The sequence below is a fragment of the Aotus nancymaae genome, unplaced genomic scaffold, assembly GCF_030222135.1.
Source record: "Aotus nancymaae isolate 86718 unplaced genomic scaffold, 86718_ANA_hifiasm-v0.15.2.pri h1tg000033l, whole genome shotgun sequence".
Classification (NCBI taxonomy): domain Eukaryota; kingdom Metazoa; phylum Chordata; class Mammalia; order Primates; family Aotidae; genus Aotus; species Aotus nancymaae.
In genome coordinates, this window is record NW_026988447.1 from 38,177,041 (window position 1) to 38,249,129 (window position 72,089).

At 40.7% G+C, this 72,089-nt stretch overlaps 1 long non-coding RNA gene across 1 annotated transcript; it reads right to left on the reverse strand.

The window, feature by feature from the left end:
• Window positions 1–3,722: 3,722 nt before the first annotated feature.
• Window positions 3,723–60,391, reverse strand: LOC105731340 (uncharacterized). Its single transcript, XR_001110693.2, has 3 exons — window positions 60,237–60,391; window positions 16,225–16,296; window positions 3,723–4,606 (listed from the first exon to the last, which is right to left on the reverse strand). It is a non-coding gene; the product is annotated as an uncharacterized LOC105731340 (long non-coding RNA).
• Between the last annotated feature and the right edge of the window lie 11,698 nt (window positions 60,392–72,089).

Consider the following 72,089-nt stretch of genomic DNA (forward strand, 5'->3'; position numbering starts at 1 on the left):
GCAAACATTTGTCGAGTACCTGTGTCGTACTAAGCACTATCTAGCTGTGAGGCACATCACAATGAACAAGACAAAAATCCATGTCTGCAAGAAGTTTCCATTCTAGTAGAGAAGACAGACAATAAACACGTAAATATTTTGGATAATTTTAAGTGTGAAGAAGAAAATAAAATGATCATTAAGACAGACAGATGCTGGGCACAGAGGCTCATACCTGCAGTCCCAGCACTTTGGGAGGCTGAGATGGGCAGATCACCTGAGGTCAGGAGTTTGAGAACAGCCTGGCCAACATGATGAAACCCTGTCTCTACCAAAAATACAAAAATCAGCAAGGCACAGTGGTGTGTGCCTGTAATCTCAGCTTCTTGGAAGGCTAAGGTAGGAGAATCACTTGAACCCTGGAGGCGGAGGTTGCAGTGAGCCGAGATCGCCCCACTGCACTCCAGCCTGGGCGACAGAGCAAGAATCTGTCTCAAAAAAAAAAAAAAACAGAGAGTGATGGAGGAGGGACAGTATTATTACTCCTGCTACGATAGTCTGAGAAGGACTCTCTGAGGATCTGATATTTGATTTGGCACCTGAATGCTGAGAAAAAAGGCAAGGACCTTCTCAAAGAGCATTCCAAGCAGCAAGAGCAAAAGCCCCGATACAGGGGTACATTTGGAAGGTCAAGGGACAGAGAGTGTAGGTAGAGATAGAGGCTGAGCAGGGAATGGGAGGAAGTTTAAGTTGTGTGGCCTTGCAGCCCTGGGTAAGAAGCTTACATTCTATTTTAAGTGAAAAAAAGAAAACATAAAAGGAGCTGAAGCAGGGGAGTAGGTTGATCTTCACTCATTGAAAAAAATGTTTCTAGCTGCGGTCCGAAAATTGGCTATGGGGGAAGCAGAGAGGCCAGTGAAAAGAATGCTACATGGCTCAGTTGGGCTGCAGCCAGGAGGTGCTAAGAAGTCATCAGCTTGGGATACCATGTGCAGCTGCAGGACCTGCTGATGGATTGCAGGTGAGGTATGAAATAAAGGAAGGGATGAAGGTGACTCCCAGGAATTCCAGTAAGCAGCTGAACGGATGGTGCTATTTACTAATCTGGGGAGGGCAGAGAGAGAAGCAGGTGTATGGCATGAGGTGAGTGCAGAACCTCTTTTAGCCACAAAGAGTTTGAGGTTGACTCTTAGACATGCACAGTCTCAAGAGGGCAAGCAGTGGTTAAAATATACAGATCTAAGGCATAAGAAGAAACAGCAACTGAGGAGTCAGCATGGAAAGCTCTGGATGAGACCACCTAGGCAGATGCACTCAGCATCAGCAGCATCTTCCACAGAACCGATCAGCTCTAGAGTTAATGTATCGCTCCCCAGTACGCTGTTAGCTCATAACCTGACTTCTTTCAGATCTATTCTCGACTCTCTCATTGATGTAATGTGAACAAAGAGGAAATAATAGAGACAAAATGTCTGATCAACATAGAACTTGAAGGATGATGAAAGTTCCATTTTAAACTAGATAATCTAGAGGGGAAAACAGCAAACTACAAAAGCAAAATGCAAATCATCATTCTTCTTAAACCTGGTTTCAAGTCTGCTTTCCTAGTGACGCTAATGCCATCTGAAATGGGGGGGTGAGCTAGGAGAGGGCCTCCAAACATTCCGTCTGAATGACATCATTGATTCCAGGCAAAGAATCAAGGGATCTTGGACAGCAGGACTTAGGAGATAAGGAAAAGGGAAACCCATTAACATTTAGGTAACACACACATTGAGCTTGTTTTTTGTGTGTGTGCTTTTAAAATATTCTATTCTTAAACCTATGATGCTTCGTTCTAAATATATTTTATATTCATTTTAAATTGTAAGGTCTCACTGAATTTGCTGCAGTGAGTTGCAAAGGCACATCTGTAATTATGAAGGAAAAACTGAAGCGTAAAGTTCTATAACAAATAGATCTAGTTTTCTGCTTTGCCACCGGGAAACTAAGCAGATTGCACATTTTGTTTCATAAGCAAAATCCCCGAGTCCTAACGCAAAACCTATGTCATATACATGACTCCACTTTGTAACAGTGGAATCTCAGGGTGCAGCCAACCTTTGCAAAACAAGTCAAGGAATTTTCCATGATGCCAAGGACTCTAGTTGGAGTCTGTAATATATCAGGCCTCAATTTCCACTCTTACTCAGCTCAAAACATAAACAAAAGAGGGGGTGGAGAGGAAGAGAGGGAGGGAGAAAGGAAAGAAAGACTTTACCCCTAGAGGTCAAAGGTTAAAGCTTAGCTCTTTCCTGGAATTGTCTGATCTTGATTCAAGGGCATAGGAAGTATATGGCTGCTGTCATTTTATACCAGCAAATAGGAGAGTCCCTGATTCTTTGCTCTAAAACCACTATGACAGGAAACTGTATCTAAAATCCTGTTTCACTCTGAATTGAGAATCCATCTGTGCATTCTGAGTGCTCTTCCTTACCCTTTCCTTCACCGAATAGGAAAAGGAGGTGGGCAGACCAGTGCTTTGCACATCCTTGCCACAGGGCCACACTACCGCCAAAAAGGTTAAACCAGGATCCTCATTTTTGCTCACTCTCAAATGGCTGCTTCTTTGGACACAACCTAGCCCACTGCATACAAAACATTACCAAGTTTTATTAGATCCACTTTGAAGTTGGCCCGCTCTTCCCCACTCTCCTCTCCAACTATATGCTAACTCCACCTAGCACTGTCTTACCAAAGAGAAGCTCTTTCTTGCCTCTGTGCCTTTGCACACACACTCTCCCTTCTCTGATCACACTTATTTGTTTCACCACGTCTGTGTCCCTCACTTACATGTTTCACAGTCATACCCCGGCTGGTCTAGCATCACACCAAAAGAAAGGATCACAAGTAGAATATTTTTTAAATTCTCAGCTGGGCAAGTGGCTAACATCTGTAATCCTAGCACTGTGGGAGGTTGAGGTGGGAGAATCGCTTGAAGCCAAAATTTCGAGACCAGCCTTGGCAAACAGTGAGACCCCTGACTCTACAAAACATTTAAAAACTGAGCTGGGTGTGGGAGTGCATGCCTGTAGTCCCAGCTGCTGAGGAGGCTGAGGCAGGAGGATTGCTTGAGTCCTGAATTTTGAGGCTGCAGTGAGCTAAAATGGTGCCACTGCACTCCTGTCCAGGTGACAGAGTAAAGACCCATCTCTAAGAAAATAAAAAGTGAAATATAAAACAACTGACTGGGTATGGTGGCTCATATTGGTAATCCCAGCACTTTGGGAGGCTGAGGCAGGAGGATCATTCAAGCCTGGGAGGTTGAGGCTGCAGTGAGTCATGTTCATACCACTGCACTCCAGCCTGGGTGACAGATAGACCCCATCTCAAACAAACAAACAAAAATTATCCCCAGTTGAGGTCCTTTGGTAGGTTGAGTGTCTTAATGGCTCCAGCACATCCATCACTTTTGCCATGTACCTTAGCAGTGCCTCTCACTCTGGGAGGGGCAATCTGCCCCAAATCACCTGACTGTGGCTTTAGCCTGGTGACTCATTTTGTCTCATGGGATGTTGGCGAACATACTTCAAGCAGAGGTTTCTGAAGTGCTTGCACATTTCCACTTAGACTCGTGTGTCTCCACCACTGCTAAGAGGGCGTGCTCAGGCTGACCTGCTGGCTACTCACTCGGCAGAGCCAACGTGCCACAGCCATCCCAGCCAAGGTTACTGTGGATCAGCCAATGGCAAACAATCCCCATACATGCGAATGAGCCCTGGCACCATCAGCAGAGCTGCCTAGCCAACTCACAGCCGACTGCAGATGAGTGCAGCACAGAGCAGCCGAGCCTAACCCAGAGCAGCCGATTCATGAGCTCAATCAAGATTCAGCCAACTATGGCCACAGGCCAAGTCTGGCCCGCCATCTGTTTTTGTATGACTTATGAAAAAAACTCACAGACCATTCGACTTCGTGGTTGAAAAAAATCAAAAGAATAATATTTCTTAACATATAAAAATTCCATTTTAGTGTCCATAAATAAAGTTTTATTGGAACACAGTCATGCTCCTCCATTTGCATAGCATCTAAGGCTTCTTTTGTGCTACAAGGCCAGAGTTCAGAGACTGTATGGCCTGAAATACTTAAAATATTTACTATTTGGCCATTAGAAAAAAAAAAATTGTAAATCCCTGAGCTAAATAAACGTTTATTGCTGTGTGCCACTGAAGGTCACTGGTGGTTTGTTTCGCAGCATCGCTGTAGCAGAAGTTTACTGACACATCTTCTCATCTGAGCAGCCATTTCTTTCCCCATTTCCCCCACAGAAAGTACTGGTGGAACAGCAAAAGCCCGAGGTCAGAACAAAGCCAGCTTCCTCCTCCACCTTCCCACCATGGGCAAGGACCCGATGGCCTGGATTGATGGCGGGATGATGGCCAGCATATCACAGAATGTTAAATTCTTCAGTGGGTTCCTGTCTAGGGAGCAGACAACACCAGCTGCTCTGCCGCAGTGACCTGTGAGGATCCAGAATCCCTTCATCCTGCCAACAGCACCACAAAGCTTACGAACAAGGGTTTCCATCTCTTACCAGCTGCATACTCAGAGGTCAACTTGCATAGGGGCAGAGGCGTGGAGAGGAAACCTGAAAGATGAAAGGAAACTTTTAGCTCAACCTAGATAATTACCTTGGAACTAAGTTTACCAGATTGGGCTAAAATTTAATTCCCACTCTGGGGTCCAGTGGTGGAAATCTGAAGGAACTATTCCACCAGCTAATATAAAAAAAAAAAAGTTACATTTTCTCATCATCTCTGAGTGTACTGTGAGTGAATTTTGCAAATCTGATAAGAATTTTTGTAAAATGAATAAACAGATGACTAAATAAATGAATGAATGGGAAACACCTCATCACCCTGCCATGTACTCTTCCCACCGCCCGCCGGCATTTCTAGCCAGTGAAGGCATCAATCCAGAAACAACTCATTCCTCATCTCGAAATGCCTTCCAACTTCTAGGAGCAAGCAGCAACTTCTAGGTCTAGCTCCCTCCTTCAGATATGCCTAAACATTTGCCTCCTTCCTCTGGTCCCTTGGCTCAGGAATTTTGTAGGTGGTCTCAAAGCCTTGAATAAATTTACATGCAACAGGCTGGCATCCTCTATGTTAGAGGAGTTTGGGTCTTTCAGTAGACTCTAGCCTTAAACTCTTACCAAAAATCTTTTGAGATTATAATGAGGCAATGTTTTCCCCAAGAGGAGAAAAGGTCAGATTCCCACATCTGCAGTTTGACCTTTGCGCATGTTGTCATTTCACCCACCACAGGAAACCTTTCTAGGCTGAGTTAAAATGTGTAACTTCTCAACAGTGTGGCTGGTAGCAATCCCACCCAGCTGTGTGGAACAGGAAGTGAAAGGGCAATTAATATGCTGTTAAAACTTCAGGGGGGCTGCACTGAAGCTGGCCAGATAGCAAGGCTGACTCATCATGTCAAAACTCAACACAGTACTGTCTACTCACTTCTGCTGACTCACTTGTCAGCCCTAAGTTATGTGTACCCAGGCAGAGCTGCCAGGTCTCACATCCGCCTTTCCAGAGTGTTACCCTTCTGCACCAGCCATGACCATTTACTCTCCGGAGAAGCATCTATGATCAGCCATAGATGATTTTAAATGTGTGAAGAACTGTTTCATGGCGGGAGATTATCAGCCTCTTTCTTACATTGTTTTACATGAAAACAGCATGAACAGCAACACAACTGACGCTGGAGAAGAACCACTGTACTTTCAAGCTGGAAAAGAGCCTTAGAGATCAAGCGAGATCTCGTAAGAAACATGTAGATCTTTCCCATGAGAGTGGGAGGGAGGCTAGCACGTTGGCTAAGAGCCTTGAGTCAGGAGACCTGAATTCACATAGCCTCAGACACAGGTAGTTGAATTATAAGCAGTAGGTTAATACAGCTGTTAAGTAACTTTAAGCAAATTGCTCAGACTCTCTGAGCTTTGGTTTCCTTATCTGTAAGACGAGAAATAATTATAGCACCCATCTCATGGGGCTACTGTGAAGAAAGGATGAAAAGAGATCAAGTATAAAAGGAACCGAGTGCTGGGCAGGCACAAAGTGCTCCATAAATTGTAGCTATTAGTAAGGCTGATGAGGCAATTCATGGAAACCTCTTTCCTGGAAACAGGATAGATTCTACATGTGTTTGGCATTAGATTAGTAAAGGGTAAAAGAATATCACTGCAAGCTGGGTATTGATGGGGGTGGGGAGGACAGAGAAGGCCCAGGGGAATGCTGGACCTTCAGTGTTTTGAAGGGCCCTGCTTTGGGGCCCAGGTGGGGAAGTATCTACCTTTCCGTCTTGGTTTTAGGTCTGCTGAAGATAGTGGTTCATTTTTTTAAAAAAAGATCCTTCTGATTATAAGTCTCTGTTTGAAGACATTGCTCAGATTTCCCCTTAAGGGCCTCATTTAAGTGTACATACAAGGCAGCATAGTCCAGATTAAAAAAAAAAAAAGCCTGGCTAGTAATGACATGCAGAAACTGATACTTACATGATACTGTTAAGTGCACTCTTTTTAAACCACTAATTCTTATTTCACAGAAAGTGGTCCTTATGTCAAAGTCCTTAAGAGGTCCAACAGCTTGTATAACCAGCAGACCTCATGGTTAGTTAGCAGCTTTCAGGACTTGAATTCCCAGTGATAAACAAAAGAATTCCGAAGGCCACAATCCATAAACTCTCCATGAAAACATATGGAACTACTTAAGAAGGTTGGCTCAGGGCTGTTGTTTTGAAAACAAGTATCCTCAGCCAGAATCTCCACTGAGTGCTATTTACTGAATGGTTGAAGAAGGGCAAGACCCCGTGGATGCTGTAGGCTGCATTTCAGCAATCTCCAACATTTTGCAGATATTGCTCTAAGCCTCCTGATGTCCTGGAAAGGATGCAAGAAGTCTGTACCTTTGTATCCATTTCACCCAAGGCATTGGGGCTAGTCATGGAGGAGCCTGCACACCTTAAATATCCTTCTATAAATCTGATTGCAAGATCTTAGGCCTCTAATACTCTCATTTACTACTCCTGGAACTTTCTGATTATAGTTCGCTCAGGAAGATTCAACTGACCACTCCATCCTTTGGACCTCAATAATAATCCATCAAAATTTATATGATAGATGATTCCAAGTCAGTCTCTTATTACTGAACTGTGTTCTTTGAGAGCAGCAACTTTTATCTGCTTTTCCATATCTCTAGGATTTGGCTTAGTAGGTGCTGGACAATTATTTGATTGTTGTATTAATAAAATCTAATTAATTAAGATTATAAGTTAATGAGTAAATTGATTGGGCCTTGGCCTTTTGAATCCGTCTAGAGCCATGACTAGAACTCAAAGTTCTAATACTTGCTCTGACTTCAACTTTACTCATATTTCACAAGGATCTCCAGTGAACTCAATAATTGCTCTTGCTGTCTGATGTCAGGTTAATGTGGCCACCAAGATGTAGATATAGGATAGGTTTTAGATCCACTGGCCATCATACTCCTAAATGTGAACATAGCCAACTTACCTGGTATTTCTATGCTGCTTAAGCATCAAGAGAGAATTTTCTAGAACTTTGTCTTGGTTCCAGAACAACACAGATTGTCTCTCTTTTTCTAACACTAATAATGAGGCTTTTTTTCTCACTATTTAAATATTATTCAAGACTTTCTGTTTGAATAAAATGGGAGAGTAACATAAATCTCACCACTAAAAAGCTAGAAATACTGAATAAAATATAACATTTAAAATGTTTTATATTCATGCTTAAGCCCTCAAGAGAGAAAAATACCCAGGCATCAGAAACCAAGAGAGAATTGAAAACAGAACAGAGTTTCAAGGTGTCAGCTCATGATGTAGCTGTGCTATGGAGGTGGAAGGGGGTGACTATTATCTACTATTATTTTTTGAGATGGAGTCTCACTCTGTCACCCAGGCTGGAGTGCAATGGCGTGATCTCGGCTCACTGCAACCTCCGCCTCCCAGGTTTAAGCAATTATCTTGCCTCAGCCCCCCAAGTAGCTGGGACTACAGGCACATGCCACCATGCTCGGCTAAATTTTTTTTTTTTTTTTTTTGTACTTTTAGTAGAGACGGGGCTTCACCATATTGACTAGTCTGGTCTCAAACTCCTGCCCTCCTGATCCACCCACCTCAGCCTCCCAAAGTGCTGGGATTACAGGTGTGATCCACTGTGCCTAGCCAGTGATTATTAATTCTGTTCACCCAAGGGCTTGGGATTTCATGCTTATGTGGAAACATGAGATAAACATTGGGCCCAAGTGGGCAGGAAATTGGAACTGAGAACTTTGCATAGAAACTAGGAGCCTTCAAATCCCATATTCTACATGAAAGGGTGGTCTGGGTAAAAACCCACTTATTCACATAGGTAAATGTAAAGGAAATTGAAAACTTAAATAAGTAGGTTAAATAGCAGATTTGATAAAGCAAGAGAATTTATAAACTGGAAAACAGATTTTAGGACATTACTCAAAAGGCACAGAGATATAAAGATCTGGAAAATATGGAAGATTAAGGGAGATGGAGATGGAATGAGTGGAACCAATGGATTTAATTACAAGAACATGAAATAGAGGAAAATAAAACGGGGCAATACTTGAAGAGAAAATGGTTGAAATGTTTTCATCAATGATGAAAACATTTGAATCTTGAAGTTCAAAAATCATAATGAATTCCAGGAAGGATAAATAAAGCTTGAATGAAACAAATCCAAAGCAAGACACAATGTAATGCAACTGCAGAGCTTCAAAGACACACCTCTCGAAATACTATAAAAGCAAAAATCATCAACCTAGAATTTTATACCCAGCTGTATTTAGTTTTCTAGGGCTGCCATAACAAAATACCTCAAACTAGGTGGCTTAAACAACAGAAGCTTATTTTTCACAGTTATGGAGCCCAGAAGTCAAAGATCAAAGTGTCAGTAGGTTTGGTTTCTCCTTGGCTTGCAGAGCCTTCTGGTTCTCCTTGCAGTGTCTTCCTGTGACCTCTTCTGTATGCAAATGTATCCCGGGTGTCTCTTCTTATAAGAACAGTGGTATTGGGTTAAGCCTCATCCTTATGACCTTATTTAACCTTAATTACCTCTTTAAAGGCCCTGTCTCCAAATACAGTCACATTGGGCATTAGAGCTTCAACATACAAATTCTGGAGGAATACAATTTAGTCCATTTCACCAGCTAAGTCTCATTCAAAACTGAAAGTAAAATAAATACATTTTCCAAATAAAAGACCAAGAAAGTTTACTGCTCATTGATAATGATGCAATCAGCCCCTCCATAATTGGCCAAACTCTATGCGATCATTTTTAAAAATTAAGATGGAACAGAGAAAAATGTTTCAATATTCTACTCCCTTTAACAACTGTCATAACCTCTTCAGAGTCTTTCAACCTCATATTTCCCTACTTCTTCAAGGAATCTCCTCCTTTTAAAATGGACACTTGAATCTCTTTTTGTTATGTCTATTTCAACTCATTTCAGTCCTCTTGTTTTGAAAATGTGTATTCGACTCTCCTTTAAAGTTTGTTGGCTTATGAGTACTGGACCACCCCAACTTCTTTGTGGATCCCAAAGCAACTCCTAGAAGAGGTAGATGTGTGAGTACAGGGAGGGAGGAACCTTGTATTCATATAGAAAAGAGAATTTATAGAATTAATTAAGTCATAAAATTAATGTCGACCTGAGTTGTGGTAGGTAGTCCTGGCCTCTAACTGTTCATCTTCTCATTTCTTCTTGCATAAAGATCTTAAATAAATGACGAAAAGCCATATTTTAAAATTTTGAATCTGTAAGTTATCTAAAACACAGATCCTTATAGAAATAAATATTAAGGATATATTGAAAAATGAAGAAAACATTAACCAAAAGTAAAGAAGTGGAATGCAAAATGCAAGGTGATCACACTAATTTGAAAACACATGGGTAGATTTGAGCAGGCATTGACAGTATAAAATAATAAAAACAATAACAATGATATTAGTTACAATGATAATAATATTATCAGTCAGCATCCAGTCATGAAACAGGAACCTAAGTCTTTTTGACAGAGGGAATTTAATGACTTACGTGGGTCATGGAAGCGCAGAGAAGTCAAACATGGAAAAGAGTGACAACCTAGACACTAAAATCAGCAGGCTGCTGCTACTCTTCCTGGGCTGCAGAAACAAGGCCCAGAAGCCAGGCCACTGGGCAAGCACTAAAACTATGAAGTAAGTGACCCCCAGTGGGAGCTGGAGTCATGGAGGAGACACAGCCACCACCAGAGATGCTAGAAGAAGAAGCATCCAAACTTCCACCAACGTCTTTCACTGACTAACCTCACCCAGACAGCAGAGGACAAGGCAGCCTGGAAATGTGGTTGGCTGTAATACAGAATAGAATGAGAGAAAGGCAGGAAATGTATCTGAAAGCAAAGGCAGCTGATTAGCACAACAATCATTACCAAGTTAGGGTTTCAAAAAAAGGACACAATTAAATAGATAATAAAAGACGTAAGATAGAAAGGGGGTAATCAAGCAAATAAAAAATTAGTAAGACTTTTAAAAATTTGAGCCGCACAAATTAAGAAGCTTGATTTAATTCAGAGCTGCTCACGGTTGTGCCAGACTCCCTGGAATGCCAAGAATCAGTTACAGATGTGCTGTGAGATATTAATCCCCTTGGCCCTCAGGGCAGTCTGGCAGGGCCTGGCTGCCCGGAGCCTCCAGGCTGTTAGAAGCCTTATCCAAGGTTCCTTGCGGGGAGGATGGAGCAGAGCAAGGTTTGACAGGGAGCCCCAGAGTTCCTGGAGATGCTGAATGCAATGAGCAAAATGAAGCCCTCACTGCTCTGCCAGATGCACTGTGCATGGCCAAGGTGCTCTACTACCTGGAGATCTACTTCAGCAGGCACTGCAGGGCAAACCCCTGCTCTCCGAGTCCAAAGGGCTCAAGGAGCTCCAGGGGAATGGGTGCTCCAGGTGACTGAGGAGCAAGAAATGCAACCCAAACTGCAGCATGGGGTGGAGAGACAGGGAAAGGGGACTCCTGGTAAGTGCTAATCCAGGCAGTTGTCCCAAATACCTGTCTTCATATGTATATTAAATACTGTTCTGTTATCCATTGCTGTGTAATAAGCTACCTCAAAACACAGTGGCTTAAAACAACAATCATTTCATTATCTCTATCTTCTGAGTCAGGACATTGGGCAGGACTTGACTGAGCAGCTCTTTTGCTCTATTTGAGGTACATATACTTGGTATTATTCAGCTGGTGGCTGGGCTGGGCTGGAGGAATCGAGACAGCTTTTCTCACATAACTGCTATTGAGGAAATGTATTTTCTTTCTGGGTCCACAAGGGGGCATAGTTTTAAGGGCAAGAACTTTCCAGCGCCATGCCCCCCTCCCATGCCTCTTCATCTGGGAGATTTAACGGTTTCCGCTTTAATTTTCATGGGCGTGGGAAAAAAATTAAAAGTCAATCAGTCCAGTGGAAGTTTAAAGGAATTCCTTTTATTGGCCTGGGGACTTGGAGAGGGAGGGAATTCCTCCCAGGTTAAAAGTCCCCTTCTTCCACATCCCTTTGGATTCCATACTCAGGTCCCCTTCCACACTTTTCGTGGAAGGCTTTTTCTCTCATTTTTTTCTCTCTCCTTTTTCTCTTTCTCTGCCTAAATAAATCACTTTCTGCAAAAACTTTTTGGGGTCTGGTATTTACTTTACAAGCATACCACACCCAGTGTGGTCCCCTCTCCCATTATTGGGTGAGTGAGAGACCAAGAGCCTGGAAAAAACATCCTCTGCTCCCCTGCACCGCAAAACCCAGGAACATTAGTGGTGAGCCAGCCAGGAGTGGGGTACAGCCAGGAGAAGACTTCAAATTGTAAGTAAAACCAGCCCCATTCTGTCTGTCTTTTTAAGAACATCAGAGCAGCGCCCACCTGCGGGGGCATGGCCCAGCCCATGTTTAAGAGGCAAGGGCCAGCCAGAATTAAAGGTGCAGTCTTCTCCTTTCTGCTCCTTCTCTATCCTCCAGCTGTTATCTCTGGGCCAAAAACCCGATGGAGCCTGTGGGGCTGAGCAGGTGAGCACTCCCCTGGGGCCTTTCGTTTCTTGCCAACCTGGGAAACCATGGCTCAGCCCTGGGGGTGGGCCCAGGCATGTGCCCGTGGCCGCTGTTGCTGGCACTGCAGGCTGGAGAAAAACAGCAGGGAGAGGGTGAGGTATAGCCCAAACATGCAGCACTGTGGCCTGTAGGACAGCCCAGCAAGACTCTCTGGCATTCCCTAGTTGGAGACAGGGGCCTAGGGTGCGCACATGGTCCCAGCATCATGGCAGAACAGGACGCCTCAAGGGGCAGGGCAAGCCTTCCCCTCCAGCACACAGCAGTGTAAAAAGGCTCCCCTGGGGCGTTCGCCTGCCAGCACTGGGTCCTTGTGTGGGAGGTGGCTGGAGAGGCAGAGACTTGGGGAGTGGCCCAAGCGTGTACATGGTTCTGGCAGGGTCAACATGGTGGACCGAAAGCTGTGGGGGCAGGGCACCATTCCCGGAACTCACAGCCAGTCTGGCAGCTTGTGTGACCCACACCCGGCTTTTAAAATCACAGCAGCAAGCAGTTTTTTCCTCTTGGCGCACCAGCTGAAGGAAGAAAATGGCTGCCGCCTGGCTTTCAAGCAGCCACACTGCCCAGGGTACAGCAGTCTCATTCAGATAAGGCTTAAGAAAGCTTTCTGCCTTGCTTTAGCAGAAGTGGCCAAATGGTGAAGGGGTTAAGGTGTAGGGCTGGCAGCTGCAAGGTTACTGGCCCAAATCCTTAGTGGAGTCAGGCTTGAATTGGGGAAATTCAGAAGTTGAAGGCTATGGGACTTTGAGTTTTCTGTATAATTTGTCTTGCTTAGGATTGGCTCTCTCTCTACGACGAAACTTTTCCATCTAGAAGATCATAGTTAAACCGGTTCCAGGGCCCAGATAGTTAATGGCAGGCCTCACAATCCCAAGGGCATTTTCCTACTATGGAAAATGGGTTGAGGGAGGAGGCCAGGGTCCTGAGGGTGGTGTTCTGTCCTCAGCCATGTGGCCTGCTTTCTTTAAACTGTGTGCTCTAATGGCCTCTCCCTAAAAGTTTACCCTTCTAGGCCAGTTTTATAATGTGGCCTGTGTAAATTGGACTTTTGCTGGGGAATATTGGTACCCATCTCCTAAGCCTCACTGGCCTCATTGGTATGAACCACTCAACCCAGCAGCCCTACATGCCTCTATAGTGGTCACTGGAATCCAGTACATGGGAGGCCCCCCCAAAAAAACAATCACACATCTTGGGCACATGGAAACTTTGAGGTACTGACTGGAGGATGCTCCAGTTTCCAGTCCCCTACCTGAGGAACGCCTCAGGTCGAGCGGCTATAATTAAATAACCAGGGATACTGGCATTCCTTGTGTTTGATTTCAGATGGGTGCCAATCTTCCCAAGATCAAGTCCCCATTAAAATGTATCCTGGAGAACTGGGACCAATTGAACACACAATCTTTGAAGAAGTAGTGCTCATTTTCCTCTGCCAAACAGCGTGGCCAAATTGCCCCCTGCCGAACGGAAAAACCTGGCCTCCAAAGAGAAGTATAGATTATGACACTATTCTACAATTAGACCTGTATTGTAAAAGTGAGGGTAAATGGTTTGCGGTCCCCTATTTGCAACTTTTCTTTTCCCTAAGGAATAAGCCCCAGCTCTGTCAGGCCTGTACCCCATACCCCACTCAGCCCTCCCCAGGACTGCCTCCATATGTGGGACTCCCTGTGGCAACTACCTCCACCAATGCCAACCAGGGCTCCTCAGCCCCTGTACCCCAACAGGAGCCAGGAAGGGCCGAAATGGCCAGGGCATCTCAGACTACCAGGATGCCCCAACTCTGCCCCCTACAGGCAGTGGGAGGAGAAGTTGGCCTGACCAAAATAACTCTCAAATTCCAATTATCCTTTTCATAGTGGGAAGGGAACCTGTCTTTTTCTAGGAAAATGCTGCCACTTTGTAAACCAGTTGTGTTGTTTTAAACATAGTTAAAGAACACAGGAGTCAATCAAACACAGGGCTAAAGACCTTCAAAAAACACCATTGTGAAGCTTGTTTAACAACTGACTGTCCTGGCTCTATTCTCTCCTAGGCTCGTTTAAAACCATTCTATATTTGTTGGCCTCTGGGCCTCTCATCTCTAACCACCTTGTCACATTTTTTTCTTCTAGAACCATAAGGTCACAAATAATCCTGCCGCTGAAACCCCGAATGTCCTTGGCTCATCAGCTCTATCATGGGCCTCAGGATCAATCTGTACCCCTAAAAGGCTCCCATCTGGAGAAAACCTCAACTGCAGGGCCCCTTCTACACCCCATTTCAGCAGGAAATAGTTAAAGAGCGATCGATGCCCATGTTCCAACAGAAGTTGAACTTTCCTGTTCAGGAGGGGGAATGAGGGAATGTGTTCTTTTTCTGGGTCCACAAGGGTCGTAGTTTTAAGGGCAAGAACTTCCCAGTGCCATGCTCCCTCCCATGCCTCTCCATCTGAGATATTTAACAGTTTCTGCTTTAATTTTCACAGGCATGGGAAAAAATCAAAAGTCAGTCACTCCAGTGGAAGTTTAAAGGAATTCCTTTCATTGGCCAGGGGACTTGGAGAGGGAGGGAATTCCTCCCAGGTTAAAAGTCCCCTTCTTCCACATCCCTTTGGATTCCATACTTGGGTCCCCTTCCACACTCTTCGTTGAAGGCTTTTTCTCTCTCTTCTTTCTCTGCCTAAATAAATCACTTTCTGCAAAAACTTTTTGGAGTTCAGTATTTACGAGTGTACCACACCTGGCATGGTCCCCTCTCCCATTCTTGGGTGAGTGAGAGATCAAGAGCCTGGAAAAATGTCCTCTCAGGGGAGCTAAGCTCTCCCCTACACCCTAAAACCCAGGAACACTACCTTGACAGGGTGGCTGGATGGCTGGACTAACCAGGGCTCCTCTACCTCTGCAAGTAAAGTCAAGTCTTCTCTACAAGATCTCTCCGGCAAGGTAGTCAGATTCTTATACAGCAACTTAGACACCAAGAAGCCAAGGCAGAAGCTTCCAAGTCCTTTTAAAGAACAGGACTGGAAATAGCACTCTTCCCTATTCAATTGGTCAAAGAAGTCACAGGGCAGACTAGATTCAAGAAAACGGAAAATAGACCTCACCTCTAAATGGGAGAAATATCAAAGAATTCGCAGTTTTCTTTAATCCATCATTGAAGTTTTTGTCTGTTTGTGACTAATATACACTTGAATGGCCTGCAAGCTAGAGATAACTGTTCTAACAGTTGATTTTCACAGTAAAACTTCACTAGAATTTCAAAATACTTGGTATGCAATATTTTATTTAGATTTGAAATTTATTTGTCCTATGTATAAGTCAGGGTTCAGTCAGAAGGAGAACTTCTAGGGGATAAGATAGCCAGACATCCAAATATACAGCTAGATAGAAAAAAAGATAGATAGATGATTAATAGATGATAAAGATAGATAGATAGGTGATTGATTGATAGACAGATAGATAGATAGGCAAGGATTTGACCTTTTGCAACTGTGGGAGATGATGAAACAGTTTCTTTTTCTTTTTTTTTTTTCTTTTGAGATAGAGTTTCATTCTTGTTGCTCAGGCTGGAGCGCAATGATGCAATCTCAGCTCACTGCAACCTCTGCCTCCCAGGTTCAAGCGATTCTCCTGCCTCAGCCTCCCAAGTAGCTGGGACTATAGGCACCTGCCACCACGCCCAACTAATTTTTTTATTTTTAGTAGAGATGGGGTTCTTAACCCCATCAAAACTGGCAAGCATGGCCATAAGCCAAAAAAAAAAAAAAAAAAAGAGATGGGGTTTCGCCATGTTATCCAGGCTGGTCTCAAACTCCTGACCTCATGTGATCCACCTGCTTTGGCCTCTCGAAGTGCTGAGGTTACAGGTGTGAGCCATGGTGCCCGGCCATGGTGAAACAGTTTCTCCTAAGCTATTATTTTTGCATCTAATGCTGGATTTGAAACCCAAGATCAGGCAAGGTACATACAAATAGGAGAGATTAAGGTTAAGATGTAACCTACAAGGATGGCCTGGAACTAGTGTCAGTTCTTGCTGCCTCTAGTCTTGATGAAGTGAATGTCCTGCAGGAGATGCTAATGCCCTTTGTCCCAGAGCTAAACACATAAACACACACCTGGCTTAGGAACTGGAGAAGCCAAAGGAAGATTCACGAGAAGGTGCAGCAGTTCCAGGCCCAGATGCTACCCTAAGCAAATGAGATGAGCCAACAGATAAAGCAACATGTGTGACCCTTAAAATGCACCTACTTCAACCTTCCCAGCATACAAAACAGAATGGCTTCTGCTTCACTTCTACCTTCCAAACCTCATGCGAAAATGTCTCCTGAAGCCCATCCTTACTGAAAACAAATAGAGAAAGGGCTTCTGGGAGACACAGTCCAACTAGCCAAGTGGACACGTTGCAGAGCTACCATGCCCTACCACAAGAAATTTCAAATCGCATTTTTTAGTGAAATTAAGGAAGAGCTTTAGGTACTTTCAATATAATATCAATGGTTTGAATTGTTTTTAAAATGTTTAAAAAATATTTTGGTAATTTATTTGGGCAAATGTTTTCATTGGGTTTTCAACACCAAGAATTTAAAGGGGTCATTATTAAAACATCTTAATCAAGAAGATTTACATATAGCCATTTCAAACATGAAATCTGACTAAAATAGTTATGTTCATGAAAGCAAACTCAAATTTCTCAGGTAAAATTCTGAAAACGTTTTATTTAGGCTTATAAAAATTTAACAACATCTTATCTAATACTTTGTATTTTTTCTTATAATTATATAAAATTTTAAAAGGTATAATAAATATTTTAGTAAGCCCTGTAAGACATTTTCAAATCAACTCCAACTTATGCTGCTGCGCTGTACAAATATTAGAATTTATATATATGCCGTGGCATTAAAAGGATTGGAACCACTTATATAAATTGACATATATAGATTTCTGTACCTAACTAAAAAAGAATATATGTTCTGTTTAAGTGTACATTGTACATTTGCAGAAACTGAACACATTTTAGGCCACAAAACACATCTCAACATATAGCAAAGAATTGATATCCTATATACCAAGTCTTCAACCATAATGCTAAAGTTATAAATCAATGATCTTTTAAAAAGCAAAAAAAGCTCCATAAATTTGGGTATTTAAAACATGCTTTTTCTCTAGGCAAGATCTTGAATTCAACTTCCAGTTTCAAGCTATTAGCCAAAGAAAAAGACTGAATACATTTATGGCAAGAAGTTTTGAAAATGCTTTTAGGTAAACTATTAATCAAACAAGAAATAAATGATAACAGACATTAAAAAATATTTAGTACTGAGTTATAACTAAAACTCTATTTGTGAAAATGTGTGAGGTGCAGCTATAGTTTCAGTTAAAGGAAAATGTATTGTCTTAAATACATGCATTTGACATAAAGGGGTTGAAAATTAATGAGCAAAACATATAACCCAAGAAATTAGAAGGAAAAAAAAAACTGTCCGCTAAGGGCAAGTTGAATAGAGGAAAGAAAATGATAAAGATATGATTGAAAATTAATGAACTAAAGACAAAAACTATCACAATCCTAAAGTTGTTTCTTTGAAATTTGACAAACTTTTAGCAAGATTAATGAAAGAGTAAGAATAAAAGGTTCTGTGAACAACTACTCAGGAGGCTGAGGCAGGAGAATCACTTGAACCCAGGAGGTGGAGTTTGCAGTAGCAGAAATCGTGCCACTGCATTCCAGCCTGGGCGATGGAGTTGATTAAAAAAAAACAAAAAAAAAAGGTGCTGTGAATGAAAGAAGACATAGTGAAAAATGTGGTTGATATTTAACAATCACAAAATAATGCTTTGAACAACTATGTTACAAATTAATTAGAAAATAAGTAAAACAGGCAATTTCTTCAAAACAAATGTACAACCAAAACTGACTCAAAAAAGAAATAGAAAATCTGAATAAACTGTTGAACAACCAAATGAACTACATCAATAATTAAAATCTACCCCTTAAAAAACACTAGCCCAGAAGTTTTTTAGGATTGTTCTACCATATGCTCAAGGAATAGATAATCCAAAATCTTTCAGAGAATAGAAAGGAAAAACAAACAAACAAACACATATCTTTCATGAGGCAGACATAACTTGATTCTAATAAACAGACACAAAACTGAAAGGCCAATCACATTTCCAAGCAAAGACAAAAAACTTTAAATAAAATATTAGTAAATGGATTCCAGCACTGTATTTAATTATATTAATATGTATTTATTAATATATTTAAAATGATTAATAATACACAATTATAGTATATTATTATTTTAAAATCAAAATTTTATATCAAGAGAAAAATATATAGACATTTCAATACATGCAGAACAAATATTTTGTAGAATTCAATAATCTTTTCATGATTACACTGATAGCTAACAAAAAAAGGGGAATTTTCTTAAACTGATAGAGGTTATCAACCAAAACTGCACAGCAAATATTATATTCCATGATGAAATTCAGAAATACTCCTGTTTAAGTTCTGAACAAAGGAAGAATACCCATTTAATCACTTCTAGTTAATTTTGTTCTAGAGGATAATAAATAGCACAATAAGACAAGGCATAAAAGGAGTAAAGGATTGAGAAGAAAGAAACAGGACTGTAATTATTCATAGATGATGTGAGTTCAGCAAGGCTGATAGATTAAAATATCAACGTGCATATTTAAATAGCATTCCTATACATCAGCTACAAACAACTAAGAAAACATAATTTTAAAACAGATTCCATTTACAATAGCAACAACAAAAAACAAATGCAAATAAGGACCTAGGAATACTCTAATGATAGAATGATAGATATACAAGACTTCACGAAGAAAAATTATAAAAATATATTGTAAGACTAAAAGTGAAATAAATGAAGATATATGTTTATTTGTGAATTAGAAAGTTTAAAATCATAAAGATCTCAGTTATCATCAAGTTAATCTATAAATTTAATGTAATTCCAATCAACAAGATTTTTAACAGAACTTGACAAGTTAATTCTAATGTGTATGGAAGAGTAAAGAGTCAAGAATAGACAAGAAGCATTTTTGAAAGACACAGAGTCTCAAAAATAGACAGGTAGACAGGAACAAATGGAAAGACATCTTCTGGTCTTGAATAATGCAACTCAATATTATAAACATGTCAGCTCTCCCTAAATTAATATACTTAAGACTATCTCAATGAAAATACCAACAAGCTTCTTAATGAAGTTGGACAAGTTAATATTATAGTTCATATGGAAAAACAAACATGTAACAATAGCCAGGACACACTCAAAAGAAAAATCAATTTGGAGAATGAGTCATATATCAGTCATTAAAACATACTACAAATTCTCTATAATTAAAAGTGTGGTGCTAGTACAACAATAGACAAATAGACCAGTGGGATAGAACAGAAAGCTTAGAATTAGACACAAGTTCATCTGGAAATGTAATATGTGATAAAGGTAGATCTCAAATGACTGGTACAAAGATGGACTTTTTATTTTATCTTATTTTGAGACAGAATCTTACTCTGTCGCCCAGGCTGGAGTGGACTGGCACAATATCAGCTCACTGCAACCTCTGCCTCCCAGGTACAAGTGATTCTCACAGCTCCATCTCCTGAATAGCTGGTATTACAGGCCGGCACCATGACACCCAGCTAATTTTTGTATTTTTAGTAGAGATAGGGTTTCACCGTGTTGCCCAGGCTGGTCTTGAACTCCTGGACTCAATCAATCCTTAAATCTTGGCCTCCCAAAATGCTGAGATTACAGGTGCCACTGTGCCTGGCCTCAAAGATGGACTTTAAAAAAAATGGTGCTCAAACAATTGGACATCCACTGGGGAAAAAAAGATGAAATTAGATCTGTAACTTACACTATAAACAAAAATGTGCTCCAAGAGGATTAAAAACTGAAATAGAAGAAAAGAGAAAGGAACCCATAAAAGTCCTAGAAAAAAGTATGGGGGGATTCCTTTTCAATTTTGGCATGAGAAAGGCTTTCTAACTATAACTCAAAATCTAGAAGCAATAAAATTTAAAAATAATTAAAAATTTGACTGCACAAACGTTTTTAAAATTACATATCAAGAATAAGTACAGTCAAAAGACAACAGACAAACTGGGAGAAAATATATCAAAGTGTTATGAGACAAAGGACAAAAACCCCATAGAAGATGGTAAAATACATGAACAGAAAATTTTTTAAAAGGCCAAAACATTCAAATTCACTCATAATTAACTAACATCAAAACAATAATATTGTGATACCATGTTGTGTTTCTTATATCAGAAAAAATTAAAAAGCATGAGTATACATTCTGTCAGGGGGCTACAAGGAAATAGATACTTTCACACAATGCAAACTGAGAGAAGCTTTCTGGAGGGAATTTTGGCAATACCTAACAAAACTACATATGCACTTACCTTTTGGGCCTGCAATCTCACTTCTAGGAATCTACCCTGCAGATATACCCCCAATCATACCCATGCGTGCACACTCACACACACACACACACATCCAATGTGGCATTGTTTGTAATTGCAAACAAATTGGAAGCAACCAAAATTATTATACAAAGGACAGTGGTTGGATAAATGAAACTACCTTCATACAATGGAGCACTATGCAGCAGTAAAAAGAATATGCAAAATGTGATTTCCCATATACACTGTTAATGTTTTTACAAAAAAAAGCAAAATACAAGAGTATCTATAGGGCCTACCTTTGTGTATAAAAGGAGTGTAAGAAAATATACACATATCTGCTCATTTGCACAAATGCAAAAGAAACACAGGGAAGATAAACCAGAAGTCAATGAGATTGGTTACCTAGAGGAGTTAAGTGAGAAGAGGGTGGAAAGAATAAGAGAACAGGACAAGGCTGAATGGGAAGCAATGCTTCTTGGAGAATACTTTTTTTCAGTTCTGATTCTTAGAACCATGGTAATGGTTCACAAACACAAAAATTATTTAAAATCAACCAGGGTGTGATGGGAACCTCAAATGGAAGACAAACAGTGACAAATGAACCTAACCATATCACAAATAACTAACATAATCAAAGTGAAGAGAGTGGTGAAGAAAGAACTAATCTAAATATCTTTGGAAAAGAGTATTCTGCATGAATACTGTAAGGCTAACGACAAAAACAATTGTACCCAAATTCGGTATTCTAGGTTAATGTAGGTTAATTATTCCAAAACTAGTCTGTGTATATAATAGGATCAAAACTTAAGTAAATATAATGAGCTAGTTTCTCACTATCAGCAAAAGAAGTTACAAATAAGAAGACAAAGGCTAGAATGAAGCCAGTGGTGTTGGGTTGGAATCAGAGGTATAAATGTATGTTTTTAATATGTATACTTATGGATAGATGTAGAAATAAATATGGATGTATATATATCCTACTTCTGTTGACTGAGAAGGACTAGAGACAATAACGATATGAACAGGAGGCAGAGAAACACTGGGTAGAAGAGGGTGGGGTCCCTGGTGAAGCCCCGCCTCAAGCCTGGACCTTCAGCCCAAAGTGAGAACATGTATTCCTGTTTTCCCTCTTGAATGCTACCTTTTCCAAAACCACTCTGGCCTGCCCCATACCCTATCATGTACCCATAAAAACCCCAGGCTCCAACAGCAGTGGAGCAGCAGCGAAGGAAAGAAAAGCAGCAGCTTGATGTTGATGAGAGAAGCAGCTTGATTCTTGATGGTGGGACCTCAGAAAAGAGTTAGGCTCAAGATGACTGAATTTCAGAGAAAGACCACCTTCCCACTCCATCCCCTTTCCAACTCTCCATCAGACCGAGAGCCACTTTCAGCAGCAACAAAATCTCCTGTATTTACCACCCTCAATTCGTTCATGCGACCTGATTCTCACTGGTTGCCGAACAAAAGCTCAGGATACAGAGGGCTGTCACACTGAGCTGTTAAACACTTAAGCCATCAGCAGATGGCAAAGCTAAAAGAGTACAACTGTAACACACCTTCTGGGGCTCCACAGGTCACTGGTACCCCCCGCAGACACTGCCACAGGGCCACACGGAGTTCTGTTCCTGCCAGTGCCCAGAAGCACTTGTGCTAGCCCCTGCACCCACTCACCTCCGTGTTCCCCCTCCCATGAGGGATTAAGAGCTATGGGCTCAGTAAACAAGCTACCCGCTTCACCAATCCTGTGAAGGGGTCAGGGAAGATTTCCTATTTCAATAACATCCTACAGCAATAGCATATCTGGTGACCAGACCTTGGCTGTAAATACCATTCCTGAATAAGAGAAATCAAGGTTACAGAATTATCCCCAGAGAAATAGTGATTCCAGGGCTAGGGCAAGGGAAATAAAAAGACAGTCCAGGAACAACTTGTGTTGCCAAGTGAGAATGTGCCCAAAAAAATCTGGAGACATGTTCAAAAGGCAGAGAAGCAACATGAAGGATGCCCCAAAACCAGAGCTAGTTAAATTTGAGCAACAAAATAAGTTATAATAGTATCAAATGATGATCCATGAGTTCATGCTAATATAAATAATTAATTAAATAAATAAGTAAATGATGGAGAAGGGACAACTTCTTACAATGGATTACCAATGAATAAATTTAGAACACAGTAGGGAAAATAGAAAAGAACCATTAGGCAAACAGCGCAGTAATAAATGTTGCAGGCAAAAACAATCAATGGCTGCTCAAATTAGTGTGCAAAAGTATGGCAAGAAATGGAATATTGGTATAGTCTTCAAATATCTCCCCAGAAGATATTCAGTCATTGTCAAGGGCAAAATAGTGGTTCCATAGTTGAGAAGCCTGGCAGAAATCTGAGTGATATAGGCTAACATCACCAGTACTTAGGCATAGCGACATCATATGCCCACTGATGTGCTGTGCTAAGATGGGCACATCACTTCAGTGACATTCTTGCCAAAATGGCACAACATCAATGTAATAAAAAAACCACCATTCCAAATTAAGGGATATTTATAAATAACTGACTAGTTCTCTTTAAGTGTGTTGGCCATAAAATTAAAAAGAAAGAAAGAAAAGACTCAAGATAGGTCACAAATTGGACAAGACTAAGGGGACAACACAACCAAATGCAATGCAGGAGCCTGGACTGGATCCTGGACAAGAAAAACATTTTAATAGGAAATCTGGTGAAACTGGAAAAAGATTCATAGATAAGGTGACAGTTTTATATCAGTGTTAATTTCCTGGTTTTCATACTCTTACTGTGGTAACGTAAAAATGTTAACACTGGGGAAGCTGTTGAAGGGTATGCAGGAACTCTGATTTTTGCAACTTTCCTGTGAGTCTAAAGTTATTTCTAAAGAGAAAAGTTTTAAAAAATAGATTTGGAAAAAAGTAAAACAATGAAAAGAAATTTCTCTTTCCACAAAGCCTGCCTTTCAAGACTATTACCTCACTAGAGAGGTCAAGAAAGTGAACTCTGATTCAGAGTCTATCAGTTTTCTTTTTTGTTTGTGGTTATTCTCATTTTCTCTTTCCCAGTACATACAGTCTCGTGGCACAGATTTGAAAATGAACAACTGCAAGGAAACATGACTTATATGAAGCGAAGTGAAAGCCACTGCTTTAATACATGCAAAAATTCCCTATTTACAAAATAAGTAATCATCTGAATATTAATGTATTTTTATGACACTTTTCCAGGGTGAAAATGCCATCAGTTTCAAAAGTCAAAAATCAGCATGCAGCGTGATATTAAAAATGGAAAAATGTAGTGACAGAAGTGAAAATTGGAGGGTCAGAAAAGGCATCAAAAATGTAGCCAGTGGCTACATGACAAGCAGTAAATGGCATTTTTGGTCAGAAGGACCACTCTCTCATTTCCATTAAGCTAGCAATATTTTTAAAATGTTAAAAGTATTTTGTAATTTTTTTCATGTTTCTAAAAATACATCCATTTACCTTGGTTTTTTAAAATCACATTTGTCAACATAATGAGCAGAAGACTATTCCTATTGTTGTTTATGCATAGCTTTGTACCCTGCAGACAAACATAAAAACACCACACCTATGTTCTTTCCTATCTGTAACATCCCACAACTCATTGTCAGTTTTACCTACCTCTGCCCAGTGTCTAAGTCTTATTTCCCTATAACCATATAAGCTCATTGGAGGCAAACATCATATCTGGTCCATGATGGTATCATGCACCAACACCATATACACATTAAATGTTAAAAAAGTAAAATGATGATGGCTTACTGGTGCTCAAACCCCTTACAGGAGGGAGAGCATGCAGAAGAGCAGGTGCAAGAGCTGGTTTGAGTGCTTTTGGGCTCTGGCCCCATAGTATCGTCTAGGGATGGGTGTCTGCAACTCCTGAAACCCCAGTGAGAATGTGTTACAGTGTACTCTTTTAGCTTTGCTGTCCATGGACAGCTTGAGTGTTAAACAGCTCAGTGAACCCTCTGCCTTTAGGGCCAGTGTGACCACTGTCTTTATCCTTAGCTCTTGTTCGGCATCCAGGAAAAATCAGGTCACACGTGGACTTGAAGGATGGTGAATGTGAGAGTTTTATTGATTGGTAGAGGTGGCTCTAAGCAGGATGGATGGGGAGCTGGAAAGGGGATGGAATGGGAAGATGATCTTCCCCTGGAGTTTGGCCATCCAGCGGCTGATCTCATCTCCAATTATCCCCAGCTGAACTACTCTCAACATTCAGATGCTCCTTTTCTTCTCCACTTCTCTGTTGTTCTTCTGCTCTTCTGTTTGTCTGCTCATGGAGCCTGGGGTTTGGGGTTTATATGGGTACAGGATGGGGAGTGTGGTGGGCCAAAAGGCAACTTTTGGGTGCAAAAACAGGAATGCCTGTTCCCATTTAGGGCCATGGGTTTCCTGGCTTGAGGGTGCAGCCTTTGCTAGGGAACAACCCTCTTCAACCCAGTATTTCACTGACTCCTGTCCATATCATTAGGGCCATTGAGCAGACCAAGGATGTGTCTTCTGGGGGCAGTGGCACTGCTGCATTGTTTCTCAGATTCTGAGTATGGCCCATAATCATTCCACTGACCCAGGGATATATCAGCTACATGGAGGCTTGAAAGTTTCTCCTGTTTGAAGGATGGCATATAGTGTTTTGGCCAGCTTAAGGGTGGGTTCATCCTAGATGAGACAATCAGACTGTTCCTTCAGCTGGAGGTAAGGAAGCAGGAGTTGGTTTACCTGTAGTGCAGGAGTCACAGCTGATCTTGGGCCCAGGCTCTGCACAGATGAGGTTGTGGGGTTCAGTGATCTATGGGCTTGGTAGAATGAAGATGGAGTCCCAGTGCTTCTGAGGCACAGTGGCTGGTGGCTCCCAGAGGAAGGTGCACTCCAGAGGTGACTCTGGTCTCAAGATGGCACCATGCTGCAACAGCCTGGGTCACAAGGAGGGGGCAGAGGGTGGAGAGTGCACATCTTGTATTGCTAATTTAGTATAACACAGCTGCATGAAATCCCCACGGTTCTCCCAATTGGGCTCATGGCTTGAAAGGATTTTGGAATTCTCTTGTTATAAGGACTGCAGGTATTGGAAGTAGCAATGGAAGCTGGCAGGGGTCTTCTACTTAGATTTTTGCCAGAACAGGAAGTGTCTCCTGACTTCAGACATATCCAATCTGGGTGGGGGAGACAGAGCTTCAGAGGCTGGGTACCTGCATGCTGCCCTCCTGGACTTCCATTTACCACAGGTGCATCTCCACTCCTTTGCTGCCTTCCAATGTGCTCCTTTACACACTCCAGCCAAATCTTAGCTGTGTATTCATTGCCTTGGTCTTTTCTTGGAAGGGGAATGAACACAAGGCACCTCTAACATTATGCTGAGGTAACTCCCCAAACTTTTAAACAAGAGCTAACACCAATTCATCTCAAAAACTATTTCAAAAAAATAGAGGTGGGGAGTGGAATTCTTCCAAACCTAATCTGAGGCCAGAATTATTCTCACACCAAAACCAGAAAAGAACACAACAAAAAAAGAAAACTGCAGGCCAATATCCTTGACGAACATAGATGCAAAAATCCACAATAAAATACCAGCAAAAAAAAAATTCAATAGCACATCAAAAGAATTATATGCCTTGATCAAGTGGGGTTTATTCCAAGGATGCAAGGATGGTTCAACATATGCAAATCAATATACATCATACATCACATCAACAGAATGAAGAATAAAAAATGATCATACTACTTACAGCAATCTATTTATTCAATTCCTATCAAAATACCTTTAACATTCTTCACTGGAGTACAAAAAAAAAAAAAAAATCCTAAAATGTGCATGGAACTACAAAAGAACTCAACTAGTGAAAGTAATCCTGAGGGAAAAAAATGAAGGTGGAAGCATCGCATTATCTGACTTCAAAATACACTAAAAAGCTACAGTAACCAAAATAACAGGGTACTGGCATAAAAACAGACACATAGGCCAATGGCACAGAATAGACAGCCCAGAAATAAATTCACATATTTACAGTCAATTGATTTTCCATAAAGGCACTGAAAACATACACTGAAGAAAAAACACCCTCTTCGTAAATGGTGCTGGGAAAATTGGATATTCATGACCAGAAGAATAAAACTAGACCCCTATCTCTCATCATATATAAAATCAACACAAAATTTATTAGAGATGTAAAAGTAAGGCCAAAACCTATGAAACAACTCAAAGAAAACACAGGAGAACCACTTTAGAACATTGGTCTGGGCACAGATTGAATGGGTAAGGCCTCAAAAGCACAGGCAACAGAAGCAAAAATAGACAAATGGGGTTATATCAAATTATAAAGCTTCTACACAACAGAGAAAACAATCAACAGAGTGAAGAGACAATCTGCAGAACAGGAGAAAACAGTTCCAAAGTATTTATCCAACAAGGGATTAAGATCCAGAATACACAAAGAACTCAAACAGCTTTACAGCAAAAAACCATATAACCCAATTTTAAAATGGGCATATAATCTGAATAGACATTTCTTAAAGGAAGACATACAAATGGCCAACAAGTGTGTGAAAAATGCTCAACATTGCTAACCATCAGGAAAATTCAACTCAAAACTACAGTGAGATACCATCTCACCCTAGTTAGAATGGCTATTATAAAAAGACAAAAAATAACAAACGCTGGTGAAGATGTGGAGAAAAGGGAACTCTTAGACCCTGTTGGTGGAAATGTAAATTAGTACAGCCATTATGGGAAACAGTATGGAGATTCTTAAAAAAAAAAAACAACTAAAAATAGAACTACCATATGATCCAGTAATCCCACTAGTGGGTATATATCCAAAGGAAAAGAAATCAGTATGTTGAAGAGATATCTGCATTCCCATGTTTACCGCAGCACTATTCACACTAGACAAAATATGGAATCACCCTAAGTGTCCATCAACAGATGAATGGATAAAGAAAAAGTGGTATATGTACACAATGAAATACTAATCAGCCATAAAAAAGAACAAAATCTTGTCATTCGCAGCAACATGGATGAGCTGGGTGGACATTATGTTAAGTGAAATAAGCCAGGCACAGAAAGAAAAATACCACATGTTCTTACTCATTTGTGAGAGCTGAAAAAGTTGATCTTATATAAATAGAGAGTAGAATAGTAGTTACTAGAGGCTGGGAAGGGTAGGGGGAGGTAGGGAAGAGGACGAGGTTGGTTAACAGATACAAAATTACAGCTAAATGGGAGGAAGAAGTTTTAATGTTCTATTAGCACTGTAGGATGACTATAGTTAACGTTAATTTAACGTATATTTTCAAGTAGCTACAAGAGAGGTTTTTGAATGTTCCCAACACAAAGAAGCTGTAAATGTTGGAAGCAATGGATATGCTAACTACCTGATTTGATTATAACACATGTATACATAAATTGGAATATCACATTGCACCCCATAAAGATGTACAGTTATTAGGTATTAATTAAATTTTTTAAAAACCACTAGTGGCCTTGATTTATCAATCGTACTTATATAATGAAGCTTCCATAACTGGGTTGCCAAACAGGAGGAGGTACCTGGGGAGTGGTGGTCCCAGAGAGGGCACGGAAGTTCACGCCCCTACCCACTACTCCCACCTGTGCATCTTTTCCTTCTGACTGTTCCTGAGTTATATCATCTTATAATCAATGGCTAATAATAGGTAAAGCACTTTCCTCATTCTGTGAGCTGTTTTAACAAGTGATCAAACCAGGGAAGAGGGCTGTGGGACCCTCCAGTTTATAATCAAGTCTGACATAAGTAATAAGTAACATGGGAAACTACCACTAGTGACTGGCATCTGAAGCCAGGGACAGTCTTGTGGAGCTGAGGCCTTAACATGTGGGGTCTGTGCCAACTCCAGTTAGCACAGAATTGAACTGAATTGTAGGATATCCAGCTGGTGTCAGAGAATTGCTTTGTGTGGGAGAAACCCACACATTTTGGTGACCAGAAGTGTTTTGTGCTGAGTGTGAGGAAAACAGTTAATCTTTTTCCATACAAGAGGGTAGGCAGCATGTAGAGTAGGAAGAGGACCCACCACCAGAGCCTGACACCAACTCACAGAGGAAGAGGTTCTCTAACTCAGTTAAAGCACTTATATACAAGGAAATCTACAAGGATTGGAGAGTTAAGGACTGAAGACACATGAACCCAGGCTTTCCAATACAATCAAATTTATTTCTAAAGCATCTGGTATCTCACTAAGAAAGTGAAGGCTTTAAGTTTATGGATAAAATAAGTAAAGAAAGATTTGGAAACATAATGGAGGCCATAACAAAAATAGAAAGTTAAACTTTCAGCAGTGATGAATACTTTCTCTTCAAGAGGCATACAAATCTCAGAAGTTAAGCCATGAAAAGTATAGAAGTTTCAGCTATCCAACCAGTGTGGTGGGGTTTTAGATGTATGGTAGTTTACTTTACAACAACAATCAAGGTCAGAATAGATATTAATTAGGTCCCTGCTCCATTTTTGGTTCATGGTTGATGCAGGGATTTCCTGCCACACAGCAGTTCATGCTGAGCCAAGTGATACATGTTTTCACTTAATATCAGCTATGATAAAAGAAAAAAGTTTGTGAGTAAAATAGATATTCAGATAAACAGAAATAAAATACCTTCGTACCAAAACCTACCAGCAGAGAGAAAAACAAAACCCAGGAAGTACCAGGAAAGGAAAGCAAGTCTAAGGCCGATTCTCAGCTTTAAGTTCTGCAGGCCTTCCTAAAAGACAACCTATTTTTTTTTCACCTTTCATGTATTCACACTACTCAGAAACCCTTGATTCTCCTATTTTAAGGATTAAAAAAATTAATTACAGGTATTCTAACAATAATCTTGAGAAATGACATCTTCCGTTAATAGAAAAAAAAGACTTTGTATAAGACTTATACTATGACATATTTCCCTATTACCTCCTTGAAAAACAAATAAAATAGTGATATATGTGACTACAGAAATGATATCAGTAATGGTAAGTCAGGAGGTTTAAACAAGGTTCTGTATCATAAAATTTGAATCAACAGGAACCCAATTATTGAGAAATATTTTGGAAAGATGAGGGTCTATGTTGAAAAGAAGAGAATAAGAACTAAAAGATAAAAATAAGATACTAAGGATCTTTATAAAAACAAATATATCACGACTATATGCCTTTTATAATAGTGATAATAGATACAGCTGTCACATTGCTTTTATTTCCTAGTCTTCCCTTAGCTTTGCTAAGTTGCTAGCACCAAAGCAGGACCCCTGATGCAAAGGCAGCCAATCCATGAGCTTGTAGCAATCAGTGACCTGGGATCTGACTAGAACAGATGAGCTGGGCCAATAAAAGTCCTCCTTTAGGAATCTGAACCACAAGACTCTAGGGAATTTCCAACAAGCAACAGAGCAAAAGCCAAATGGACAAATCAAGAGATACTATGCTGTAGGGAGATGTAGAGTCCCTATTATGGTCTGTATTAGTCCATTCTCACATTGCTATAGAGAAATACCTGAGACTGGGTAACTTATAAAGAAAAGCTGTTTAATTAGCTCATGGTTCTGTAGGCTATACAGGAGTCACGGAGGCATCAGCTTCTGGGGAGGTCTGAGGGAACTTCTACTCATGGCAGAAGACAAAAGGAAAGCAAGGTACTTCACATGGCTGGAGCAGGAGGAAGAGAAAGCGGGGAGGTGCCACATACTTTAAAACAACCAGATCTCAATGATAACTCACTCACTATAACAAGAACAGCACCAAGGGAATGGTGATAAATCATTCATGAAGGACCATCCCCATGATCCAATCACCTCCCACCAGGCTCCTCCTCCAACACCAAGGATTACAATTGAACCTGAGATTTGGGTGGGGACACAGATCCAAACCATATGATGGTCCACATGCAAACTAGAGTTATGAGGAAGCCAGTCAATAGACAAAAGAGAACAAAGGCCACATATGTAAGGAAGATTTTGCCTGTGTGGTCAAAGAGAGAGCAAGAAGGAGGAAGGAGAGGAGGAGAAAGAGGGGAGGCAAGTGTGGACTTGATTCATGACAGCTTCCTTAAGACCCAACTATAACTGTATTTCTGTCGTTGGGGTTCTCTGAAATCCCTCTGAAACCTAACATCTCGGTTTCTTAAAACTAAAAGAACCCTAAGCAAAACAATGCATCCTAAGATCAGTGTACTTCTAACCAATCTTCTACACTTTCTTTATCCACAAGAAATGGTACGTAGAATAAAGACCTCTGATTAATCAAGATATTAATTTGCTGTGAAGAAATTTGGTTCCACTGTTATTTACATAATCTTGGGCAAGTCATTTATCTCCCAAGCCTTACTTTTCTCATCTATATACATCTATATACATTGTAGGCTTATTGTGGAAATAACAATATTGTGTATGGAGCACCTGGCCCCTGGGCACTTAGAACTTGGTAGTTGTCATCATTCATTAAAATAAAACTTAAGACTTGTACAAAGCAGTTCCACTGTCTTTATATAATTTGATACACTCAATAGCCCAGGTGAGGTAGGCAGGACAAATGTTGCTATCTCCATTTTTCAGATGGCTCAGTGCTGTAACTTCTCCAAACCATAGAGCTGGCGAGTGGAAGAATGTGGACTTGAACATAGGGCTTATGATTGTGATCAGATAACCTCCCATTCCAATAACTTGAGAAAGTGCACTCATGGATTAGGAAAAAATTGCAACCAATAAATTTGAAAAGGAGTAGAGAGAAGAGTCCTGATTAACCTTCAGTTCAAGAGAAAAATCCATTCCATTAAAATCCCCTTTCCCTGGGCATTCCCGATAATTGAGATTTAACAGTTCTTTGAAATACCACAAGGTCAACAAATTGCACACACTTACAGTTCCATAAAAAAATAAAAATAATGGTGCTCTCTAGGGTAGAGAAAGAGAAATTCATTACATTAGAAAACCCTGAAAGAATGACATGAGAGACCAAGAGTAACGCACGTAAATGCAGAAAAGAAAGAAGGAAGAGTGGGAGAAGGGTAGAAAATTATTTTTGGCATACCTAATTACTACAGAAACTCACCTCCTAATCCCCAGGGTAATTCACACTTTTATAGATCAGTATGTCAAATTACCTTTTCAGATCTTAGTAAAATAATCCTGAATGTTTCAGATTCAGATTGTAAGAAAACTTTATGTTAGATCATATGGCAGTTCTAAATAAAAGTTAGTTGCTAAATCTAAGTTTTTAAAGTTTCCCTGTCATATAAAATAAGAAAAGTTTCAATGATTGTACATATTTATCTTCTAATAACTTTAATAACTAAAGCTATTAAAACTATAGTCATGCCCTAGTATAGAAAACCCCAGCTGGGCAAAAATGCCATGTCATAAGAATTCTGTTTGGCATCCACAACATTATGAATACACCATACAAACTAAGCTCTGCTCCTTGTTCATTCTTGTTGGCAGCCTTGGTGTTGAGATACAGGTCAGGAGGAGATGGGCACAGAGGATCCTTATCTAACCTCTTGAGGGTCTCACATTCCTTGGTGACATGACCTTTAAGGTCCCAACTAGAACTAAATTTCTAAGCTCTATCAACTTTCTCTCTGTCATTTCCTCAAATCAGATCGAATGAGGATGCCAGATGACTGAACTGCCTCATAAGTTCAGCCAGTGTTCATTAAGCCTTGTATGTCTCCTACAACTTCAAAGCCTGGAGTGAGCATAAGCTCGAGGTCAACAGCTTGGGCTTTAGAATTTACTAGCCATGTGGCCCTGGGAAAGGAACATAACCTCTCAGTGCTTTATTTTCTTCATCCATAAAATGGGATAATAATTACCTCACAGTATTGTTGCAAGGATTAAATGAGTTAATACACACAAAATGCTTAAAAGAGTGCCTATGACATCATGTGTTCTCAATAATTTTTAGCTGCCCTTATTACTACCTTTCAACACGGCAATGTTCCTTAATATATGCAAGCACAAAGTCTATGGGGACATCTGCCACTAGGAAGAAAAGATGAAATTCAAATGTACACACAAAGCAAGGACAGAAATGAATAACACATGCTTGCTGCAGGCTGCATCTGGTCAGCTAAGCTGAGATGAGCTTCACATTCTTCCATGGTTGGCCTGCACCATTAGTTCCTGCTGGCAAATGGGAAATGCTCATGATAAAGCAGACCAAATGGCAGCATGTGGGTGGACCAGCATAATCCATCCCTACCACTGAACCAGGAGCTTGGACTGCATTCTCTGCTGTCCCTGCATTAGAGCACATAGGCTGTCATACACTGTTAACATGTTCTAAGAGTTCCAGGGGGTTGGGAGAAAGAATGAAGGGCATAATGGAAGAGCTGGCATTGAGGGAATCTCTGTGAAGTGGTCTTTAGCTGCATTTCAAAGGCAGGTGGGAAGTGGGCTTGGGGAGAAGTGAGCAGACCTTTCCAGATGGGAGAAATAGGACATGTGTGCCCCTGGGTGTGAAGTTTGGAGAAGCCCACACTGGAGAAGGCCAATAGTGCTCCCAGGAAGAAAGAGCATGAAATAAGGTGTAGCAGCAGGTATAGCCAGTAATGGCCAGGAAAGATTTTTGTCTCTTTTTGCCGATTTCCAGAGAAATAATCTCTGCAACCGGGTGTTCTTTGTTGTTAGGTTAGCTCCCTTTTAGGATTATATTTAGACTTTTTTTTTTCTTTTCTTAGAAAACCTCAAATGATTACAACTTGCACAGAATGTTTAAGTAGGTCACAAAAAAACAAGGAATGCTTTTTCCCTCTCAAATAGATCCCTGAAACTCTAGGTTCTAGAGAACTGGATGCTATCTTCCTCATTCTCCCAGGGGAACAGAATGACAAATTCTACCTGCCTCACTTCCATCTCCCTCCACTCCATTTAAAGGCTCCCAGGTCACTGTTCAGTAAAAGGAAGGAGTATTTTCTCAGAAACCAATTCTCTAGGTGAAAGAAATCTAGGCAAAGATTTCCAAAGGCTAAACATTTCTCACATAAGTCAGTGCATTTTACATCACTCTAGAAAGATAACCAAGGGACAACTACATTTAAAACCTCAAGCCCCACCTAAGTTCCTTATATAACAACAAATAGTGGTGCTTAATATCCTTTGCCATGGCTCAGTAGTTAGATGCAAACCTCAACTCAACCACAGAACTCTTTCATCCATGCTGCTCATACAGAAAAGAGAAAAACAACGGAAAATTTTCTAGCAAGGATTTTTTTTTCCTTTTTAAAGTTTATCCTGGTGTTCAGGGAGAACTTGGAAACAAGATTCTGATTAAGAAGTTATCCTCACTGGGACAGGCACTTCCTAAGACACCCTTCCACAAGCTATCGGCACATGCTTTACACATTGTGAAGTCATGGCTTTCTCGCATCTTCATCTGATTCCTAATTCTTTTTCTTATCTAGGAAAATGTTGCCAGGGATTTTCACGGAATGTCATTTTCACTGAAGAGGTCCCAATTAGGAATTTTTGGATCTTGGACTGAAAAACTTTCCAAGATAATTATTATAATCCAGGGCTTCAAAGGGGCAGAAATTCAAAGGAAGGGAAAGCATTTCAGTAGATAATGTATAGGATGGTTTCCACTCATCTTCCTCTCGTCCTGCACTCCTGGCTTTACCCTTTTCCCTGTGAGCTTACTGTTGAGAATCTGTTAGCCATTTCGCCAAGGTCATGGCATTTATGACAGATTAATATAGAGTGTAAAGTGGTAAAAAGGTTGACTCCTAGGTTGCAAACCCAAGACAGAAAGAGAATGGAGTAAAGATATAGGCAAGGGACTCACTTTTGAAGGGAAGATGATGAGTGGCAGTTGGGAATTTGAGACTAAATAGAAGGTGTGAAATGTAGCTTCAACGATAGAGTAACAGTTAAAGCCATGAGATAATAAGTTGGTATGTGTATCTATGTACACACACAGATATACCCCTAAGTTCAAGGCCTAGCTTTTGGGAGTACTCAGGAGTAAGAGAAAAAAAAAAAGAAGTAGAAGGACACAGTGAAGATAGGTTAGAAAGGCAGGAGGAAAAATTCCAAGATGTTCCAAAAGCCAAGAGAATATTGTACTATGGGCCAAACACTAACCAAAAGAAAGCTGGTGATAAAGTATTGACATCATACAAAGCAGACCTAATGGCAAAATGCATTGTTCCAGGTGAGAAAGTCATGGTATGATGATATAAGTCAATTCATGAGGAAGATAAAACAATCCTCAACTTGCATGCAATGAGTAACACAGTCTCAAAAATAAAGTCATAATTGAAATAACTTCAAGGAAAATAAACATTCTACTATCAATCATAGTGGGAGATTTTTACATGCTTTTCTCAGTAAATGACAATCCTAATATCAGTAATGTCATAATAATATCTCTAATAGTAGTGTTTATTGAATTCTAAATTTTTAATGGTAATCTTTAATATTTTTACCTTAGTTATCGTCTTCCTATCTGAACATTTCCAGTTGGAAACATGAGTTCTGGTCAAACCAGTTCACCAAACATATCGTCTTGGTCTCACTTTTATTTCTCTCTCCTTAAGTCATATTCCCTAGTCTAAATGTTCTCTCCCTTCAGTAGATTTTTTCCCGCTGCAATTGTGAGAGAGGTTGAAGGAAGGCTGGCATAAGTAGACTTCTCGATCATAGGATGGAAGGGGTACACAGATAGGTGGGCTTCAGACACGACGCCTCAGCTTCTCCTGGAAAACTGTGTTTGTTTCTAGATCTCTCTTCTGGTCAGGAGCCACTCATTTCAAGCAGCGTCCAAGCACTCAGCCTGGACCAAGTTTTGGGATAACAATCTATGTAGTCTGAAGAACAAGAAAGACCAGAAGTCAATTGTGTCATCTCTTTCAGGAGAAGGCCAGTGGTCTGGCAAAGCAAATCACCTGGGGCTGGCTGAATGAACCAGAGGAGAAAAAAAGTGTCTGAGATACCACACCAAAACCAACAAAGAAGAAAACAGACAATAAGCTGAAGGTATCAGTGAGTGAATGAGAAACAGGAGATTAGTGAGATACAAGTTGAGTCTGGTGGAGATTAAAGGTAATAACTTTTATTGTGAAGTTTTAGGTCTGGTATTTTGATCTTACCACTTTGGCATTAAGGATACAGGGAATGACTCAGTATCTTGGGATAGACCCCTGATATTATGCCTTTTCTGTCAGGCAAGAATTTATCAGAATCTAGGCATGCTTTGAATACAAGGCATGCAGAAAGTGGTATACTGCTTCCCTTTCTCTCTCATGTAGTTGTGATGCACCTGCAAATAGTCAATACATATAAAGACGATGCCCTGGGCCAGGCTCATGCCTGTAATCCCAGCACATTGGGAGGCCAGAGCTGGTGGATCACCTGAGGTCAGGAGTTTGAGACCAGACTAGTCAACATGGTGAAACCCCACCTCAACTAAAAATGCAAAAAATAGCCAGGCATGGCCCCCGGAGGCAGAGTTTGCAGTGAGCGGTGATTGTGCCACTGCATTCCAGCCTGGAAGACAGAGTGAGACTTTGTCTAAAAAAAAAATAACAATAATACCCCATCTGCAACTCCTCCTAAGGGCAAGAAAAGCTGATGAGTAAATCACCATCCTGTATGAGCCTGTGCTTCTGGTCTTGTTATGATTGTCAACAGTTTATAGAAAAATATAAATAATTCAAAGCTAAGTGTCAATTGATAGTTTTAATAAATGCATAATTTCACAGCATGAGAGCTTTGTTGTTTGTTCATATCACTTGCTGTCTAAAACTAAAACAGCAATAATAATATATCTGACATGTAAGATATACTCTTAAATAGAAATAGCAAAAACCCACATGATGTCAAAGGAGACTCTTTTTCAAACAGCCAGAAAGCCATGAAAATCAATGAGCCCCAGAGTAGCTCCACCCTTGGGATCCTAAGAATCAGACGATGTTTACTAAATTGTGCTGTTTTCTCTCACATGAAAGAAACACACATAGACGGTCTACTCCTTAATAATCTCAGCAAAGCTCACGCCAGATAAACAAAGTCACTCAGGTTCGGGTTGAGGCTGCCACCAGCATAGGCAACTAGGAAAGGGCTATTGAAAAGGGTATTCTGTCTTCTAAGGAAACTTTTAATATTAAGAGTCTACTTTTTAGAGTACTGTGAGAGCTCTGCTGAAAAGAAACAAACACAGCAAGAGCAAGTGGTGGCGATATCAATAATATTGGGGATAACAGCAGCTGCTGAGGAGTTTTCCCATATTGTGACTGACCAAGAGGGGTCTTAAAGCTAAAAAAAAACAGGGATGAGATCCAACAGTGAGTACAATAATCTTCACTTAGGTTCACCTAAAAATAAGACACAGTACCAGACTCTACATTATAAAGAATTTCCTGGTCCAAAAGGGTTTCTATTTAAATTTTAAAAAAAAAATGATTCTGTTGTAATACTTGGATGTCTCCTGAGGTCAAAGACTGAAGTTCAGGTTCTTTCTTGGTGTAATGCCAATTTTCCATCCTCTTTATGCCAAACTCTGTGTTGTTTTTCTAATTTACTCAATAAAATGCTGTTTGTTGAAAGAAGATCACTAGAGGGTTTGCGGGAGCCCCTCAAATACTTCATTCATTTTTAATGGGGTACTTGGCATCCCACAAAGTTCACACACATGAGGAAGAGATTGCACAGTGTGAACTGGTGAAAAAATCCACTGCCTATCCCCCAGGAGCATGCTGATAACATGAGGTGACTAGTACATGACATGTTTCATAGGACAGCTTTGTAAATGGTCATGCCTTTCAGCACAAAACAAATTAAAACATAATCATAACCCCAGTACCACTGTTATCACTGGGTGGCATTCTTCATGATTAAATGTATATCACATTCTTTCCAGGCATGCCAGGGTAAAAGCTGCCAAATTCACAGTGGCAACTTATTTCACGTTTTCAAAATAAAAGTGATGTACCAGAAAAATTTTTTTAATGTATCAACTTTTTATTTTTTTACCATGCACTTATTTGATGCACCATTTATTAGCAAAATTGACATTGCCCTTGGATGTCCATAACACTGGCTCTAAAATGGGGATAATTATATTTAGTTGACAACATATCTAAAAGGTTTATTGTTTTAGCTACACTTTGAAAATTTACATGGTTTGAACGTGCCAATTTTTATAATATTGTCTCAGAGATTCACTTTGGTTTTTTGGTATGTTTTGTTTTTTCTTTTTTTCTTTTTTTTTTTTTTTTGAGACAGAGTCTGTCACTGTCACCTGGGCTGGAGTGCAGTGGCATGATCTCAGCTCACTGCAACCTCCGCCTCCCAGGTTCAAGCAATTCTCCTGCCTCAGCCTCCTGATTTGCTGGGATTACAGGCACCCACCACCACGCCCAGCTAATTTTTTGTAATTTTAGTAGAGACAGGGTTTCACTATGTTGGCTAGGCTGGTCTTGAACGCCTGACCTCATGATCCACCTGCCTCGGTCTCTCAAAGTGCTGGGATTACAGGCATGAGTCACCACGTCCGGCAGGACTTTTTGTTTTTCTTTCCAACTTTTATTTTAGGTTCAGGGGGCACATGTGCAGGTTTGTTACATGGATAAATTGCCTGTCATGGGGGTTTGGTGTACAGATGATTTCATCACCCAGGTAATGAGCATACTTCCCAATAGGCAGGTTTTCAATCCTCACCCACTCCTGCAATCCACCCTCACATAGGCTCTGGCATTGTTTCCTTCTTGTGTCCATGTGTGTTCATCATTTAGCTTCCACTTATAAGTGAGAACATTCAGTATTTATTTTTCTGTTCCTGCATTAATTCACTTATGATAATGGCCTCCATGTTGCTACAAATAACAGTATTTCTTTCTTTTTTATGGCTGCATAGTGTTCCATAGTGTATATGTACCACATTTTCTTTATCCAGTCTACCACTGATGGGCATTTAGGTTGGTTCCATATCTTTGCTATTGTGAATAGTTTTGTGATGAACATATATGTGCATGTGTCTTTATGGTAAACCATTTATATTCCTTTGTGTATATACCCAGTAATGGGATTGTTGGGTCAAATGGTAGTTCTGTTTTAAGTTCTTTGAGAAATCTCCAAACTGCTTTCAACAGTAGCTGAACTAATTCACATTCCCAACAGCTGTGTATAAGCATTCCCTTTGCTCCACAACCTCACCAGCACCTGTTATTTCTCTGCTTTTTAATAATAGCCATTCTGGCTGGTGTGAGATGGTGTCTCACTGTGGTTGTGATTTGCATTTCTCTAATGATTAATGATGTTGAGCATTTTTTCATAGGCTTGTTGACCACATGCATGTCTTCCTTTGAGAAGTGTCTATTCATGTCCTTTGCCCATTTTTTACTGGGATTGTTTTTTGCTTGTTAATTTATTTAAGTTCCTTAGAGATTCTGGATAGTAGACCTTTGTTGGGCACATAGTTTACAAATATTTTCTCCCATTCTGTAGGTTGTCTGTTTACTGCTGATAATTTCTTTTGCTGTGCAGAAGATCTTTAGTTTAATTAGGTCCCATTTGGCTATTTTTTGTTGTTGTTGCACTGCTTTTGGAGTCTTTGTCATGAAATCTTTGCCAGGGTCTATGTCCAGAATGGTATTTCCTAGGTTTTCTTCTAGGGTTTTTATAGTTTTCGGTTTTAAATTTAAGTCTTTAATCCATCTTGGTTTAATTTTTGCATATGGCAAAAGGAAGGAATCTGGTTTCAATATTCTGTATATGGCTAGCCAGTTATCCCAGCATCACATATTGAACAGGGAGTACTTTCCCTATTGGTTGTTTTCATTGACTTTGTTGAAGATTAGTTAGTTGTGGATGTGTGGTTTTATGTCTGGATTCTTTAACCTGTTGGTCTATGTGTCTATGTACCAGTATCATGCTGTTTTGGGTACTGTAGCTTTGTGGTACAGTTTGAAGTTGGGTAGTGTGCCTCTGGCTTTTGTTTTGTTTGGGTTTTTTGGTTTTGGTTGTTTGTTTTGCTTAGAGTTGCTTTGGTTGTTCAGGCTCCTTTTGGTTCCACATGAATTTTAGAATCATTTTTTAAAAATTCTATAAAAAATGTCATTGGTAGTTTGATAGAAATAGCACTGAATCTGTAAATTGCTTTGGACAGTGTGGCCATTTTAACAATAATGATTCTTCCTATCCATGAGCATGAAATGTTTTTCCATATGTTTATCTTCTCTCGATTTCTTTCACCAGTGTTTTGTAATTTTTGTAGAGATCTTTCACCTCCTGGTTAGCTGTATTCCTGGGTATTTTATTCTTTTTGTGGCTATGGTGAATGAGATTGTGTTCCTGACTTGGCTCTCACCTTGGACATTGTTGGTACATAGCAATGCAGCTGATTTTTGTGCATTGATTTTGTATCTTGAAACTTTGCTAAAGTTGTTTATCAGATCTAGGAACCTTTGGGCAGAGACTATGGGGTTTTCTAGGTATAATATCATTTCATCTGCACAGAAGGACTTTAATTTCCTCTCTTCCTATTTAGATGCCTTTTCTTTCTCTTACCTGATTGCTGTGGCTAGGACTTTCAGTAATATGTTGAATAGGAGTGGTGAGACTGAGCATTCTTGTCTTGCTCTGGTTCTCAAAGGGAATACTTCCAACTTTTACCCATTCAGTGTGATGTTGGCTGTGGATTTCTCATAGATGGCTCTTATTATTTTGAGGTGTGTTTCTGTGATGTCTTGTTTGTTAAGGGTTTTTAATATGAAGGGATGTTGAATTTTATCAAAAGCCTTTTCTGCATCTATTGACATGATCATGTGGTTTTTGGTTTTAGTTCTGTTATATTCAGTTACAAGTCAAATCATTACGGAATGTCACAATATTCTCCCAACACTCTAGCTTAATGGTGTTGAATATCATTCAAAATAAATAGGCCATTTCCTAAATATTTTCAAATCTATTCTTTAAGGTTTCAATTTACTGTAAGGAAACCTAATATATGAAAAGCCAGGTTTACAGAAAAGATAAATTGGAGAGGGGATGTTATTTACATTTTCTTACAGAGTTTACCACAGGATTCCTTCACAGAAAATCCCCATGATGAAATGGAGAACCCACAATTCTCAAGTGGGTTCCTACCACTAGGTGCTTTGAGGAGTTTTCTTCTGTCAGCTTTTGAGGGATCAAAAAGAAGGGCTTATTACTTTTGCAAAGAGTGAACTTTTCCCAGGCTCTCCCCTCTGACTGCCAGGCTTTGCATTTAAGAGCACGTCCAAGAGTCTGAAGCAGGTAAGCCACCAATCTTTGCACTCTGTGTGTGGAAGGGCACCATTGTCAGTTTTCCACAACCTTGAGTCTTCTGTTCTCAGCCTTAGGTAAAAGCTACTCTTCTCAGCCACTGGCCTCACCAGCATGACCAGGGCCAAGACTTTCTCATGGTGTTAGGCACGCACCTTCTTCTCAATGTAGTCTACACACCATGGAAAGAATACGAGTGTTGGATTCTGAATCCCAATCCTGGCTCCACCACTTACTAGCCAAGTGACTTCAGTATTCTAGAGCTTTTCTTTTTTTGCTTAGTTAACTACTTTGAGGGCATGAGATATGTTTAAGTATTTTTCAATATTTATTTAGCAGAAAGATCTCAATAAAGCTGGAAAAAATATGAAAACCTCAAAAAAAGTCTGAGGTCTTTTTGTTTGTCACGTTGTGCACTACTTTGTCCCCAGTACCTCAAATAGAACATATATTAAAAGTAATCACTCGAAACATATGTATTGACTGGATGAAGGAATGAACAAATGCTGGGTGACAGTGCTCAGTCTGTCCTGTGTAGTCCAGCTCTGTATCTAAATACGCAGACCTCGCCCTACCAAATTTTCCCATTAATAGGTGGTGACACTTTTCATTGAAAAGGGGGAGGATAGATTAAATGTTGGTAAACCATCCAGTGTTAGGCCTCATGTAACAGATTAACAAATGGGAGCTTTAATGATGACAGCAATTATCCTGGACGTTTCCTAATGGTCTCTTCTTTCTGTTGCCCAGTTTGTTTGTTCACTTCCTTGTTTTCTTACCTGCTTTTAATGTTCTTCTAGTAGGCTTTCAGTTGATCTAGAGGTCCTTTCTCTTAACCTGCCTTTACCTACATAAATGCCTCATGTTTTACTCTCCTTCTTCACCAGCTAGCTCAGTGGGTCAGAATTCCCATCCTCCACAACAGGAATCATCACTACTTTTTCCTAAACCCCATCTGGAGCCAGACACTATTTTCATAGAACAATAGTACATCTGCTTGTCATTACAGTTCAGCTCCCCTGGCCCCAGCCAGGCTGAACAGGATGCCAAACCCACAATGACTTCTCAGGAAAAGGGACTCTGTCAAAGAGCTCCTCTGTACATTTAAAATAAAATTTGATTTATAAAACCCTCACTAAACAGGTAACTTTTAGAAACAAATCTGTGGTTCTTGAAAGTTAAGACTTATGGGTTTAAAAATGAGCTATATACACAATATTTGTTCTTATACTGAGCCTTTGCCTGGATAGGAAAGGGGGCAGGAATAAAGGTAACTAACATTTATTGTCTATTTTGTGTCTTAGCACTGTGCTTAGTGCTTTGCAACCTTTATGTTATTTAATTTTCATAACTATCCTCATAAAATAAGGATAATTATCCTTACTTTACAGTGAGAAAACTGAGATTCCAACATGTTAAGTGATTAGCCTAAGGAATAAAGCTAGTCAGTGGCAGAGCCAAGACAGAAATTCAAGCCTGTCTTACCGATACAGAATATCTCATAATAGAGAATGCTTTATGACATGTAAAACGCAATAAAACACATTCTTCCTGTTGGGTTAAACATTTTACCTGGTACTTTGCATCACTGGAGGCTGAAACCCTTCTATAGGCAGCAGTGAGAAAACGCTAACATCTTCGGCATGCAGGTGGCTGCAATACTCTGGGGTTGCATAAACTCTTAAGGATCAGTCTGATCCCTTTCTCATTGCAGAAAGCTCCTGATCGCCTGGTGGGGAGATTTTTGATTTAGCTCTCATAGCCATACAGAAAGCACTAAACCTGCTGACTACAAATTAGTCCTCTTTTCCTGGAACCGTGCATGGACGAAGGCATGGAAAGACGATGGCCTCCACCATTCAGAGGTGGGCAAGCAACAGACCAGCTGGGCAGTGGCCCAGGACTCCAGCCTTTTGTAAGTACTATAGCATGATTGGAAGCTCAAATTCCACTGGAAATATAACCTGAGAGTGTAGAAAATTCTATTTATCAGGCCTCCAATCAGGTAGTGTACGTGGTGGAAAGGGATGCTTTAATAAGCTGCTTGGAGTAAGAAAAAGAGACTGCCAAGGGGTGTGATAACATCATGGCTGATGAGCCCTCAACTATGTTCTAGGGAGGTAAGGTCAGGATGACAGCAGGGTCTTCTTTGGTAGGGTGAGGTCGTGTATTTGGATCTAGAGCTGAACTACAGAGAACAGGCTGAGCACTGTCACCCAGCATTTGTTCATTCATTCAGTCAGTCAACACATATGTTTTGAGTGATTACTATTAATATATGTTCTATTTGAGGTCCTGGGGATAAATCAGTGCACAAAACAACCAACAAAAAGACTTCAGGCTTTTTTTTTCTTTGAGGTTTTCATATTTTTTTCCAGCTTTACTGAGATCTTTCTGCTAAATAAATATTTAAAAATACTTAAACATATCTCATGCACTCAAAGTAGTTAACTAAGCAAAATGCACAATGTCCTTCATATTATAAACTAAAAATGACCAACATAATTTAACCAGCAATGTTTTCAAAATGGTTGAAATTGAAAGACAGGCTATCCCAGGTATCAGAAATGCAAAGGAAACATGAAACTGACGTAGTAACAGTGGCCCAAGGAAGAGACTGGAATAACTACAGAGCCTTACTTGTTAAGTGGTAGGGTTTTGGTAAGATGAGTGTCAAGAGACATGGCCTTGGGCTCATGTGAAATAAGAGCCAGAACTGAAACTCCTAAATAAAGCTGCTATGTGCAAAGTTACACACCCACAATGAAAGGGACTAAAACATCTGTGCATCAGACCAGGGAGATGACACATAAGCAAAGGAGCATGTGTCTTCCTACGGTTTTTGGATGACAAAGAAAAAAACCCAGGCCTGTGCTTTCTCCAGGTTGGGAGTCTAAATTTATGCCAAAAGATGCTAGAAATTAATACAAAAACTGGTTCCAGACTGACATATAGCAGAAGCAAATCCAAACCACTCTATAGGGCACACAGACTTTATAGAAAACAACCCCGCTGAAGATGAGCTCACAAAGCACATGCAGAAATAATCCACCTTGAGAGAGAATGAGTCAGCAGACTTAAAAATTGGGAGGATTTGGCCAGTGGCGGCAAGATGGCTGAATACGAACCACTCTGGTATGCAGCTCCCAGAGAGATCAACGCAGAAGGCAAGTGATTTCTGCATTTTCAGCTGAGGTACCCAGCTCGTATCACTGGGACTCGTTAGACAGTGGGTGCAGCCCACAGAGGGTGAGCAGAAGCAGGGGTGTCACCTAACCTGGGAAGCACAAGTGGTTGGGGAACTCCCTCCCCTAGCCAAGGGAAGCTGTGAGGGACTGTGCAGTGAGGAATGGTGCATTCTGGCCCAGATACTACACTTTTCCATGGTCTTCGCAACCTGCAGACCAGGAGATTCCCTCATGTGCCTACACCACCAGGGACCTGGGTTTCAAGGTCAACACTGGGTGTATGTTTGGGCAGACACCAAGCTAGCTGTAGGAGTTCAGTTTTTGTTTTTTTTTTCTTACCCTAGTGGTACCTGGAACCCCAGAGAGGCAGAACTATCACTTCCCTGGAAAAGGAAGGGGTTGAAGCCAGAGAGCCAAGCGGTCTCACTCAGCAGTCCCATTCCCATGGAGCCCGGAAAGCTAAGAACCACTAACTTGAAATTCTTGCTGTCCAGCAAGCTAAAAACCACTGGCTTGAAATACTTGCTGCCAGCACAGCAGCCTGAAATCAACCTGGGACACTCAAGATTGGTTGGGGGTGGGGGGTGTTCACCACTACTGAGGCTTGAGTAGGCGGGTTTTCCCCTCACAGGGTAAACAAAGCCTCAGGGAAGTTTGAACCAGCCGGAGCCCACTGCAGTGACTCAAAGCCACTGTAGCCAGGCTGCCTCTCTAAATTCCTCCTCTCTGGGCAGGGCCTTTCTGAAAGAAGGACAGCAGCCCCAGTCAGGGGCTTATAGATAAATCTCCCTGGGACAGAGCACCGGGGGAAAGGGGCGGCTGTGGGCGCAGCTTCAGCAGATGTTCCTGCCTGCCGGCTCTGAAGAGAGCAGTGGATCTCCTAGCATAGCAGTAGAGCTCTTCTAAGAGACAGACTGCCTCCTCAAGTGGGTCCCTGACTTCTGTGCCTCCTAACTGGGAGACACCTCCCAGAAGTCCCTGACTTCTGTGCCTCCTAACTGGGAGACACCTCATACAGGAGAGCTCCAGCTGGCAGGTGACCGTCTGGGACAAAGCTTCCAGAGGAAGGAACAAGCAACAGTCTTTGCTGTTCAGCCTCTGCTGGTGCAGCCTACCCAAGCAAACAGCATCAGGAGTCAACCTGCAGCAAACTCCAGCAGACCTGCGGAAGACAGGCCTTCTGATTGTTAAAAGGAAAACTAAGAAACAGAAAGGAATAGCATCAACATAAAAAAAAACGAAGTCCATGCCAAAACCCCATCTGAAGGTCACCAACATCAGAAAGGTAGATAAATCCATGAAGATGAGGAAAAACCAGCGCAAAAAGGCTAACAATTCCAAAAACCAGAATGCCTCTTCTCCTCCAAAGGATCACAACTCCTCGCCAGCAAGGGAACAAAACTGGATGAAGAATGAGTTTGATGAATTGACAGAAGTAGGCTTCAGAAGGTGGGTAATAACAAATTCCTTCAAGCTAAATAAAGGAACATGTTCTAACCCAATGCAAAGAAGCTAAAAACCTTGAAAAAAGATTAGAGGAACTGCTAACTAGAGTAACAAGTTTAGAGAAGAACATAAATGACCTGATGGAGCTAAGAGGCACAGCACAAGAACTTCATGAAGCATACGCAAGTATCAATAGCTGAATTGATTAACAGAAGAAAGAATATCATAGATTGAAGATCAACTTAATGAAATAAAGCATGAAGACAAGATTAGAGAAAAAAAGAATGAAAAGGAAAAAATAAAGCCTCCAAGAAATATGGGACTATGTGAAAAGACCAAACCTACATTTGATTGGTGTACCTGAAAGTGACGGGGAGAATGGAACCAAGTTGGAAAACTCTCTTCAGGATATGATATTACCCAGGAGAACTCCCCAGCCTAGCAAGACAGGCCAACATTCAAATAGGCTCAAAATAAAGGGATGGAGGAAGATTTACCAAGACAGTGGAAAGCAAAAAAAAAAAAAAAAGCAGGGGTTGCGATTCTAGTCTCAGTTAAAACAGACTTTAAACCAACAAAAATCAAAAGAGACAAAGAAGGGCATTACATAATGGTAAAGGGATCAATGCAATAACAAGAGCTAACTATCCTAAATATATATGCACCCAATACAGGAGCACCCAGATTCACAAAGCAAGTTCTTGGAGACCTACAAAGAGACTTAGATTATTACACAATAATAGTAGGAGACTTTAATACCCCACTCTCAATATGAGACAAATCAATCAGACAGAAAATTAACAAGGATATTTGGGACTTGAACTCAGCTTTGGACCAAGCAGACCTAATAGACATCTACAGAACTCTCCACCTCAAAGCACCACATCACGCTTATTCTAAAATTGACCACATAATTGAAAGTAAAACACTCCTCAGCAAATGCAAAAGAACGGAAATTATAACAAACAGTCTCTCAGACCACAATACAAACAAATTAGAATTCAGGATTAAGAAACTCACTAAAAACTGCACAATTACATAGAAACTGAACAACCTGCTCTGGGTAAATAACAAAACAATGGCAGAAATAAAGAAGTTCTTTGAAACCAATGAGAATAAAGACACAACATGCCAGAATCTCTGGGACACAGCTAAAGTGTGTTCAGAGGGAAATTTATAGCACTAAATGCCCACAGGAGAAAGCAAGAAAAATCTAAAATCCATACCTTAACATCACAATTAAAAGAACTAGAGAAGCAGGAGCAAACACATTCAAAAAGCTAGCAGAAGACAAGAAATAACTAAGATCAGAGCAGAACTGAAGGAGATAGAGACACGAAAAACCCTTCAAAAATCAATGAAAGCAGGAGCTGGTTTTTTGCAAAGATTGACAAAATAGATAGGTCGCTAGCCACACTAACAAAAGAGAAAAGAGAGAAGAATCAAATAGACACAATAAAAAATGAGAGAAAGGGAATACCACCGCTGATCCCACAAAAATACAAACTACCATCAGAGAATACTATAAACACCTCTATAAAAATAAACTGGAAAACCTGGAAGAAATGGATAAATTCCTAGACACATACACCCTCCCAAGACTAAACCAGCAAGAAGTTGAATCCTTGAATAGACGAATAACAAGTTCTGAAACTGAGGCAGTAATTAATGACCTACCAACCAAAAAAAGCCCAGGACCAGACAGATTCACAGCCGAATTCTACCAGAGGTACAAAAAGGAGCTGGTTATTTTCCTTCTGAAAATATTTCAAACAACAGAAAAAGAGGGAATCCTTCCTAACTGATTTTATGAGGCCAACATCATTCTAATACCAAAACCTGGCAGATACACAACAAAAAAAGAAAATTTCAGGTCAATATCCTTGATGCACATTGATGCAAAAATCCTCAATAAAATACTGGCAAACTGAATCCTGCAGCACATCAAAAAGCTTATCCACCAAGATCAAGTCAGCTTCATCCTGGGATGCAAGGCTGGTTCAACATATGCAAATCAATAAATGTAATCCATCACATAAACAGAACCAATGACAAAAACCACATGATTATCTCAATAGATGCAGAAAAGGCCTCTGATAAAATTCAACACCCTCTCATGTTAAAATCTCTCAATAAACTAGGTATTGATGGAGCATATCTTAAAATAGTAAGAGCTATTTATGACAAACCCACAGTCAATATCATACTGAAGGGGTAAAACCTGGAAGCATTCTCTTTGAAAACAAGCACAAGTAGGTTTCTCACCACTCCTATTCAATGCAGTATTGAAAGTTCCGGCCAGGGCAATCAGGCAAGAGAAAGAAATAAAGGGTATTCAAATAGAAACAGAGGAAGTCAAATTGTCTCTTTGCAGATGACATGACTGTATATTTAGAAAACCCCATTGTCTCAGCCCAAAATCTCCTTAAGCTGATAAGCAACTTTAGCAAGTCTCAGGATATAAAATCAATGTGAAAAAATCACAAGCATTCCTATATACCAATAACAGACAGCCAAATCATGCATGAACGCCCATTCACAATTGCTACAAAGAGAATAAAATAGCTAGGAATACAACTTACAAGGGATGTGAAGGACCTCTTCAAGGAGAACTATAAACCACTGCTCAAGAAAATAAGAGAGGACACAAACAAATGGAAAAACATTTCATCCTCATGGATAGGAAGAATCAATATTGTGAAAATGGCCACACTGCCCAAAGTAATTTATAGATTCAATACTATCCCTATCAAGCTACCATTGACTTTCTTCACAGAATTAGGAAAAAACTACTTTAAATTTCATATGGAACCAAAAAAGAGCCCATACAGCCAAGACAATCCTAAGCAAAAAGAACAAAGCTGGAGTCTTCAGACTACCTAACTTCAAGGTATACTACAAGACTACAGTAACCAAATCAGCATGGTACTGGTACCAAAACAGAGATATAGACCAATGGAACAGAACAGAGGCCTCAGAAATAACACCACACATCTTACAACCATCTGGTCTTTGACAAACCTGACAAAAACAAGCAATGGGGAAAGGACTCCCTATTTAATAAATGGTGTTTGGAAAACTAGTTAGCCATATGTAGAAAACTGAAACTGGACTCCTTCCTTACACCTTATACAAAAATTAACTCAAGATGGATTAAAGACTTAAAAGTAAGACCTAAAACTATAAAAACCCTAGAAGAAAACCTAGGCAATACCATTCAGGACACAGGCATAGGTAAAGACTTTATGACTAAAACACCAAAAGCAATGGCAACAAAAGCCAAAATTGACAAAATGGGATCTAATTAAACTAAAGAGCTTCTGCACAGCAAAAGAAACTATCATCAGAGTGAACAGGCAACCTACAGAATGGAGAAAATTTTTGCAATCTACCCATCTGCCAAAGGGCTAATATCCAGAATCTACGAGGAACTCAAACAAATTTACAAGAAAAAACAAACAACCCCATCAATAAGTGGGTGAAGATATAACAGACACTTCTCAAAAGAAGACATTTATGCGGTCAACAAACATGAAAAAAAGTTCAATCATCACTGGTCATTAGAGAAATATGAGTCAATACCACAATGAGATACTATCTCATACCAGTCAGAATGGTAATCATTAAAAAGTCAGGAAACAACAGATGCTGTAGAGGATGTGGAGAAATAGGAATGCTTTTACACTGTTGGTGGGAGTGTAAATTAGTTCAGCCATTGTGGAAGAAAGACAATGTGACGATTCCTCAAAGAGCTAGAACCAGGAATACCCTCTGACCCAACGATCCCATTACTGGGTAAATACCCAAAGGATTATAAATCATTCTACTATAAAGACACATGTACACATATGTTTATTACAGCACTGTTCATAATAGCAAAGACTTGGAACCAACCCAAATACCCATCAATGATAGACTGGATAAAGAAAATGTGGCATATATATACCATGGAATACTATGTAGCCATAAAAAAGGATGAGTTCTTTATAGCGACATGGATGAAGCTGGAAACCATCATTCTCAGCAAACTAATACAGGAACAGAAAACCAAACACCGTATGTTCTCACTCATAAATGGGAGTTGAGCAATGAGAACACATGGACACAGGGAGGGGAACATCACACACTGGGCTTGTTTGGTGGGTGAGGGTCTAGGGGAGGGATAACATTAGGAGAAATACCTAAAGTAGATGGCAGGCTGATGGGTACAGCAAACCACCATGGCACAGGTGCACCTGTGTAACAAATATGCACGTTCTGCTCGTGTATCCCAGAACTTAAGGTATAATACAATTAAAAAAAAAAATTGGGAGGATTGGCAGGCCCAAAGAGTTGAGATAGTAAAATAATCTAGAACAGTCTATAAAAGTAAGAATGTTTTCAAAGATTAAAGAGAGGAATGAATTGAAAATATAAGAAAAATACTGAATACTATGGGGAGAAAGTTAGGAATATTAGTTTTTTGATGTGTTCAATGACTAACCTGTCATGAATACCAGAATATTTACTTACCTTGAGTGCCCACATGTGTGAGTTTAACTCTGATTCTATTTTATGATTCTGTGATTCCTGATCACATTTAGAAAAGAACTATTCAGCAACACAAAGGGCAGAATTAGCAGTATTTTATTCATGTTTAAAAAACTAAATTCAATGTATTCATCTTTCCTTTGAATAACAGAGGACACCAAAAAACAAAGACATCGATAGCATTTGTCTATTTTGAGTCAGAATGAAGGTTAAGTTTTTAAAACAACTCCCAAAATACAGAGGTTTGAATAAGATACATATTTCTTCCACTCCTAAATAATAGTCAAGCAAGCCTATCTTGGCAGGGCAGCTCTGCTCCAGTGGATCATTCAAGGATCCAGCTTCCTTCCACCTCATTTGTCTACTATGCTGCAAGGCATTTTATTTAATCTGCATGTCAAAGCTGGGTCTCAAAAGAGCTCTGTTTCAGAAGCAAGGGACCAGATCAAATGGGAGCACAATCCTGTTTTTCAGGCCAAGGTGTTGAAATGGCACATATTGCTTCCCCGATCATTGCTTGGCCTGACCTCAGTGACATGGCCTCATCCAACTAAAAGGGTACCTGAAAAATATAGTTTTTAGCTGAGTAATCATGTGTCCAGACAAAATTCTATTACTCTGGAAGAAAGGGGAAAATGAATTTGTAAATCATCCCACAGTGTGTCAAATCTGTAATTCTAGCAAACATTGGGGAGGGAGTAGTTAGCTAAGTTTTAAAAACTATATGTTTTAGCCTATCAGTCAATCACAACTCTTTGTCCAAGTTCCGTTATTAGCTCACCATTGTTAGGAGAAGAAACAAACAAACAAAAAAAATGAAGTGGCAATCTAAATAGAAAAGACTATTCACATACATTAATTGAAATATAATTTTTTAAAGTATGCAATTAAGTGCTTAATTGTAAAGACCTATTTCTAATTCCAGGCCTATATTTTCTTCCACACTCTTCCAACCTGACACTTTCACATGTGACTTTTCCTAAAACTTGTTCCATATGACACCCCCAAACCAGAAACCTGAAAGTCACACCAAGCCAGAAACCTGAAAGTCACACTGACCTCTCTCTTTCTCTTCCTGGGCACAAGAGAATGTCATCCATTTCTATTGGTTCTATAAAAAAATACCCACTCTTCTCTCTTCTTGCTTCTTTTCTAGCTCAAGCTCTCATAGTTATTTCTTTCAAGGATTATTGCACAGATCTTAAAAGCTTCCATTCTCTTTCCCCTTCAAACTATCCTGTATATTGTTTTTTACGTGATCTTTCTGAAATAAATTTATCCATCTATCTATTGTCTACTTTGTGCCAAGCACTGTCCTAGGCGTTTGAGATTCAGCAGTAAACAAAACAGATAAAGATGACTTCATGAAGCTTACATTTTAGTAGAGGGAGACAAAGAATAAATGATATACAAAATAAATGAGTACATTACAAAGTATGTTAGAAAGTTAACCCAGCAATCCCATAACTGGGTATATACCCAAAGGATTATAAATCATTCTACTATAAAGACACATGCACATGTATGTTTATTGCAGCACTGTTCACAATAGCAAAGACTTGGAACCAACCCAAATGCTCATCAATGATAGACTGGATAAAGAAAATGTGGTACATATACACCATGGAATACTATGCTTCCACACTCTTCCAACATGACACTTTCACATGTGACTTTTCTGCTGTACTGACAGCAGATTATTGGCCAGGTGTGGTGCCTCATTCCTGTAATCGCTTGAGGCCAGGAGTTCAAGAATAGATTATTGGAGGAGGGGATGCAGAGGAAGAGGAAAGCGTAGAAGTAGGTGCCCCAGTTAGGAAGCTATATTGCAGGCAAGAGGTGATAGAGGTTTCTATGGAAAATGGAGGGTAATAATGGATATGGCTCTGTTATAATATATTTTGAAAGCAGATCCAATAGGATTTGATGTAGGATAATGACAGCAAGAGAGAAGTCAAGGATAACATCATGGCATTTGGGGCTAAGAAAAGGAAAGATGGAACACACTGCCATTAGCTAAAATGGGAGACTCAGAAAAGAGCTATGTGGAGTTTGTGGGGGAGACCAGGAGTTTGGTTTTAGAATCATAAGCTTGAGATGTCTATTTGGCATCTCAGTGAGAATGCCAAGTAAGCAGTTGGATATATAAGCCTGAAGTTCAGGCAGGTCTGGCCTGAAGATACGATAAAAAGTTCAGCAATTGCGTATGTGCAGGTACTGTGCTAAGCATTTTACAGAGGTAACTCATTCAATCCTCACAGCAACCCCAGGAGGTAGCAGCAAATATTATCACCTCTTATTTCACGGAATGGGAAACTGAACCACATAGAGGTTAAGGAACTTGCCTGAGGTCACAAGAGTAGTTTGTGGAAGAGCCATGATTTGAATCAGGAATGTAAGTGCCAGAATTCATGCTTTGAGCCAAAACGCTAAAGTGCAGGTAATATTAATAAACTTAGGAGTCTTTAGTATGTGAATGATATTTACTTATGAGTCCAGGTGAGATCACCAAGGGAATATAACAGTGAAAAGAGGATCTGAGGAATCTGTTTAAAAGTAACATGGAGTGGGTGAAGAGGAGTGGGTAGGAGCATAGATGAAATAAGGTTGGCTCTGAGTAAACAAATACTGAAGCTGGGTAATGGGCACAAGGAGTCTCATTATACTTTGCTGTCTAATATGCGTATGGCTAAAATTTTGCATAATGACTGGGAGAAAACAAAGACAGAGGGATGAGGAGGAACTATCAAAGGAGGCCAACAAAGACTGCCAGTGAAACAGGAAGAAAACCAGGAGTGTGCTATCCCGGAAATCAAGGGTCCCAACTGCCTATTGTCTAACACACCCCCAAAACTCTATGGCTTAAAAATATAACAATTATACACAATATAGAGATTCCTCAAAAAACTAAAAGTAGAACTGCCATATGATCCAGCAATCCAACTTCTGGGTATATATCCAAAAGGATTGAAATCAGTATGTCAAAGATCTACTCTCATGTTCATCACAGCACTATTTACAGTAACCAAGTTATGGAATCAACCTAAATGTCCATTAACAGATGAATGGACAAAGAAAATGTGGTACATATACACAATGGAAAACTATTCAGCCTTAAGAAGGAAATCCTGTCATTTGCAACATGAATGAAACCAGAGGACATTATGCTAGAGGAAATAAGCCAGGCACAGAAAGACAAAGACTGCATGATCTCATGTATATGTGGAATCTAAAAAAGTCAAACTCATAGAAGTAGAAGAGCAGAAAGATGGTTACCAGAGGCTGGCCGGGGGTGAAGAGAGGGGAAATGGAGCTGCCAGTCAAAGGGTACAAAGTATCAGTTATACAGAAGGAATAAGTCTATTGTGCAGCATGACCGCTATAGTTAATAATAATGTATTGTATCCTTGAAAATTGCTGAGAGATTTTAAATGTTCATACCACCAAAAAAATAAGTATGTGAGATGACAGATACGTCAATTAGCTTGATTTGATCTATAATATATACATATACCAAAACATCACCGTTGTACTCCTTAAATACTCTCAGCAGGGACCTGTCATCTCTGTTCCTGTGGCATTGGCCATCAGCTGGGGTGACTCTTCTGGGCCTGAGGACACCTCTCTAAGGTGGTTCATGTATTGTGGCTGGCAGGCATGGGTGCTCAGCGAGGAAAGGCCTATCTCTATCTTCGGTCAGTCCCCAGATTGACTAAAAATAAGCAGTGCAAATGAGAATTACTTGAACCTTCTTCAAGCATGTGCTTTACTCTCAGCTGACGAATGACCCTCAGAGAACACTGAGAAAGATTCCTTTGATGCTGGGACTGTTTCCTTTACAACAATTACAGGAAGTGAGGAGAAAACATTTGTTATTTAGGTCTTTGTCAATGCCAGGAGAGACCCCCGAACTTCATTGTTAAAAAAAAAAAAAAAAAACTCTGAATGTGTTGCTTTTTTTCTAAGAAATTTCATTATGTATATTCGAGGCTTAGCATACATTATCAGACACATACAGATAGTAAAATTGTTACTATAGTGAAACCAATACATATCTATCATCTCACGTAGTTACTCTGCATGTATGTGACAAGAACAAGTAAAATCTACTTATTTAACAAAAATCCCTAAAAGAATATAATTTTATTAACTATAGTCCTCATGTGGTACATCAGATCTCTAAACTTCTTCATCCGATGTAGCTGCTAATTTATATCCTTTGACTTACAACTCTCCATTCTCCCCACCCCCCACCCAGGGTAACTGCTGTTTCATTCTCCATCTCTGTGTATTTGAGCTTGAGCTTTCTTTTTTTTTTTTTTTTTATTCCACACACAAAAGAGAGCACACAATATTTTTCTTTCTGTGTCTGGCTTATTTCACTTAGCATAATGCCCTCGAGCTTCAACCACATTGTGGCAAATGGCAGGATCTCCTTTTTAAAGGCTGAATAACAGTCCAACAACAAATAATATTCCATTGTATATATTCACACACATACACACCGCAGTTTATATCATGGTGTATATATATATATATATGCTTCCGTTATGGCATATATATATTTATATTGTGGTGCGTCTGTACGGTGTGTGTGTGTATATATGTATACACACTGTAATTCCTTTATCCATTTGTCCATCGTTTGGTATTTGGGTTGTTTCCACATCTTGGCTACTGTGAATAATTCTGCAATGAACATGAGAGTACAGATCTCTTTACGAGGTAGTGATTTCATCTCCTTTGGGTATATACTCAGAAGAGGGATTGCTGGATCATATGGTGGTTCTATTTTTAATTTCTTTAGAAACCTCCATACTGTTTTCCGTAATGGCTGTACCAAAAGACATCTGAATTTTATGGATACCTTTTAGTCACAGTTCCTCCTTGGAACGTCTCCTTTGTAAAATACTTTAAATAGCTGTAAGAAGATGGGGGAGAGGGTGAAAAGATGCATACAAATTCTTGTATCTCTGACAAAGATAAGCAAATAGTAGAGACTAGTTTTTCCCTAATCTTCTTATTCAGGATTCAAAATAGCTCTGTTCATGGGCTTTTAGAAGATCGTCACCATGGGCAGGCTAGCAGCTGTTCCTCATCAGCATCCTAAGGTAGTGACTACCATTGAAGCCTATCAGAGTTCACTGAGAGTTTTAACACCGAGAACTGATTTCCAAAATGCTTTGTCACTTTAAATTAGGGAAGAGGTCGGAGTGCCAGGGCTACGTCTCCCCCACCATATGCCTGGCAAATACAGAAGGGTGGGGGCAGATGTTCTCAACTTGCCCGAAGATGCTGAGACAAGTGTGGGTCACCCCACATGCCACTGAACATGCAGACAGAGACCGCTGGGCTGTTGCTGAGGAACCGAGGAGGAAACAATTAAGAAACACATAGCAAGTACTGAAAGGCAAGTTTCATCTTTATTTGCCCATTTTTGCTAACTCGAAAGTACAAGGGGTGTCTGAAACCATTAGATGTGACAGAGTACATGTTTTGATCACGGTGCAGTAGTTCTGCATGTTGTATCTTTGCCTGTGTTTTGCTATTTGAGAATGGATTTGCAAAAGCTGGCTTGTCTCTGCAGTGAAAGCTCTTAGGGCATCATCCGCAACACGAGGCACCCATTGTTGACCAATGCCATTGGCTAAGACTTGAAGTGTTTCTCCAACACTCAAAGAACTGAGGTCAGTCTCAGAGTCTGGCATCCTTTCACCCTCTGCCTCCCACTGATGTAACTTAGTCAGATCACAAGTGTGCTAACAAGGCAATTGAAAGCAAACTCTTTTTGCCACCAACATAAACACACTCTGAGTTCTTTTTTTCCTTCACAGTTCCCATCACTTATTAGTTCACCACCATCTTCTTGGCTTCCAGGAGATCTGTCTCCTGATTTTTCTTGATTTCTCCAGTTGCCCTTCCTCATTCTCCTCACACTCTTCGTCATTTCTTGCACCTCCACCTCCTCATCAGGCCACCTCTCTTCATCCAGCTCTCAGCACCTCATCCTCCCTCATGGCCTGAGATGATCCTGCTGCCCTGACTGTCCCTGTGGTAATGGAAGCAGTGATCATAGCAGCAGCAGCTACACAGTCAGAGTGACAGTGCCCATGGAAGCCGTGAGTGACAGCATGGCAACATGGTCTTTGATCCCAATTACTGTAGTGGCCTTCTACAACATTCCCCGGTCCATGATCTTGCCCCTTCCTATTGCATCTTTCACACTGTTGCCAGCATGATTCTTCCAAAATAGAAATCAATCATGCCACTGCCTACTTTCAATCTTTTAATGGTCCCAGTGGCTTTGGCGCCATTAAAATCTAAACTGGGGACAAAAATCTAAATTCTTAATATGATATAAAAGCTTGTTCCACCTGGACCTGTCTACCTCGGCCCTCACAGGTGCCTTTCACCCATCCCCATCCCAACACCTTGCATTTTGGCACATACACCGTGCTATTTCTCATCTCTGTCCTGGAACCCCTTCTTGCCTCCTACAGAACACCCAGCAATCATGTGTTGTGTCCTTCCAAAAGCAGCTGATGTTTCCTCTTCAGGAAGAAAACTCCCATTCTTCAGGGTACAGCAGGTGCCCTTCATACATGCTTCCTCTGTCACACCACATTACAACAATATTCTTATTTTGCTGTTTGTTAATTTCTTCATATCCCTCCTCCTGTGTGCCTAGTACTCAACTGCAAGCATGTTTGAGATACTCAGTAAGTATTGCATGAATCAATTATAACTGAACCATGGATCAATATGTATACTGCTCTTCTTTTGTCAGTTCTGACTTGCTTCACTTCCTCAGCTTGCTCCTATTCTAGCAAGAGAGACAGAAAAGTAAGTAGATATTCCTAGTAAAATAATCTCAGAGGATTCATGGGCCATCTAGGCTCATCCAGAAATCCCATATTAACAACTATAAACAATGAGGAGATGGACACACACAGGACAGCTCAGAGAACATCATTCTTTGATAATATATAGTGCCAGAGCCTTGTCAGAGCATTTGCATTTATTTATGAGAGAGACAGGGTCTCACTCTGTTGCTCAGGCTGGAGTGCAGTGGCACAACCACAGCTCATTGCAGCCTCCAACTCCTGGACTCAAGAGATCCTCCCACTCTAGCCTCCTGAGTCTCTGGGACTACAGGTGTACGCACCCCAAGTAGCTAGGACTACAGGTGTACACCCCCACATCTGACTAATTTTTTTTAATTTTTGTAGAGATGGGGGTCTCCCCATGTTGTCCAGGCTGACCTCAAATTTATGGGCTTAAGCAATCTTCCCACCTTGGCCTTCCGAAGCGCTAGGATTACAGGTATGAGCCACCATGCCAGCCCTAGAGCATTTGCTTTATAAATTAAGGCTGAAGACTGCAGAGCCACACCTGCCCTCCAGGCTGGTTTGTAGCCCAGTAGGCAGCACCTTTGGATAAAGTTCACTAAGCCAGTTTTGAATCCACCTAATCAAGGGCATGGTGATATACTTGGTAAAATGCTTTGTGGAAATCCTTTGTTTACTCTTATCTATCAATCTTATACACTTAATCAAAAAAATTACCTCCTAGCTTTTTCTTTCTCTTGACCCAAGAGTCTCTTTCCTGGGGTCCTCTGTGATCCACAATTTCCCTGGGAACTTTCCATCCTGTCTCTCTCATCTTGCCACCTTCAATCGGTTTCTCTTCTGCTGCTCCCAGCCCTACTTTCAACAATCTAATTCACAGAGTATGGACCCTCATTTCAGCACCCGCCCTTGGCTCTGTTCACTTTCTTTAGCTTTCCTACCATGTTGAGTTTTTTTGCCTCATCTCTCCTACCCCTCCCTAGACCAGGCCTGTAGGATTGGGTGGCCTTTTCCATCTTCTACTGTGAAAGCACCCGATCTGGTCACCACCCTGTGGTCACCCAGGCAGCAGTCTCTAGTTTACCCTGAAATGTCATCGCCAAAATGCACACTGACTTCATAACTATGACATTGACTATAGTAAGAAAGAGTATGACAGCAACACACAGCACTGGGATCAGGGTTTCTACATCTCATTTCTCTTTGCAATTGGTATGACCCCTGCGTGAGTTAACTGGCTTGACTGTTTAGAGCTATAGTTCTTAAGCTTCTTGTGAGCTACAGAACCCCTTAGTCAGACAAAATCTTAGTGCTAGCAAGTAACATTTAAAATGCTGACTGGTTCTGGCTGATGTGGGTGTAGAAGTCCAGAGCCCCCTTTGCCTCTCATTCCCATGACCCCTAGGGATTCTGCAGAGCCCCAAGATTTGAAAAGCACTGGGGGAGGGTACAGTATAATGAAGCCCATGTGGCAAGCTCCACACCATTCAGGTTTTGCACAAGCTATGCAATATCCCAGAAAGCAATGTGACTTAATGGTTATGTGGATAGATCCTAGGAAAGACTGTCAGGTTCAAAGCCCCACTCCCCCAGTCACTAGCTGAGGCTGATTGGACAATTTACTTAACTTCTCTGTGCCTGAGTTTTCTCATCTGTTGGACAGTGATTATAATGGTTCCTGCCCCTTTCTTAAGAAGATTAAATGAGTTCACAGCAGAAAGGGCTTAGAAGAATGCCTAGCTGATCTAGAGAGGTGGTAGATAAATGTTTGCTACTATTATCTTCCAAAATCATACACTGTCCTTAAGGAAGACCCGGGGACACAGTGTAAGTGACTCAGCACAGCCTGCCATTACCACAGAGCACACTGTGTGGTGGGAGCCAGCATAGGCCTCCTCCTACATGGGGTATGGCAGACTGGTCCTTTGCAAACTGTGTCTTAGAGTACACGAAGTGTACATTGACTTCATCCAATAGATTGGCTCCTCAAAGGAGTTTATTTCCCAAAGTTTACTACAGATTTAGGTCAAGTGAAAGATTATACACAGTGCACAGCTTTCAATGGAAATGAACTAGGCCATTTGATTAGACTTGTAAATCTAAGGTTAATTGGGAGTTGAGCATTGCAATTCCAGGAAATAGGTTACTAGGCATGTTTGTATATTTCTGAATCCATCCCCTGTTTATAGCTGCAAACATATGTCATTAATTTATGATTTTCTTTCTACAGGTTTCACCACGGTAAACACAAATAGATTAGTCATTAAACCCAGAAGGAATCTGAGAGCAGGGCATAAAATTTAAAGAAAGTTATACCCTGAAAAAAAAACTGATGTGAGAAGGTTATACCCTGAAAAAAAAAATGATGTGAGAAGAAAATTAGCTGCTAAATCTTTTGGATAATGCAGTCTTACAGGTTGTTTTTAATAATACTCACTATATTGTACTTTAATCTGTGATCCTCCAAGCTAAGCTAAGTAACTCCCAAGGGAATTAGGGTAGAGGCCTAAGGAGTGTAAATAGATCTTTCTTAGAAAAATCTTTTCTTCCCTGAGTTTGTATTTCCTTTATTACTTTTTGCTCACTAAACCTACAGGGAATGTATGAAGTGTAGATATGGACTCTACTTCCAGAATGGCTACTTTCCCGACTAAAGCCTGGAAGGAGAAGAAAGCTTGGAACTGTGATTCTTAAGGCTCAGCCAGAATCAGATCCCTTCTCGGACAGCACAGGAAGCGTAGGAATAGCTTTGTCAGCATCTTCATGCTCATGCCTCTGAGGAAAGAGGAAGGAGCTGATAATGTGATAATGATATGGTCCACAGCACCTTATCCTCAGTTCCCAAATCCCAAAACCCTGCAACCAAAAGTTTTTCACATATTTGACATAAAAACTCCATAGATGGCAAAAATCTGACCTTTTTGACATGAGGTTCTACATAGTCACCACTTACCTCAGGATGACGATACATATATGTCGTGGTCGAAATATTAACGTATCTGCTTATGAGATGCTGACCCAGACTCTACTGGAAATACTACATATGCAATATGTACCATTTTACCTTTATAACATCTGAACAGTTTTCTGAAATCCCAAACCTGTCTGGCGGCCCTGTCCTAAGTGATCTGAGGTGAGAAGAGGTCTGAGAAGAAAGGACAGCACGGTGGCTCTGCAGAAGGAAAGGAGCAGCAGATCTATAAGGGTGGTGTGCCTCAGATGAACAGGACTCAAAGGGAGCTGTCAGGGCCATCCATTTTAGCCTGAGGAGCAGGAAACCAGCACAATGCATGGCAGACCAGTCACCAGCCACACTCCTTAGCTGACTGCCCATCCCTGTCTGCCGGCTGAGGCCCAGGTAAGCACAGAACAGGAGATATTGCCACACCTACCTTCCCAGAATCCTCATCTCAGGAACCACGGCAGTATTTTTGCAAGCATCTTTCTTCATTTTTTCTTCTCTTTCACCATCTTACTACTTCAGTTTCTCTTTCATTCTTTCAAATTCCACACTACCTTCACTCAGAATTCACTGGTGGTGATGGAAAGTTTAGGAAACCTGAAAAGAGCAAAACAAGTGTCCACCCTGGTTATATATATATATATTTTAATTCCGGATTCAGACTGCCTGGGTTCAAATCATGACTCTACCACTCCCTAGCTATGTGACTGTAAACAAATTATGTCATCTCTTTTTGCCTCAGTTTCCTTATCCATAAAATAGGGATAATAGTGCCTACCCTATACAGTTGTTGTGAGGATTAAATTAGCTAATATTATGTGAAGTCCTTAGAAAGTTCTTGGCATATAGTGAGCGCTTTGTAAACATAAGCTGCTATCATTTTTATATGTGTCTGTAACTGTCTTCTAAATAAATTTCTTATACTAATGATGTGCTTTTTTTCCCTGTAGAATTCTTTACATCCATTTTTAAAGATGGTACCATAAGGGCATTTGACGGTCAGTAATTACTTGCTAAAGATGAAGATTAAGGAAAAGACAACAAAGAGAGAGATGCACAATCAAAATCTGAGTAGAAAGTTCCAACATTGCTTTCATGATATTGCCTACTATGACATTCTGGTGGTGTGCACAGTTTCTCCCTCTCCTCTTTCCTCCACTTGCTAATTTGTTTTGAAAGCTAAAAAAATAAAATGAAAAAGGGGGAAAAAAGAAAAAAGGGTAATGAAACATTTGATATATAAATTCAAAATAAAACTATCAAACAGACCCAAATCTTTGAGATAGTTCATATTATATTCACATTTTTGTTTTTAGATTACCTATAAACGCTAATGTAAATAATGTAATAAACCCGTTGTCCAGCTAATAATACACTGAGAACAGTTAATTCTGCATTTAACTGAAGCCCAATTATTTATGGCAACTAGAAATCTTTCCAATGATATAGCCTTCCCTGATACCCCACAAACTGTCCTGGAAGTTAGGCCTTGGAGTAGATATCTCCTGACCTTCCCCAAGGCATTAACACCTGTCCGAACTGGCATTGTGGGCCATCTCTAGCAGTGAAATCATAAACTTCATGTACATTTTTAGTGTCCCCAGCTCTGAGTCCATGGTTGTCCTGGGAAGGCTGGGAACCCTGTACACTTATCCACTCCTCTCTCACCTACTCTGACTATGGAATTAACGTCAAGACTGATATGACTTTTTTTTTGCAGGGTCAGCCCTAAATGGACCAACCCATATCTGTCTCAGTCAAATTCACCTTCACCCCACTTTATTTATCAAAAAAGTATTCACTAAAAAAAAAAAAAAAGGTCAAACCTAAAGAGAAAAAAAGAATCACAGCTAAATGTGGGTTTAAAGCTGCAGAGACTTAGATTGAAAAACTGCCAGTTCTTACTGCTCACTTACTCACATGAGGGTTTACAGCTCCTGAAATCATGCCAGGGCTTTGAAAATGAAAGCTTGCAGTTAGAAAACGATGGCTCATGACAGCAAGGATCAGTCATGTGACAGGCCAAGCGTTTTCTGTCATTGCCTTCCTCAATCAGACAGAGCTCAGAAATGGAGGTTAATCGGTCAGATAGCATCCACAGAGGCTGAGAGCAGCAGAATCCAGCCGCAGCAATTAATCATTTAATTGCTTTCTGATTCACTTTGAATGTCTTTTAAAAAGATATTAAAGAAAAACATTATTGAAAGGACATTTTAGACTATTTAATAAAGATCCAATATGCCCTTTGTGAACCAGATAATAAATGGATCTCTAGCCCAACTCTGTTCAATGTTTTCTTGGGCAACATTTACTTATATAGAGGAAAGCGTGACAGTCTCTGCTCCCGGCAGGAGAAATAGCACATATAAAAGCACTTAGGAAAGAAAGCATGGGTATAAATAAAAATGGTTTTCTTGTTTTGGGGGTTTTTGTCTGTTTTTTTTTTTTTTTTGGCTAAAGGATAGGATACATGACGGGTGGAGGGGAAAGCCTGGAAACCCAGCAGCCTACATTTTAGAGGACTCAGAGCCAAGACAAGGGCCCAGACCTGATCTGTTAGGCAATGGGAGCCACTGAAGGATTCTGAGCAGAGAAAACAGCATGGTCAGGGAACAGCATGGTTAGGGAACAGCATGGTTAGGGAACAGCATGGTTAGGGAACAGCATGAACTGAGGGGCCCAGCAGCCCTGGGTTATCATTCCAGTTTTGCCTCTCATTAGCTGGCATGAATGTGGGCCCATTATGTACCTTTCTGGTGCCTTCCAAACTGTACAATGGAGGTAATAATACCATTTCCAGGGTTATTGCAAACATTACAAATAACATATGTGACACAGCAACCCCAAGGCTTGGCATAGAAAGGGTGCCTATTAAATGGTGTTAGCTGTTACTACCGCTGTGCTCTGGGTAGGAAGGCCAAAATGGAAGAGATGGGAGGAGGGAGACCTTGGAGGCCCAGGCGAGAGGTCCAGAGGGCCTGGTCTGGACAGAGTACAGGCAAAAAGGGCAGCAAAGAGAAATGAGATCAAATAAAGGTAGGATCCAAAAAAATGGAGTCCGAGAAAGAGTAACTTGCACAAAGCCATTTGACAATGACTGGACATGAGCAAGGGAAGGAGAGAAGCCACGGAGACTCCAAGGAAAAGCTGAAGTATCACACAAGTTGGAAAGACACAAACTTCTACGTGGATCCAAAATAAACAGTTATGCCAATAAATGCCAAACTGAGCCTGGATTTCTGGAATGACTATGGAAATAACCCAAACCATATTTCTTTTCCTGTCTGAATTCTTAGTAATAACAACAACTTTCAAATCTGCAGTCAGATGATTTGGGTTATAACATTACTCAGCGTCGTGCACCAGGCAGCTTCTCCCCACACACCTTTGCCAGGGCTCACTTCTTCACCTCACCTCCACAACGGAAGTCTGGCCATTTCCTGGGGCTCTTCAACCAGCTTAATTGTCCTCACTCACTTTACAGGCCTCTCGGTACACACGACTGCTGATGCTTTCCTCAGTCTGTGACTGCCTTCCCCACAAAACTCATGTTCACAGATAACAGGTAGAGAAATACCTGGGACTTCAGAACAGCCGTGTGGCAACTAAGAACTCATCGCGCCTAACATCTTCACTAGGCACTGCGTTAGAAGTGTCTTCAAGAAGCAGCTTTAGTAATTTTGTACCACTCTGCTCAGAGGAGATTAATATGACTTACACAGAGGGGCCTCAGCCCCTCTCCCAGCACAAGCTTGCATCCTCCTCTGAGTCAGCGGTGGGATTCAGCCATGTCAGCTCCATGTAATTTACAAAGGAATCAGTCCATGGATACTGCCCAGCCACGCATGTGCCTGCTGGGACACACAGGGGAAACTTTACAGTGTGTATAAATAAGCTTTAATATTGCACTATACCTTTTGGGACGCGTGCCTAATTTGTGAGAACATGCAGAAGAGCTGACAAGCCACTTTGCACCTTTTTGGCGGCCTCTGCTTTGCACGGCTGTCCTGATGAAACACAGGACTGGCCGCCTCCCGACAGTCCCTGGCTCTCCCTGCAGGAGCTCTTTTACCTGTGCCCACTCTCCAGTCCTTATAAGAAAACTACAGAAGATTTGGGCTCCTGTATGCTTCCTTAACTAAAGTTAATGTTTTTCTCGAATATCTCTGAGAAAACATTGAATATGGTTTGACTGTGTTTCATCATGCATTCCAGGCCAAACGTCCTGCTGACTTATCTTTAATGAATAAGACCATACTGCCAGTGCAACCTGCCCAACTCCAGAGTAACAACACAAAATACAGTGTTTTGAAGGTATTAAAATATTTTATACTTTACAAAGGGAAGTGGTGATTTGGGGACATGACGACAACATGAGGCCAAAGGTGGTTCACAAGTCAACTCTTCCTCGACGGGAACGTGCTCCTTCTGAATTCTTCACAGGGAGTATTATATTCCTTATCCAGCAGCACTAGGCACAGGGAAATAAAGAGCCAGCTCCTGCACGGCCAATTCTCCAACAGTGTGCCTGTCTTACTCTTCATCCAAGTTACCCTTGGTTCAGATGAATGGAGACGGATATCCATGGGTGAGGTTTCTACTTTTTTATCTCTGTGGGTCACAATAACATTAATGATAAAAATATAATATTCATTGAGTGCTACTGTTTCTATTTTACTCTTTTGCCAGCATCTTATAAGATAAGGTGCTATTATTACTCACACTTAACAGATGAAGAAACTGGGCTTTAGAGAGTATATTAGTCAAAGTTCTCCAGAGAAACAGAACCCATAGGATAGATGGATAGATAGACAGATACATAGATGATAGATAAATAGATACATAGATACATGGATGGATGGATAGATTGATAGATACATAGACAGACAGGAGCGGGGTTATTATAGAAACTAGCTCATGTAATTACAGAGGCTGAGAAGCCCTACGACAGGTAGTCTGCAAGCTGGAGAACCAGAGAAGTCAGCGGTATAACTCAGTCCAAGTCCCAAGGCCTCAGAACCAGTGAAGACAATGATGTGACTCTTAGTAAGAGGCCAAAGGCCTGAGAACCTGGAGGCTACTGGTTCAAAAGTCCCAGAGTCTGAAGGCCAGAGACCCTGAAGTCCTGATGTACAAGGCAGGAGAAGCTCCAGAAGAGAGAGCAAATCCACCTCTTCCCTGCCTTTTGATTCCGTCCAGGCCCTCAGCTGATCTGATGGCACCCACCCACACTGTAAGGGCAGATCTTCCTCTTTCAGTAGTCCATTGACTCAACTGTCAATCTTTCCCAGAAAAACCTCACAGACTTACCCAGAAATAATGCTTTATCAGATGTCTGGGGATCCCTTAACCTAGTTAAGTTGACACCTAAAATTAACCATCACAGAGAGGTAATAATTTACCCAAGGTGAGAGAGCTGGTAACCAGAAAAACCAGAACTCAACCCAAGTCTCTTTTACACCAGAGTTAGATTTAAAAATCACTGTAACTCGCTGGAACAATGGCACCCACAGATTACATTCCAGGAGCATTTACTAGAGAATTCCAGCTTGGTATCTACAATTAAACAAGAAAAAGACTCAGTGCTTACTGCTATAAGTTTGACTCGACACACACTTATTAACATAAAATGATCTTAACCATTTCAGGAAAAAGCAGATCAACTCTGTGATATTCATTGACTTCCTACTCTATAAAAGGCACACAGCTAATTACCACTAAATGGGGGAGGAGTGTCAAAGCGTAAGATGAGGTCCCTTTCTCAGGGTGCGTGCAGCTTAACAAGATAGACAAGCTCTTAACCATGCAATTCAAGGTGCTATCATGAAAGGCATTGCAAAGATGGATGAGATTAATTGGAAAATTAACAATACAGAGTAAAAGCACTAGAGTGATTCAGGTGAGGAAGATTCTTTCCAAGGAGGAGTGGTCAGGGAAGACAAGATCAGAGAGACAGGACTTCAGGTGGGAACTGGAGGAGGGATAGCGCTGGGTGAGGCTGGAGATCGCTAGAAAGTGGAAAGGGCATCCAACAGAAGTAAGAATGCCTGCAGTGGGTAAGAGAGAATATCAATGCCAGGCAGTAAAGGGCATAGCATGTTGGTAAGATCTTATGCGGCAAAAACCTATGCATCTTTTTTTCTGATCACCAAAATTTGAATTATCCAAAAGAATACTGAACCATGTAAAAATATACATTATTTTTTATCTAAGAACCTTATTTTTGTGTTTTCAATTAAAAGGTTTTTATCTTCAAATCAGTACAACAGGAGATTTTTTTAAAACATATCAGTTTCCTTCTGTATAAAATTGTCCATTTTATTTTTAAAGACTAATAATTTGACTACATGGTTTTTCTTGATAATATTGTTTAAACAAACTTCTTCTAGTGCATAAAAGCCAAATAAATTCACCCAGATGGATCTTTCAGAAGTTATAAATATGTACAGATATTTATTTACATAATTTATTTATACACTGGGAAAATTAGCCTCATCGAGGGGGCTGGTTCTCTTCCCAGCGCATCGACTCCCTGTTCCTGTGTGTTTTCCTGATGCCTCTCACCCCACTGCAGGCCAGGCTGCTGGGGCATTGGTTTATAAGTGATGCCTTTGGATTCTTTGGCATTATTGACCTTCAAGAAATCATGGCTCTCCACTCAAAGTCAGCTTTAGCAAGTTCAGAGTGAATGTGTAAACTGGGGGTGTCAGAAAAACCTTGGTCTTTTCTTACCTATGATACTGGAGATGAGGACCATGGAATGGGGATCTAAAACTGAGACAGAAGACTTTGCTTCAGCTCTCCACACCTAGGCCTCCTCTGAGGCCTAAAAATATACTGCATATGCAATCCACAACAATAGAGCAAAACCATAAATTATAAGTATACATTTATTAAGCACCTATCATGGGCCAGACACTGTGCTAAAAGCTTACCTCCATGACTTCACTTGATCTTCACAACTACGCTGTGAGAGAAGCCCTTGTATTATATTCATCTTATAGGTGAAGTAATGCAGGATAAGAAAGATTAGGGTCCCCAAAGCCACACAGCCAATGGGAAGGCAGACCTGGGAGACCAGGTCAGGCCTCCTTGGCTCCAGTCTTGTGATCTACTATATCACGCTTGACTGGAATGCATAGTGAGCATCGACAGGTACAGCACAGTGACACACTGACACAGACTGGATTGTGTCTTCCCAAATTTTGTATGAAGTCCCAACCCCCAAGGTGACTGCATTTGAAGATAGGGCCTTTAAGGGATCATTGTAGTTAAATGAGGTCATAAGCGTAGGGCCCCAATCCTATAGGACTGGTGTCCTTGTAAGAAGAGGAGGAGACACCAGGGATGTGTGCAAATAGAGAAAAGACCACGAGAGGACACAGCAAGAAGGTGGCCATCTGCAAGGCAAGGAGAGTGGCCTCAGGAGAAACCAGGTCTGCCAACACCTTGATCTCAGACTTACAGCCTCCAGAGCTGTGAAAAAATAAATTTCTGTTGTTTATGCCACCAATTCTTTGATATTTTTCATGGCAGTCCTAACAGACTAAAACACATATCTTTTGCTATTTCACATTTGGCTTCTCTGTCTCTGCTGTGTCTGCCACAGCTACCCTTGATCCTAACTGTCTTATAGGACTTGAAATCTGGAGTAGAAGGTCTCTAAACCAATGGGCTATTCCATTTGGTTATCGTGAAGACCTCTGTTGGAATACTCTTGGATCTCAGAACAAGCTGAAGGTGATCCAGGGCAGTGCATTTCAAACTCCCTGTGGTAAAGGACCAATTTCCCCTATTCCTTTGTTGACAGATAGGTGATCCTATCGTGCATGTCTGGGTAGGCAGCTCCAGTCACAAGTAACTCACCAAGAAAGTGGAACAACATGCCGTTCCATAGTATTTCCCCATCAGATGCTTGGACTTCTCAGCCAAGCAGTGGCGTGCCCACAAATGTTTAGCACCCAGTCCTTAAGGGTGGGAGGAGTCCTGATTTGTAGCATTTGTCAATTTGCATGATAAAAATACCTCCCATTATGGCTGATTTTGAGCTACCACAGTGAAGTTACTGAGCTGCAAAAATGGGAAGAAATGCCCACGATCTCTCTGGCTCTGGCTCTCTCAACTGGTACCACCCACCTCCTGCACATCATTGTAGCAATGTGCAATGCTATAAAGTTTCTAAATACAGACTGTGGATTTCTGTGCTTACCTCCTTGCAGAAGGCAGATCACACTTTGCATAACACTGACCTAAATTGCTTAAGCTCAAGAGTCCCCAGAGAGGCCTCCTAAAGTCCATTAGCTCACTATTTTACTAGGTAAAATTCTGGACCAATAAAGTCCATGCAATGCCCATGTAATGCACAGCAACAGAGCAAAACCTTAAGGTAGCAGTGCACATTTATTGAGCATTTTCAGAAATGGCCCATTTAATCATAATTATCTATGAAAAATGGCAGGAGCTCAGCTCTGGTCTTCTCTCCTTTCTTTCTTCCTTCCCTCTAGAAGTATTATCTTAATGGCCTTCTCCTATCTCCTCTTTTACATTTTCCCTTCTCTTGTTCTCCCTTCTCTAAAGGATCGTTCTTCCATTTCCTTTGCCTCTCTTCAACAACATAGTCAAGCACAAGCTTCCCATTGGTCCGCTTTCTTTCTCCTACAATTTAGCTTTATTGTGAGAATGGATCCTACTCTTTGTTATAAGGAGCAATGAGGGGATAAGCCCACTCAAGCAACTCAAGGGTAAAACCCAAAGCAGGCAACAGCTTTAAGGGCCTGTGGGATTAAAGGCAGATAATGGAGTGTTACTTTAGCCCTCTTTATCCTTGCTTTCCCAGAACCAATTCTGCTTTGTTCTGTTTTCTTTTTTCCAAACAGAGCCAGTCATCAGGAGCATAGCCAAGCCTGTAGCTTACAGAAAAGGGATCAACAGCGACCAGAGTGGGGAGTGACCTACGCTGACATTCCGACAAGAGGTAATTAGAGCTGACCTTGGGAGGTGGCCATGAGAATAGAAACAAAAACACAAATACAAGGCATAAAGCCACACGTGGAAGTAAAATCAACAAGATTGGGCCACTGGTTAGCGATGCAACAGCCACGGCAAGGGAGGAAGATGGCACAAGGTTTCAGTGCTGACAGCAGCCAGATGAGTCATCCTGGAGCTCAGCTTCAACTGAGTTACTCAAATGAGAAAAAGCCTTGCATGGCTGCAAGCCCACGGCACACACAAGTTCCTATATAATGACTGCCACAATTTTACATCAATTTATCAACCTTGGACTCATTCATTCATTCAGCAAACATTTATTAAAGTTACTATGTATTATGCTGGATCAGGAGATTAAAAATGAGGAAAAGGCCCAGTTCCTGAGTTTGAGGAGTTCAAGAGCCTGAAAGGGGTATCCTCCAAATAAATCAATGCATACATGCCCAGCCTTGGTTCACAGTGTTCTCTTCATCTGAAATCCCTATTGTTTATTGAGTGTCTGCTACATGCCAGAGACTGCTCTTGGCCCTGGGCACCCAGTTGAGTTACTTCTGCTCATTTCCTAACCAGAGCTGTAGATACATTGATATAGTTGTCTGAAGAGAGTGCTGAGGCCATAGGGACCACAAGAAGGAGAAGAGAGCCAACACCAGACATTTGGAGTAATGCTTCTATTTCAAGGGTTGGGAAAAGGGAGAAGAACCAGAAGTGATCAAAAGAAAAACCAGAGAGGGAAGAGAAAAACCAATCACAGAAGCTGGGAAGTAGAGAGTTTTAAGAATAAAGGAGAATGTGTTCTGTATTCAGTGCAACAGAGAGGTTAAGAGAGAAGGCTAAGAAAGTCCCCACACTCTTACTCATTTCTGTTAATAGATAGCAAAGATTAATGAATAAACTGATGGAAGAAAAGCTAAAGATGCACAACAGAGCAGTGGGTGCTTTACAAAGACTCTGGTGCAGGAATTAGGAAGGTAGAGGATTCATGGGCAGGAGTGGAAAGGTTGGCCCTGGAAAGAAGAGAGAGACTTCTTCCCCCAAAATTAGAAGAAAAAGATAGATAAATATGCAGACATGGATTCAGGGCAGTCATAGAGGCCTCATGAAGGGTTTGCAGTCAGCCCCATGAGTGAATCCCAGCTCTACCACTTACTTTCTGTCATATTGGGCAAGTCATTCAGACCCTCCAAGCCTCAGTTTCTTTATCTACAAAGAGGATATGATAATGCCCTTCTCACAAGGGAGTTGAGAGGTTAAGTTAAGAAAATGTATGTGCAACCAGCTTCCCCTTTGCCTTACCAGCACATATGGGGTCATCAAAATAAATTCTACTGTCCCTTTCCCCGCTCTTTACTCACACTGTGGTACTCCGCAAAGTGCTCTCAAAAAAGAGCTCACAAGAGAGCCCACCCTGCTGCTGTCTGTGGGTCAGCCAAGCCTCTGCAGTCACAAAACTACTGTAGCTGAGGTCCTCGAACAAACAAGATGCCAAATCCAAACAATGCCATCATGCCCTACAGAGTTTTCCCAAAGCAGCCTTTTCTGTGTTTACTTAAACCTTTCCCCAACAGCCCACCCTCTACAAATCTCAGCTAGGGCCTGGATTGAGACCTGAGTGACAAGTACCATCCTATAGTTAGCATTATTCCCTCCCTCCCATGACCGGCTTGCAGTCAAGCTCCTAAGAGGCTCTCTATCCTTCATATGAACACAATTTTGGTAGGCCCACATCATCAATTTGCTAGGTACCTCCTGATACACATCGGTCTCAATCTAGGCTAGCATGGAACCTGGCACACAGCAGAGACTCAAGAAAAGTGAGTCCAGCCTCATGGTTTTATTTATACTTTTGATTTGGGGTGTCCCTTCTCCCATTCTCAGTCATAGCTGAGTTTTATCCAGGTGCACAAAGATTTGGTTATACTGTAGAGTACTGAGCTGGTAAATGTTTAGCAAACAGCCCTCTAGGAGAAAACGCCTGATTTTGTAGTGTTTGTTAATTTCCATGGTGTAAACACTCTCACCATGGCCAATTTCAATCTACCAACATAATTTCAACCACCTTGCAAAGTTCCTGAAAATGTAACAGTCAGTTCTTCCAAGGTTGTATGAGCAGTCTCTAACACCCCACTCGACAGGTTATCTGGAAATCCTGACTAGTAGCTTTTGAAGTGGCTCTGAAGTTTGTGTCCATTTAATAAAGCCCTATCCGCATTCAGCTACTGTTTCGTAAAGACAACATCCCACTCCAACTGCACTGAGATGGGGATGAACTCCAAGGGCATCAAGTCTCATTTAGAGATCTTCACTATTTTCATGTGGTTTGAGAAAGGATTATATTTAAATGGCATTTTGGCATTTTGAGAGAAACAGACACACCCTGACGGGTAAAATCTCAGGGATGATCACTGAACAAAAACACTGTCACCAAGTAAGTAAATAGTGACAAGTTTATAAGATGCTGTTGGCAGTAGCTGGATTTCTCAGTGCTGAATGCTTGAGTTGGGCATGGTGGGAGCGGCTGGTTAGCCATTTGTCAGGCTAAGTCAAAACAGCCCTCCAGCTACAGCACAGACGGCAGACTGCAGCTCATCAGCATTTTATTTATGACTCTTAATTAGCAAGCAAAAAAGGAGGGAAGAAGTTCCCAGCTTGGGATATACATACTTATACATATATATTTTTCCCATAAATTATCTTTGTCAAAATAATTTAAATCCCTACGACCCCAAGAGGTAGGCATTATAATTTACATCTTATCAATAGGAAACTCCATCCTAGAAGGTAAGTGTAATTTTCCTGTTTTTGCCAATGAAGGTTTGGAGGGGCCAAGTGATTTTTCCCAGGTAACACGGCTAGAATATGGCAAAGCTGGGAGTTGAACTAGTCTTTAGATTCTAATGCAAAAGCTCTTTCAATCATATCATGGTTGGCTCTTACCTGGCATGTCAGAGTAATAGTCCATTGACTTGGGTTAAAAGAGCATTGGCTACCAAACTCATTACATTTGTGAATCAACTCCTGGTTCTTATAGTTAGAATTGTATCTTTGTTTTGTTTTCTTGTTTGATTTTGAGAGAGTCTCCCTCTGTCACCTAGTGGCACAATCTTGGCTCACTGCAACCACCATCTCCTAGGTTCAAGTAATTCTCATGCCTCAGTCTCCCAAGTAGCTGGGACTACAGACGTGCAACGCTACTCCTGGCTAATTTTTATATTTTTAGTAAAGACGGGATTTCACTACATGGGTCAGGCTGGTCTCAAATTCCTGACCTCAAGTGACTCACCTGCTCTGGCCT